Source organism: Zea mays, chromosome 8, assembly GCF_902167145.1.
Source record: "Zea mays cultivar B73 chromosome 8, Zm-B73-REFERENCE-NAM-5.0, whole genome shotgun sequence".
Lineage (NCBI taxonomy): Eukaryota > Viridiplantae > Streptophyta > Magnoliopsida > Poales > Poaceae > Zea > Zea mays.
This window is the reverse complement of record NC_050103.1, coordinates 154,235,827-154,306,028: the sequence shown is the minus strand read 5'-3', so window position 1 is coordinate 154,306,028 and position 70,202 is coordinate 154,235,827. Positions and strand designations below refer to the sequence as shown.

Below are 70,202 nucleotides of genomic sequence, written 5' to 3'. Positions count from 1 at the left end.
TAGCAACCGCAGCAAAGCACGGGTAACTGGCTAGTACAGGTAGAAATAGCTATCTGGCCCATTTCCCTTTCAACTATAAACATCTATCTGCACCGACCGTCGTCCTCTACTTCAAGGAACGCACGATGTCAACTCGTATGAATAAAGCCACCAGTGCCTTGATCACAGATCTCTTTATTTGATACATAATAATCTCAATTTTTTTTAAATCTTAGTATAGTTTCTACTAAATGGGTACAGTGATCATGTACATATCTGTCACCGTTGAGAGTTGTAGTATTATACACACGTATATATGCGTCATATATTTACTATGAAATTACTAGATTGGATTAAACATAAAAACGCCTAGACTCTTTACCGTCCTTTAGAGCCACTAATAGATACAAAAGTCTTGATTGCATAGGACTGACTGACTGAAAATTCGATACTGCTCGATACCGATGCATCCTTTTTTTAATTTTTTAAAAAAAGTAGTGCACATATTGACCGAGCTCGCTCTTGCTAGTGCTCCCCAGGTTCGTCCAATTCAATGGAATGGAGGTCAGCAAGAGGACGTGGACGTCGTGGTGGGATGGGTTCTGCATATTTTGTGTGTGCGTGTGTGCGGCGATGCAACCTAAACACGGACTATTTCTATCCGGAAAAAAACACTCGGTCCAATTTGCGCGGGCCCGACCTGCTTGCTCCGGAGACATACTGGCATATTCGCCCAAATCATTGCGTTCCCACGCGAGGGGCCTTTTAACCCCAGCCCGGCCCTGCGAGCGAGACCACCCCACCCATTCACTCGCCTGCGCTCCCTCGCCGCCCCAGTTCCCCACCCCCTGCTCACCCACCCGTCCCCTCCTGCTCGCCCATGGCTCCCATCGCTGTCGGCGACGCCCTCCCCGACGGCCAGCTCGGGTGGTTCGACGAGAACGACCAGCTGCAGCAGGTCTCCGTCCACGCGCTCGCCGCCGGCAAGAAGGTCATCCTCTTCGGCGTCCCCGGCGCCTTCACCCCGACCTGCAGGTCCCTACGCCCTGTCCCCTGCCCCGTCTCTTCCTCCCACTCTCTCGGAGATCTCCGAGCCTTTTGGCCCCTGTGTTTTGGGGGAGAACGGTCTCGGTCGGTTCGGCGGGCGGTTATATGGGCTCTCTTGGGATTAGTTCCAGTCCGGATTCGGAATGAATACTAGTGGTTTAGTTTTGAGCAACAGATCTACGAGGAAAAAATTGGGCGGGGGTGGGGGTTGAGTTTTTTTAGCCATGCCAGCTGCGCTTTCTGCTGCAAGTGGGTATCCGGCAGAGAAGAGCAACCATGCTTGTGCGCTGAGAGGATCGTGAAATAGTCTGGCCTTAAATTGCAGCACAACCGGTTCCACCTCCTAGTCAGCGTCATGCGCGTTGCTGGCAGTAAGGAGCGGAACCTCTCAACGTTGGGTCAGCAAGAAAACCACGGCCGTCAAGTGGAGGGAGGGGTCTATGGACGCAGGGGCGGAGCCAGAATTATGTTATATGAGGGGCCCAGCAAATTTATCAAATCCTATAACGCACCGTTTGGATCATTGGAATTGAATTTCATTCTAATAACGCCCCGTTTGGATCACTGGAATTGAATTCCATTCTAATAATAGTAATTTAGGCATATATCAATTAAGCTAATTCACTTTTATACAAAATATATTTGTATACTCTTATTAGCAAGATGTCCTAGATATTTATGTGCTACATTTTTACTATAGAGTAGTAGAACGAAGAGTGTCATGTAAGTTACAGATTAGAAACAAATTCTAATCATGCATAAAATCATTTCCTATCCTCCACCCTATGAATTTGAGATAGGCTTATATCTGAATTTTGGAAAATGGTGGAATGCCAAATTCCAAACTAAATAAGTTACTTTATTGAGTGAATTCCAATTCCTTTAAAATGAAGGGATCCAAACGCCCCGTAATAGTAATTTAGCCATATACCAATTAAGCTAATTCGGTTTTATGCAAAATATGTCTGTATACTATTATTAGCAAGATGTCAGAGATATTTATTTGCTATATTTTTACTATAAAGGAGTGAGTTGAAGAGCGTCCTATAAGTTATAGAGTAGAAACAAATTCTACTAATAAATAAAATTATTTTTCATCTTCCACCCCATGAATTTGTGATAGGCTTATATCTGAACTTTAGAAACTGGTGGAATGTCAAATTCCAAGCTAAATAGGTTACTTTATTAAGTGAATTCAATTCCTCTAAAATAAAGGGATCCAAACGCCCTGTAAGGTACAAAATATAATAGGATATATACACATGTATATACTAATTTGCGTATATCAATAAATTATTAAAAAAAATACTTACACCATATAATTGTAAATTAATTAATTCCAACAGAGATCAAAATAATTAGCCTGTACGATGATCGACCAAATTAAAAGCTTCGATTATATTATGAGTCATAGTTGTCAATTCTATATCAATATAGATCGATGATCAAGTAACTTTACATAAAAACTTTACATAAAATCATCTACCATTTTATTTCGTAGATGTGCTTTGATAAGTTTTGTAGCTAAAAGGCTCTCTCAATGGTTGCAGTTGAGATTAGAAGGGTGATCATTAATCTTAATAATCCGTAAACCATTTGATACATGGAACTTTTACACAATTTAAGATGGTTTTTTACTAAATTGGTAAGTGATCGTAATGTATTTGGCTCTAGATGGTTGTATAATCAAGGTGAAACATCAAATTTGTCACGTGCACAACAACTATTTGGTGACAACATTGGACTGAAATTCGTCGATTTTATTATTAGAAACGAATTTGATGCTTCAAATTTTGCAACAAAATTTTAGTTGGATAGAGAAATTTATTTTAACCAAAGAAACTTTTATGTTTCATAGTATGTGTACGGGAGAGTTAAGGGGGGCCAAGGTCCCTGACCCTTGTCTCTATCTTCTTAATATTTATCTAAAACGCAGTCCTCCTGCGTTTTTCGAGAAAAAAGGCCCCTGCCCCCTTGCTCCGCCCCTGTATTGAGGCGCTATTCTGAACCTCTAAACTACTAATAGTTAGCTGCTAAAATTAGCTGAGTGATTTAGAACATGTCAGCTAATTGTTAGTTATGCCTCTCAAATAGCATAGCTATTAGTTGTTAGCTGCTCCAACCCACCCAAAACCAGCTAATGACTTATTAGTTGACTAACAATTAGGTGTTGTTTGGTTCATATATTTGTAACGTAATGGGTAGCCGATAACTTTACATCATGTTTTTTTAAGTCCAACCATAATCAGATATCACACTAGGGACTAATATCGACATATTCAAAGTTTCAAACTTGTTACCACTGGTACTCGGGTGTGAACCATTTCCATTTACGTTACATTTCGTGAACCAAACAACACCTTAGCTCTAGAGGCTTGGAACAGGTCTTAGTTCGCCCAACTGTACATGCAACTTGAATAAGGACTGCGATTGTTGAGATCTGAGCCTTCAAGCAGCACCCATCCCACAAACGATGGGAAGAGAAAGTGTCGCGCATGTAGAAAGATCCGCATCTTCAGTGGAAACCACGGCCCCCTCCCAATTAATGGATTGTGATTGTGATTGTGTAGGCAGGTCCTTCTTGATTAATTGTCCCTTTACAGACCAGTGTATTTTTCATGCATTGTAGCTTTCCTCTTGTAGCTACTGAATTTTATCTAGTCTAACTACAGCCCATGATTCCAGTTTATAGTGTGAACAAAAGGTATTATCTCTTGTTTTGGTTATTTACGGATCATAGCTAGTTTGAGTTAGTGCTTATTACTCCTCTATTCCAAATTGTAAGCCGTTTTGGGTTTTCTAGGTGCATAGCAAAGGCGCATAGATATACATTATTGTCTATACACGCAGTAAAAAGTAAAAAGTATATGTATATAAAAAGGTCAGAACGGCATACCAATTTTGGAATGAAAAGGGAGTACTAACCTAAAATTGCTTAGCTGCTTTAGTTCGAGAAGCTCAATGGAAAATTGCAAACTACTTAAAATCTAAAAGGATTAGATTTGAAGGTAAATTCCACTAACCGAAGCCAGTAGTTTTGTTGCTTCCTATATCTCTGAAATCTTTCTACTGTTCTGTGAAAAGCTGAAGCACTCATGCTGTCTCTATTCCGTGCGTGTCTTCTATGTTCATAGCAACCAGCATGTGCCAGGCTTCATCACACAGGCTGAGCAGCTCAAAGCCAAGGGTGTAGACGAGATCCTGCTTATCAGCGGTACGTTTCCAGCATATGTTTGCCTGTCTGTCTTTTTTTTTTTTGCTTATTTCTTCATCGTCAAATGTTTAAAGCTTAAAACAAAAGCAAAATCCTGACCTACTATCCTGTTTTACACGGACTGAATACCATCAGTTTGCCATGTTGCGCGTGTATGGCCTCCTCGACCAAAAGCAGCTAGTAGGCCAGCCAGAGCCAGATCATGACAGAACTTGTTTCCGCTGTGACATGCAGTTAACGACCCCTTCGTCATGAAGGCGTGGGCGAAGACCTACCCCGAGAACAAGCACGTGAAGTTCCTCGCCGACGGATCTGGAGCGTACACCAAGGCGCTCGACCTCGAGCTCGATCTCACGGACAAAGGGCTGGGCGTGCGCTCGAAGAGGTTCGCTCTCCTGGCCGACGACCTCACGGTCACCGTCGCAAACATCGAGGAAGGCGGGCAGTTCACGATCTCCGGCGCTGAGGAGATCCTGAAGGCGCTTTAGAAGCTCCGTCTCCTCTAGAAGCCGCAGCAACGATCGGTCTATAGTTTGAACTCGCCTTTGAATAACTTGTCGTTGGGCAAGGTCTAGTTCGGTGTTGTGTATGGAACGGTCGTCACTGAGTCATGCACGATTTGGTATCCGTGTTGTTTATGTTCACCGGTTTGAGGAACTCTCTGATCCGCCGTGACACAAAGTTGATCCTGAGAGAACGACCGAGTATTTTTTTTTCCTGCAATTTGCTGCCGTCGTGCAGAGTGCAGCTTTGCGCGCTCCTTTAGATGCTAAAACATGAGCGGCCATGGTGGGATGCGTGGCAACGACGGGTTATGTGCTCGCCGGCCGTGCAGCGGTTTCTGGTAGCAGCCGTGCTCAGATGCATGCGATCAGTAATAAATTTGGACAGCAACGCGTGTTAGCTTCCCTCGGCCAAGGCCAACATCCCGTGGTCCTATTTTTTGTGTGCAAGCATAAACTATTTACTGGGCCCGTTTCAGAAATGCAGCGTGCATGTCAAAACTGCAGTGGCATGGTGAAATCGACCGGAAATATTAGTGACGTGACGTCGGGGTATTTCATTGCTGACCTTGATGTTTACAATGGTCGGCGAGACAAACATCAAGGTCATGACATGCCAGAAACGACCAAGTATTTGGACATTGATTAATTCGACGATGTGGTCGTCGAGACGGCGACCTAGAGGAGCCAGTCGATCTCCTTGCTCCATGGCGCTCTCAGACACGTGTGGTAAACTTGACCAAAGCAACCAGCACAAATAAAGAAAAACCTTCCTCTACGCTCTTGTTTCTGTCGGTGTTTTGACTCGAGCGTCTTAACCAACTAGTAAATTTGTGTTGCGTATCCTTGTCCTGTATGATTGATACAAGAAGACACACAGGATTTATTCTAGTTCGAGCAAGAGAAGAACCTACATCCAGCGAGGATGGAGACTTATATTATCTTGTACCTAAGTGCTCATAGTGGGGATACAAGCAAGTCGAGAGAGGGGGTGAGTTACAAGTCTCTGAGTATGATTGTAGCGAGTGCCAATATCAGGAGTGAGGTGAGTCGTGAGCCGTGAAGTCTTCCCATGAAGGCTCCGGGCTCCTCCTTTTATAGTCGTAAGGGGGACTAGGAGTACAAGGGTTGTTATGTTATTGTTGTGGTTAGAGAAGATGTGTTCGAGCCCTGTAGCGGCATGGCCGGTAGGATGGCCCTCGTCCTTGTGTTGTCTTTTGGTCAGGAGAAGGACGTCTGATCCCTATAGCATGTTCCTTTGATTGGGTAGACAGCTGAGGCTGGGTTCAGGAGCATGGACAGACGTCTGAGCCCTAGCCGGTACAGGGTGTGGATGAGATGTTTTCCAAGTTTCTCGAGTCGGAGTGGTTGAAATAGTGCTTGGCATGGTCTTCTGCGAGGTTCGCGAGAGAGTAGGTGGCATTTAATGTGCGTGCTCCCTTACTGGGGCAGTTAGCCGAGGCCGGGCTCGGGCGAGGCAAAGATTTCTCCCGAAGCCAAGGTCGGGATTAGACATTACATGTAGCCACGCTCTGGGTGGTTGAAACAGTGATCGGAGTGGGGGAACAGTGCCCCGTATTCGCGCCCTTACCATCGTCGTGAGCGGTAAGGTAGATTAGACCGTAACCGTATCGTCCTTTGTTGACTTTGGCACCTTCAATGGGGCAGGTGAACGTACGGACACACGTTCTGGGATCGGAGTGGTTGGCCGAGGTGGGCATGCTCCGGGGCACCGCCCGAGACACCTTCGGGCGAGTTGGGAATGCGTTTTCCGCCCGAGGTTGGCCTCGTGCGAGTTGCGACTTAGGTTCTACGCGCCTTGGTAAGGTTGGGAGCGTGTTTTCTTATGACCTTTTCTTACTCAAGCGTCTAGGCATTTTAGAGTTATGATTTGGGTACCCCTAATTCGGTATCTGGTAGTTTCGTTAGGCCTTGTTTGGGTACTCTATTATTCACCTCAATCCACATGTGTTGAGGTGGATTGGGGTGTTAATTTACACCCCAATCCACCTCAACACATATGGATTGAGGTGAATACTAGAATATCCAAATATAGCCTTATGTGTTTTGTTTATATCGCAGTTAAGAGATCTTTGAACTATACTAGGTAGCAAAAGGTTCTCATCACCAGGGCGAAGACAGGATTTAAGTATAAAAGGGTCAAATTAAATTAAGAGGGCTGCTGAGAGATATTTTATGATTAGCTCAAAAAATTAGTGACTCTTATAAAATTATTTACACATGACTCGCTGACTCGAAATCTACACACAAATTAAGCATACGTTGAAACTTAAAATACACAGTTTATAAATCACATGCAGATTAAAAAAACATGATAGGAGGCTAACAGCCGCCTCTATAATGGATCCATCATATCAATGGAGGCGGCTATTGTAGCAGTGACCGCCTAAATTAATCAATTAACAGACGCAGACAACTTTAATATAGATTCTCGTGTAATAATTTAGTGCATACGTGTAATAATTTAGTGCATCTCCTCTCTATAATGGCAAAAATATAGATTCACGTGTAATAATGACTACCGGAGACTTAATATTCGTAGAGTGATAAATAGTTAAATATCTCGTTGGTTCTTGCCAATAGCAATGCAATTTAGCGGTTTTGGGTGAATCCCCTGTACCTCGTGGCGTATTCAGAAATATATTAAAGCGGATTAATTTTCTAGTGACCAATGACGAAAGCAACACAAGTTGATAGAAGGATTTATTTTTCTCTGTTCATCCTCCTTGTTCTCCTCTACCGTCCACCTCTTTTTTCAATGGAGTGGAAGCTCATTTTTCTCTCTCCTTCCTCATTTCTCCTATATACTCTACCTCTATATCCAATGAAACAGGGGCGGACTCAAGGGATGGACAATGGGGGCCATGGCCCCACCTCAATTTTGATAAACTCTTACACCTAGACTTAGATATACAACAAAATAAACAAACTTCTATATAGTAGGTCAGATTAAATTTAATGAAAACTAGTCTTTGATCTAACTTTTACTCGGTGCTTCAATGCTCAACCCACTCCCTACCCAAACCGTTCGATTCCCTCCCCTATCGCTAGCACACTCGTGGTCATCAAATGATCGGTTCGATGACCTAACCCTCCCGCTGCCAGTGCCACATTACCTCTTCGTCACTCGAGTTGTTGTCTCGTAGGGATCCTACACGTAGCGCCACTACTTTGTCTCCTAGTCCGTACCGGCGGATGGGCAGGCTATCGATGGCATCCTGCCTTGGCACCACAACGCTATATGCCCTCGCTATCTTACTGGGTTCCACCGAGCCGTCGGGTGCCGCTTGCCGGCACCGCCGCATTGCCACCTGCCCTCCCTAGTCCCTACCCCCTGTTGTCGCCTCACCGTCGCCATCTCGCGATGGACTCGTGACTCACCATACCGACGTGCCGATGTGCCGCTCCGTCTCGCCTCCGCCAGCCCACCCCTTTCTCCTCTCCTGCTATCCTTTAGGGTGGCCAAATTGAATTTTCGGTATTCATGTCATTTTGGAACACTCCTCGTATTATCACTTAACCTCTATATTATTATCATGACACTATTTTTATCTGATGGTCTAGTCTAGTGATTTGTTTCTCACGGTGTTGCCCCACCTAGAATTTTGTCCTGCGTCTGTCACTGCAATGAAGTTTCATGGACGTAGGGGGTGGAGCCCCCCTTCATATCTTCATATCTAACCTTGCATGTACCTTGCAGTTGCTTTGGGCATATGGTGTGCCTTAACATTGAAGTTATCTTGTTGTAGCGGTTGTTAATGAGTTATTATCTTGATCGAAGTGCTTCACGTACTATCCACTCGTACGACTAGAGTACGACCAACCTTAATATATAGTTGTTGTATCTTATTCTAAACTAACGAATCATGAACTATTTGATGACCTCCGGTCTTATACTCTTATCTAAGTCTACCCTTAATATATAGTTGTTGTATCTTATTCTAAACTAACGAATCATGAACTATTTGATGACCTCCGGTCTTATCTGAGTCTACCACTAGAGGGAGTAGAGGCGAGCGCTCTCTCTTGATTGTGTTTATAGCCGGCTTCTCTTTTGTCGTAGCTAAAATCCATGGTGAGTTGTGTAGTCTAGTTGTTAGTTGGGGATTATGTTGTGTGATTGGTTTTCACTTGAAAAAATGGACCAACTCTTGTTTTTATATTTCTTAGCTCTAATAAAAAAACTGACAAAGCTTTTGCCATCCCTTCATAGGAAAAAAACATAACAAACCAAACAAGACCTTGATCCTTTATTGGAATAATGTAACTGAAAGGGAAATGTACCCTTGGGCCATTTCTAAGTATTTTGGTGATTAAGTGTCCAACACAATGGTTATGTGTTAAACTATGCCAAATGGTGGACAAAGTGCAAATCAATACAAAGGTATGATTCTAGACTTAGTACATTGGTTTTTGTGTACTAACATATTTGTCTAAGTGCTACAATCAGAGAAAAGATAAATTGAAAAGACTTGGCTCGAGCAGCCAAGGCTCTGCTCAGTCTGGGTGCACCGGAGTGTCCGGTGGTGCACCGGACAGTGTCCGGTGCGCCAGGCTGGCTCTGGTGAAAAGGCCGCTCTCAGGATTTCGTCGGCGGCGTACGACTAAAAATCACCGGACTGTCCGGTGAGCCAACGGTCGGCCGAGCCAACGGTCGGCCGCGCAATCCGCGCGTGACGCGTGGCCGGGCCAACGGTCTGAAGGGGGCACCGGACAGTGTCTGGTGCGCCAACGGCTCCAAATCACCAACGGTCGGCTGCGCCAAAACAGGAAAGAAATCTGCACCGGATAGTGTCCGGTGGTGCACCGGACTGTCCGGTGCACCAGTCGACAGAAGGCAAGATTTGCCTTCCTGGATTGCTCTCAACGGCTCCTAGCTGCCTTGGGGCTATAAAAGGGACCCCTAGGCGCATGAAGGAGAACACCAAGCATTCTTTGATCATCTCTTAGCACCAAGACATCTCTCTAGCGCATTTGATTCGTTGTGATAGCAATTTGAGCTCCTCTTGAGTTGAGAACTCCGTGTGTGATCTTAGAGCTCAAGTTGTGACTTGTGTGCGTGTTTGTGCTCGTGCTTTGAGGCTTGTTGAGAGCACCTAGAGGGGGGGTGAATAGGTGATCCTGTAAAAACTTGAAACTTAATGCTACAAAACTTGATTAGGAGTTAGCACAATAAAGCTAAGTGGCTAGAGAGGAGTTCTTGCAAAACACAATAACCACAAGATGATCAACACAGATAGGCACAGTGGTTTATCCCGTGGTTCGGCCAAGTCCAACACTTGCCTACTCCACGTTGTGGCGTCCCAATGGACGAGGGTTGCACTCAACCCCTCTCAAGCGGTCCAAAGACTCACTTGAATACCACGGTGTTTTGCTTTGTTCCACTATATCCCGTTTGCGAGGAATCTCCACAACTTGGAGCCTCTCGCCCTTACAATTTGATGTTCACAAAGAAGCACGGAAGTAAGGATGGGATGAGCAACGCACACAAGACACAAAATCAGAGCACAGACACGCACACAAGTCACAACTTGAGCTCACAACACAACCCGAAGAGTTCTCTACTCAAATGGAGCTCTAGTTGCTATCACAAAGAATCAAATGCGCGGAATTGGAGCCTTGGTGCTTAGGAATGCTTAGAGAATGCTTGGTGTACTCCTCCATGCGCCTAGGGGTCCCTTTTATAGCCCCAAGACAGCTAGGAGCAGTTGAGAGCATTCCAGGAAGGCAATTCTTGCCTTCTGACGACTGGCGCACCGGACAGTCCGGTGCACCACCGGACACTGTCCGGTGCGGATTTCTTTCCTGTTTTGGCGCAGCCGATCGTTGGCGATTTGGAGCCGTTGGCGCACCGGACAGTCCGGTGCCCCCTTCAGACCGTTGGTCCGACCACGCGTCACGCGCGGATTGCGCGGCCGACCGTTGGCTCGGGCCGACCGTTGGCTCACCGGACAGTCCGGTGCACCACCGGACAGTCCGGTGATTTATAGTCGTACGCCGCCGACGAAACTCGAGAGCAGCCAGTTCGCCAGAGCCAGCCTGGCGCACCGGACACTGTCCGGTGCACCACCGGACAGTCCGGTGCTCCCAGACTGAACTGTCTTTGGCTGAACAAAGCCATCTCTTTTCCAAATTGATTTCTCCTGTTTCCAGTACTTAGACACAATACATTAGTCCTTAAAACAAAGTACTAAGTCTTAGAAACATACCTTTATGTTGATTTTCACTTTGTCCATCATTTGGCATAGATTAACACATGACCACTTGTGTTGGCACTCAATCACCAAAATACTTAGAAATGGCCCAAGGGCACATTTCCCTTTCAATCTCCCCCTTTTTGGTGATTTATGCCAACACAACAAAAAGCAACTAAAAGAAGTGCAACATCAATGCAAATGAGAACACAAGTTTGTTTTGATTCAAATTTGGCATATTTGGATCATTCTTTGCCACCACTTGGTTTGTTTTTGCACATCAAACTCAATTTCCTATCTCTAAGTCAAATTCACTTATTGAGTCATAGAGAAAGATATTCCAAGAGAAATTGATCACTGATTCAAAAACTCCCCCTATTTCCCATAATCAAACATTCTCCCCACAAGAGACCAACTTTTGACAAAAAGAGACATTTAGAATTTTGACAAATCAAAAGTCCTAACTCTACTATTTTCAAAATTCTCAAGTGGTAGCTGATCCATTTGTTGCTTTGGCCCTTAATTTCTCCCCCTTTGGCATCAAGCACCAAAACGAGATCATTTTTGGCCCTAGAACCCCATTGCCTCACCAAAATCTTCAATTAAGAGTAAAATGGCAATAAGAGCATGGAGATGAACTTGGAATAAGTTACCCTCTCATCGGAGTGCAGTGGAAGTCTTGCATGGTCCAAGTCCACCTTTTCCCTTTCAAACCTCCTTTGAGACTAAATTAAGAAAACTCAAGCACATGGTTAGTCTCAAAGGGTCAAGTTGTAGCACATCTCCCCCTAAATATGTGCATCACACACACATGGACTTTTGAGGTACGGGGAGTGTTTGTACAACTTGAACAACATAAATAAACAACAATATGCATAAAGGAACATGATCAAAGGCATAAACCATATGTATGCTATAAACCAATCCAAGTTCCGCGAATCTAAGACATTTAGCTCACTATGCAGCCTGCAAAAGGTCTTCTCATCTAGAGGCTTGGTAAAGATGTCGGCTAGCTGGTTCTCGGTGCTAACATAAAACACTTCGATATCTCCCTTTTGCTGGTGGTCTCTCAAAAAGTGATGCCGGATGTCTATGTGCTTTGTGCGGTTGTGTTCAACAGGATTGTCCGCCATGCGGATAGCACTCTCATTATCACATAGGAGTGGAACTTTGCTCAGATTGTAGCCAAAGTCCCGGAGGGTTTGCCTCATCCAAAGTAGTTGTGTGCAACACTGTCCTACGACAACATACTCGGCCTCAGCGGTGGATAGGGCAACGAAAGTTTGTTTCTTAGAACTCCATGACACCAAGGACCTTCCTAAGAATTGGCACGTCCCCGATGTACTCTTCCTATCAACCTTACATCCAGCATAGTTGGAGTCTGAATATCCAATCAAGTCAAAGGTAGACCCCTTTGGATACCAGATCCCAAAGCAAGGCGTAGCAACTAAATATCTAAAAATTCGCTTCACGGCCACTAAGTGACACTCCCTTGGATCGGATTGAAATCTAGCACACATGCATACACTAAGCATAATATCCGGTCTACTAGCACATAAGTAAAGCAAGGAACCTATCATAGACCGATATGCTTTTTGATCAACGGACTTACCTCCTTTGTTGAGGTCGACGTGTCCGTCAGTTCCCATTGGAGTCTTTGCGGGCTTGGCGTCCTTCATCCCAAACCGCTTGATCAAGTCTTGCGTGTACTTTGTTTGGGAGATGAAAGTGTCGTCCTTGAGTTGCTTCACTTGGAACCCAAGGAAGTAGCTCAACTCGCCCATCATCGACATCTCAAACTTTTGAGTCATCACCCTGCTAAACTCTTCACAATACTTTTGGTTAGTAGAACCAAATATTATGTCATCGACATAAATTTGGCACACAAATAAGTCACCATCACAAGTCTTAGTGAATAAAGTTGGATCGGCTTTCCCAACCTTGAAAGCATTAGCAATTAAAAAGTCTCTAAGGCATTCATACCATGCTCTTGGGGCTTGCTTAAGTCCATAGAGCGCCTTAGAAAGCTTACACACGTAGTTGGGTACCGTTCATCCTCAAATCCAGGGGGTTGCTCTACGTACACCTCCTCCTTGATTGGCCCGTTGAGGAAAGCGCTCTTCACATCCATTTGGAACAACCTGAAAGAATGGTGAGCAGCATAGGCTAACAATATGCGAATTGACTCTAGCCTAGCCACAGGAGCAAAAGTCTCCTCAAATTCCAAACCTGCGACTTGGGCATAACCTTTTGCCACAAGTCGTGTCTTGTTCCTTGTCACCACCCCGTGCTCGTCTTGTTTGTTGCGGAACACCCACTTGGTTCCCACAACGTTTTGCTTGGGACGTGGCACCAGTGTCCAAACTTCATTTCTCTTGAAGTTGTTGAGCTCCTCCTGCATGGCCAACACCCAGTCCGGATCTAGCAAGGCCTCTTCTACCCTGAAAGGCTCAATAGAAGAGACAAAAGAGTAATGCTCACAAAAATGAACTAATCTAGAGCGAGTAGTTACTCCCTTGCTAATATCACCCAAAATCTAGTCGACGGGATGATTCCTTTGAATCGTCGCTCGAACTTGAGTTGGAGGTGTCGGTTGTGCTTCTTCCTCCATTACATGATCATCTTGTGCTCCCCCTTGATCACATGCCTCCTCTTGATGAACCTGTTCATCGTCTTGAGTTGGGGGATGCACCATTGTTGAGGAAGAAGGTTGATCTTGCTCCTTTTGTTCCTGTGGCCGCACATCTCCAATCGCCATGTTGCGTATTGCGGCTGTTGGAACGTCTTCTTCATCTACATCATCAAGATCAACAACTTGCTGTCTTGGAGAGCCATTAGTCTCATCAAATACAACGTCGCTAGAGACTTCAACCAAACTCGATGATTTGTTGAAGACCCTATACGCCTTTGTATTTGAGTCATAGCCTAACAAAAACCCTTCTACAGCTTTGGGATCAAACTTAGAATTTCTACCTTTCTTCACTAGAATATAACATTTGCTCCCAAATAAACGAAAGTAAGACACATTGGGTTTGTTATCGGTTAGGAGTTCGTATGAAGTCTTCTTGAGGAGGCGATGAAGGTATACCCGGTTTATGGCGTGGCAAGCCGTGTTCACAACTTCCAACCAAAACCGCTCGGGGGTCTTGAATTCTCCAAGCATCGTCCTCGCCATATCGATGAGCGTCCTGTTCTTCCTCTCTACCACACCATTTTGTTATGGTGTGTAGGGAGAGGAGAACTCGTGCTTGATTCCTTCCTCCTCAAGGTAGTCTTCTACTTGAAGGTTCTTGAACTCCGATCCGTTGTCGCTCCTTATCTTCTTCACCTTGATCTCAAACTCATTTTGAGCTCTCCTTAGGAAGCGCTTAAGGGTCCCTTGGGTTTCTGTTTTATCCTGCAAAAAGAATACCCAAGTGAAGCGGGAAAAGTCATCAACGATAACAAGACCATACTTACTTCCTCCTATGCTTAGATAGGCGACGGGCCCGAAGAGGTCCATATGAAGTAACTCCAAAGGTCTTGACGTGGTCATCACATTTTTGATATGATGAGAGCTTCCCACCTGTTTACCTGCTTGACAAGCTGCACAAGGTCTATCTTTTTCGAAATTTACATTTGTTAGACCTATCACATGTTCTTCATTTAGAAGCTTGTGAAGGTTCTTCATCCCCACATGTGCTAAACGGTGATGCCACAGCCAGCCCATGCTAGTCTTAGCAATTAAGCATGCATCTAGACCGGCCTCCTCTTTTGCAAAATCAACTAAGTAGAGTTTGACGTCTAATACACCCTTAAAAGCTAATGAACCATCACTCCTTCTAAAGACAGACACATCTACATTTGTGAATAAGCAATTATATCCCATATTACATAATTGACTAACGGACAACAAATTATATCCAAGTGATTCAACTAAAAATACATTAGAGATAGAATGCTCGGAAGAAATTGCTATTTTTCCTAGTCCTTTAACCTTGCCTTGATTCCCGTCACCGAATATGATTGAGTCTTGGGAATCTTTGTTCTTGACGTAGAAGGTGAACATCTTCTTCTCTCCCGTCATGTGGTTTGTGCATCCGCTGTCGATAATCCAGCTTGATCCCCCGGATGCATAAACCTGCAAGGCAAATTAGGCTTGGGTCTTAGGTACCCAACTCTTGTTGGGTCCTACAAGGTTAGTAACAATTGCCTTTGGGACCCAAATGCAAGTTTTATCTCCCTTGCATTTTGCCCCTAATTTTCTAGTGACCACCTTCTTATCCTTTCTACAAATAGCAAAGGAAGCATTGCAAGCATGATAAATTGTAGAAGGTTCATTACTTGTTTTCCTAGGTACATGAACAACATTTCTTCTAGATATAACATTTTTATTAGCCAAATTTCTATCATGCATAATGGAAGAACTTGAAGCAAACATGGCATTTGAATCATAAGCATTACAACTCCTATCATAATGAACATTTCTAGAATATCTCTTATCACCATAAATGAAAGCATGATTCTTTTGACTACTATTAGTCATAGGAGCCTTCCCTTTCTCCTTGGCGGGAATGGGAGCCTTATGACTTGTTAAGTTCTTGGCTTCTCTCTTAAAGCCAAGCTCATCCTTAATTGAGGGGTGTCTACCAATGGTGTAGGCATGCCTTGCAAATTTTAGTTTATCAAATTCATTTTTGCTAGTCTTAAGTTGGGTATTAAGACTAGCCACTTCATCATTTAACTTTGCAATAGAAACTAGGTGTTCACTACAAGCATCAATATTAAGATCTTTACACCTATTGCAAATCACAACATGTTCTACACAAGAGTTAGATCTATTTGCTACTTCTAGTTTAGCATTTAAATCATCATTAACACTTTTTAAACTAGAAATGGTCTCATGGCAAGTAGATAGTTCACAAGAAAGCATTTCATTCCTTTTAACTTCTAAAGCAAGAGATTTTTGTGCCTCTACAAATTTATCATGTTCTTCATACAAAAGATCCTCTTGCTTTTCTAACAATCTATTCTTATCATTCAAAGCATCAATCAATTCATTGATCTTATCGATTTTAGTTCTATCTAAGCCCTTGAACAAACTAGCGTAGTCTATTTCATCATCGCTAGATTCATCATCACTAGAAGAAGCATAAGTAGACTTTCGAGTGTTTACCTTCTTCTCCTTTGCCATGAGGCAGGTGTGATGCTTGTTGGGGAAGAGGGACGATTTGTTGAAGGCCGAGGCGGCGAGTCCTTCGTTGTCGGAGTCGGACGACAAACAATCCGAGTCCCACTCCTTGCCAAGGTGTGCCTCACCCTTAGCCTTCTTGTAAGCCTTCTTCTTTTCCCTCTTCTTCTCTTGTTCCTGGTCACTATCATTATCGGGACAATTAGCGATAAAATGACCAATCTTACCACACTTGAAGCAGGAGCGTTTTCCCTTCGTCTTGCTTTTGTTGGTATGCTCCTTGCGACCTTTGAGTGTCGACTTGAATCGCTTGATGATGAGGGCCATTTCATCCTCATTTAGCCCAGCCGCCTCAATTTGCGCCACCTTGCTAGGTAGCGCCTCCCTGCTACTTGTTTCCTTGAGAGCGATGGCTTGAGGCTCATGAATTGGACCATTCAACGCCTCATCGACGTATCTTTCCTCCTTGATCATCATCCGCCCGCTTACGAACTTTCCAAGTATTTCTTCGGGCGACATCTTGGTGTACCTAGGATTTTCACGAATATTGTTTACAAGATGTGGATCAAGGACAGTGAAAGACCTTAGCATTAGGCGGACGACGTCGTGGTCCGTCCATCGCGTGCTTCCATAGCTCCTTATTTTGTTGACGAGGGTCTTTAGCCTGTTGTATGTTTGGGTTGGCTCCTCTCCCCTGATCATTGCGAATCTCCCAAGTTCGCCCTCCACCAACTCCATCTTTGTGAGCATGGTGACGTCATTTCCCTCATGAGAGATCCTGAGGGTGTCCCAAATCTGCTTGGCGTTATCCAAGCCGCTCACCTTATGGTATTCATCCCTGCACAATGAGGCTAACAACATAGTAGTAGCTTGTGCATTTTTATGAATCTGCTCATTGATGAATAAGGGACTATCCGTGCTATCAAATTGCATTCCATTTTCTACTATCTCCCATATACTTGGATGGAGAAAGAACAAGTGACTGCGCATTTTGTGACTCCAAAATCCGTAGTCCTCTCCATCAAAGTGTGGAGGTTTGCCAAGAGGAATGGAAAGCAAATGTGCATTTGAGCTATGCGGAATACGAGAGTAATCAAAAGAAAAATTCGAGTTAACCGTCTTCTTTTTCTCGTAGTCGTTGTCGTCGTTGTCCTTTTGGGAAGAAGAGGACTCGTCGTTGTCGTCGTAGTAGACGATCTTCTTGATGCGCCTCTTCTTCTTCTCGTCCTTCTTCTTATGACTTGAGCCCGAGTCAGTGGGCTTGTCGTCTTTCGGCTCATTGATGAAGGACTCCTTCTCCTTGTCATTGATCACTATCCCCTTTCCCTTAGGATCCATCCCTTCGGGCGATTAGTCCCTTTCTTGAAGAGAACAGCTCTGATACCAATTGAGAGCACCTAGAGGGGGGTGAATAGGTGATCCTGTAAAAACTTGAAACTTAATGCCACAAAACTTGATTAGGAGTTAGCACAATAAAGCTAAGTGGCTAGAGAGGAGTTCTTGCAAAACACAATAACCACAAGATGATCAACACAGATAGGCACAGTGGTTTATCCCGTGGTTCGGCCAAGTCCAACACTTGCCTACTCCACGTTGTGGCATCCCAATGGACGAGGGTTGCACTCAACCCCTCTCAAGCGGTCCAAAGACCCACTTGAATACCACGGTGTTTTGCTTTGTTTCACTATATCCCGTTTGCGAGGAATCTCCACAACTTGGAGCCTCTCGCCCTTACAATTTGATGTTCACAAAGAAGCACGGAAGTAAGGATGGGATGAGCAACGCACACAAGACACAAAATCAGAGCACAGACACGCACACAAGTCACAACTTGAGCTCACAACACAACCCGAAGAGTTCTCTACTCAAATGGAGCTATAGTTGCTATCACAAAGAATCAAATGCGCGGAATTGGAGCCTTGGTGCTTAGGAATGCTTAGAGAATGCTTGGTGTACTCCTCCATGCGCCTAGGGGTCCCTTTTATAGCCCTAAGGCAGCTAGGAGCCGTTGAGAGCATTCCAGAAAGGCAATTCTTGCCTTCTGTCGACTAGCGCATCGGACAGTCTTCCTGTTTTGGCGCAGCCGACCGTTGGCTCACCGGACAGTCCGGTGCACCACCGGACAGTCCGGTGATTTATAGTCGTACGCCACCGACGAAACCCGAAAGCAGCCAGTTCGCCAGAGCTAGCCTGGCGCACCGGACACTGTCTGGTGCACCACCAGACAGTCTGGTGCTCCCAGACTGAACTGTCTTTGGCTGAACAAAGCCATCTCTTTTCCAAATTGATTTCTCCTATTTCCAGTACTTAGACACAATACATTAGTCCTTAAAACAAAGTACTAAGTCTTAGAAACATACCTTTATGTTGATTTTCACTTTGTCCATCATTTGACATAGATTAACACATGACCACTTGTGTTGGCACTCAATCACCAAAATACTTAGAAATGGCCCAAGGGCACATTTCCCTTTCACTTGTGTGTGTTGCTCTTCCCACTCTTACATCTGTGCTTCTTTGTGATCATCTCATTGTAAGGGCGAGAGGCTCCAAGTTGTGGAGATTCGTTGCAAACGGGAAAGAGTAGAGGAAAAAGAACACCGTGGTATTCAAGTTGATCATTGGATCACTTGAAAGGAGTTGAGTGCAACTCTCGTCCATTGGGACGCCACAACGTGGACTAGGCAAGTGTTGTACTTGGCCGAACCACGGGATAAATCTCTGTGTCTCTTGTGCTTGTTCTCACTGTGTCAATTGTGGTTCACAAGAGCTCTCCTTAGCCACTTGATTTCATTGTGCTAACACTTAATCAAGTTTGTGGCTTTAAGTTTCAAGTTTTTACAGGATCACCTATTCACCCCCCACCCCTCTAGGTGCTCTCAATTGGTATCGGAGCCGTTCTCTTCAAGAAAGGGACTAATCGCCCGAAGAGATGGATCCTAAGGGAAAGAGGATGGTGGTCAACGACAATGAGAAGGAGTCCATCTTCAACGAGCCAAGGGACGACAAAGTCAATGACTCCGGCTCGAGTCAAAAGAAGAAAGACGGAAAGAAGAAGAGGCGCATCAGGAAGGTTGTCTACTACGACAGCGACGAATCTTCCTCTTCTCAAAAGGACGACGAATACGAGGAGAAAAAGGAAACAGTTAACTCGAACTTTTCTTTTGATTATTCTCGTATTCCGCATAATTCCAATGCTCATTTGCTTTCCATTCCACTTGGTAAATGAAAGGGAAATGTGCCCTTGGGCCATTTCTATAAGATTTTGGTGATTAAGTGACCAACACACATTAAGGGAATGAGTATATGCCAAAGGGTGGACAAAGTGCAAATCACTACAAAGGTATGATTCTAGACTTAGTACATTGGTTTTTGTGTACTAACATATTCGTCTAAGTGCTAGAATCAGAGTAAAGACAATTGGAAAAGACTTGGCTCGAGCAGCCAAGACTCTGCTCAGTCTGGTGCTCCGGACAGTGTCCGGTGCGCCTGGCTGGCTCTGGTGAAAAGGCCGCTCTCGGGAAATCGTCGGCGGCGTACGGCTAAAATTCACCGGACTGTCCGGTGTGCACCGGACTGTCCGGTGAGCCAACGGTCGACTGCGCAATCCGCGCGTGACGCGTGGCCGGGCCAACGGTCTGAAGGGGGCACCGGACTGTCCGGTGCGCCAACGGCTCCAAATCGCCAACGGTCGGCTGCGCCAAAATAGGAAAGAAATCTGCACCGGACAGTGTCCGGTGGTGCACCGGACTGTCCGGTGCGCCAGTCGACAGAAGGCAAGAATTGCCTTCTTGGAATGCTCTCAACGGCTCCTAGCTGCCTTGGGGCTATAAAAGGGACCCCTAGGCGCATGGAGGAAGACACCAAGCACACTTTGAGCATTCTTGATCATTCACACTTCGTTCTTGCGCACTCGTTTGACATTCTTAGTGATTTGAGCTCCGGTCTAGTGAGAACCTTGAGATATTCATTTGAGCTCAAGTCTTGGTCGTGTGTGTGTGCGTATTGTTGTGGACTTGTGTGTGTTGCTCATCCCATCCTTACTTTCGTGTTCATTTGTGATTATCTTTTGTAAGGGCGAGAGACTCTAAGTTGTGGAGATTCCTCACAAACGAGATATAGTGAAAGGAAAAGAAATTTCGTGGTATTCAAGTGGATCTTTGGATCACTTGAGAGAGGTTGATTGCAACCCTCGTCCGTTGGGACGCCACAACGTGGAGTAGGCAAGTGTTGAACTTGGCCGAACCACGGGATAAACTACTGTGCCTCTCTGTGTTGATATCTTTGTGGTTATTGTGTTTTGCAAGAACTCCTTTCTAGCCACTTGGCGTTATTGCTCTAACACTTAATCAAGTTTGTGGCATTAAGTTTTAAGTTTTTACAGGATCACCTATTCACTCCCCCCTCTAGGTGCTCTCAGTAAACCCCCACACTTTGATGGAGAGGACTACGGATTTTGGAGTCACAAAATGGGTAGCCACTTGTTCTCTCTTCATCCATGTATATGGGAGATAGTAGAAAATGGAATGCAATTTGATAGTTCGGATAACTCCATGTTTATCAATGAACAAATCCATAAAAATGCACAAGCTTCCAATGTTCTTTTAGCATCCTTGTGCAAGGAAGAATATAATAAGGTGAGCGGCTTGGACAACGCCAAGCAGATCTGGGACACCCTCAAGATCTCACATGAGGGGAACGACGTCACCATGCTCACCAAGATGGAGTTGGTGGAAGGCGAACTAGGAAGGTTCGCAATGATCAGGGGAGAGGAGCCAACTCAAACGTACAATAGGCTCAAGACCCTGGTCAACAAGATAAGAAGTTATGGAAGCACGAGATGGACGGACCACGACGTCGTCCGACTCATGCTAAAGTCCTTCACTGTCCTTGATCCTCATCTTGTAAACTCTATTCGTGAGAATCCTAGGTACATCAAGATGACACCCGAGGAAATACTGGGAAAGTTTGTAAGCGGGCGAATGATGATCAAGGAGGCGAGATACGTTGATGAGGCGTTGAATGGCCCAATCTACAAGTCTCAAACCGTTGCTCTCAAAGCAACATGTAGCAGGGAGGCGCTACCTAGCAAGGTGGCACAAGTTGAGGCGGCCGGGCTAAATGAAGATGAAATGACCCTCATCATCAAGCGCTTCAAGACGGCGCTCAAAGGTCGCAAAGAGCACCCCAACAAGAGCAAGACGAAGGGAAAGCGCTCCTGCTTCAAGTGTGGTAAGGTTGGTCACTTTATTGCTAACTGTCCTGATAATGATAGTGACCAGGATCAGGAAAAGAAGAGGGAAAAGAAGAAGACTTACAAGAAAGCGAAGGGCGAGGCACACCTTGGCAAAGAGTGGGACTCGGATTGCTCTTCATCCGACGACGAAGGACTTGCCGCCTCGGCCTTCAACAAGTCATCCCTCTTCCCCAACGAGCATCACACCTGCCTCATGGCAAAGGAAAAGAAGGTATGCACTAGGGATACTATTACTTATGCTTCTTCAAGTGATGATAAATCTAGCGATGATGAAATAGACTATGCTAGTTTATTCAAAGGTTTAGATAGAACTAAAATTGATAAAATCAATGAATTAATTGATGCTTTGAATGACAAGAATAGATTGTTAGAAAAGCAAGAGGATCTTTTGTATGAAGAGCATGATAAATTTGTAGATGTCCAAAAATCTCTTGCTTTAGAAGTTAAAAGGAATGAAATGCTTTCTTGTGAATTATCTACTTGCCATGAGACTATTTCTAGTTTAAAAAGTGTTAATGATGATTTAAATGCTAAGCTAGAAGTAGCAAATAGATCTAATTCTTGTGTAGAACATGTAGTGATATGCAATAGGTGTAAGGACTTTAATGTTGATGCATGTGTTGAGCACCTTACTTCTATTCCAAAACTAAATGGTGAAGTGGCTAGTCTTAATGCCCAACTTAAGACTAGCAAAAATAAATTTGATAAACTAAAATTTGCAAGGGATGCCTACACTATTGGTAGACACCCCTCAATCAAGGATGGACTTGGTTTCAAAAGGGAAGCCAAGAACTTAACAAGCCAAAGGACTCCCACTTTCACAAAGGAGAAAGGGAAGGCCCCTATGGCTAATAGTGCTCAAAAGAATCATGCATTTATTTATGATAGGAAATATTCATCATGATAGGAGTTGTAATGTTTATGATTCAAATGCAATGTTTGCTTCAAGTTCTTCCTATGTGCATGGTAGAGATATGCCTAGGAAAAATGCCATTCATCATATGCATAGGAGAAATGTTGCTCATGTTCCTAGGAAAATAGTTAATGAACCTTCTACAATTTATCATGCTTGCAATGCTTCCTTTGCAATTTGTAGAAAGGATAAGAAAGTGGTTGCTAGGAAATTAGGGGCAAAATGCAAGGGAGATAAAACTTGCATCTGGGTCCCTAAGGCTATTGTCACTAACCTTGCAGGACCCAACAAGAGTTGGGTACCTAAGACCCAAGCCTAAATTTGCCTTGCAGGTTTATGCATCCGGGGGCTCAAGCTGGATTATCGACAGCGGATGCACAAACCACATGACGGGGGAGAAGAAGATGTTCACCTCCTACGTCAAGAACAAGGATTCCCAAGATTCAATCATATTTGGTGATGGGAACCAAGACAAGGTTAAAGGTCTAGGAAAGATTGCTATTTCATCCGAGCACTCCATTTCTAATGTGTTTTTAGTTGAGTCGCTCGGGTATAACTTGTTGTCCGTTAGTCAACTTTGTAATATGGGTTATAATTGCTTATTCACAAATGTAGATGTGTCTGTGTTTAGAAGAAGTGATGGTTCATTAGCTTTTAAGGGTGTACTAGACGGCAAACTTTATTTAGTTGGTTTTGCAAAAGAGGAGGCCGGTCTAGATGCATGCTTAATTGCTAAGACTTGCATGGGCTGGCTGTGGCATCGCCGTTTAGCACATGTGGGGATGAAGAACCTTCACAAACTTCTAAAGGGAGAACATGTGTTAGGTCTAACAAATGTAACCTTCGAAAATGATAGACCTTGTGCAGCTTGTCAAGCAGGTAAACAAGTGGGAAGTGCTCATCATAGCAAGAATGTGATGACCACATCAAGACCCCTAGAGCTGCTGCATATGGACCTCTTTGGATCCGTCGCCTACCTTAGCATCGGGGGAAGTAAGTATGGTTTAGTAATTGTTGATGATTTTTCCCGCTTCACTTGGGTATTCTTTTTGCAGGACAAAACAGAAACCCAAGGGACCCTCAAGCGCTTCCTAAGGAGAGCTCAAAATGAGTTTGAGCTCAAGGTGAAGAAGATAAGGAGCGACAACGGATCCGAATTCAAGAACCTTCAAGTGGAGGAGTACCTTGAGGAGGAAGGAATCAAGCACGAGTTCTCCGCTCCCTACACACCACAGCAAAACGGTGTGGTAGAGAGGAAGAACAGGACGCTCATAGACATGGCGAGGACAATGCTTGGAGAGTTCAAGACGCCCAAGCGGTTTTGGTCGGAAGCCGTGAACACGGCTTGCCACGCCATAAACCGGGTCTACCTTCATCGCCTCCTCAAGAAGACTTCATATGAGCTACTAACCGGTAACAAACCCAACGTTTCATATTTTCGTGTATTTGGGAGTAAATGCTACATTCTAGTGAAGAAAGGTAGGAATTCCAAATTTGCTCCCAAAGCTGTAGAAGGGTTTTTGTTAGTTTATGACTCAAATACAAAGGCGTATAGGGTCTTCAACAAATCATCAGGTTTGGTTGAAGTCTCTAGCGACATTGTATTTGATGAGACTAATGGCTCTCCAAGAGAGCAAGTTGTTGATCTTGATGATATAGATGAAGAAGACGTTCCAACGACCGCAATACGCACCATGGCAATTGGAGATGTGCGACCACAGGAACACCAAGAGCAAGATCAACCTTCTTCCTCAACAATGGTGCAACCCCCAACTCAAGTCGATGAACAGGTTCATCAAGAAGAGGCGTGTGATCAAGGGGGAGCACAAGATGATCATGTTATGGAGGAAGAATCACAACATGCCCCTCCAACTCAAGTTCGAGCGACGATTCAAAGGAATCATCCCGTCGACCAGATATTGGGTGATATTAGCAAGGGAGTAACTAATCGCTCTAGATTAGTTAATTTTTGTGAGCATTACTCTTTTGTCTCTTCGATTGAGCCTTTCAGGGTAGAAGAGGCCTTGCTAGATCCGGACTGTGTTGGCCATGCAGGAGGAGCTCAACAATTTCAAGAGAAATGAAGTTTGGACACTGGTGCCACGTCCCAAGCAAAACGTTGTAGGAACCAAGTGGGTGTTCCGCAACAAACAGGACGGGTACGGGGTGGTGACAAGGAACAAGGCACGACTTGTGGCAAAAGGTTATGCCCAAGTCGCAGGTTTGGACTTTGAGGAGACGTTTGCTCCTGTGGCTAGGCTAGAGTCAATTCGCATATTGTTAGCCTATGCTGCTCACCATTCTTTCAGGTTGTTCCAAATGGATGTGAAGAGCGCTTTCCTCAACGGGCCAATCAAGGAGGAGGTGTACGTAAAGCAACCCCTGGCTTTGAGGATGAACGGTACCCCGACCACGTGTGTAAGCTCTCTAAGGCGCTCTATGGACTTAAGCAAGCCCCAAGAGCATGGTATGAATGCCTTAGAGACTTTTTAATTGCTAATGCTTTCAAAGTTGGGAAAGCCGATCCAACTTTATTCACTAAGACTTGTGATGGTGACTTATTTGTGTGCCAAATTTATGTCGATGACATAATATTTGGTTCTACTAACCAAAAGTCTTGTGAAGAGTTTAGCAGGGTGATGACTCAAAAGTTTGAGATGTCAATGATGGGCGAGTTGAACTACTTCCTTGGGTTCCAAGTGAAGCAACTCAAGGACGGCACCTTCATCTCCCAAACGAAGTACACGCACGACTTGATCACGTGGTTTGGGATGAAGGACGCCAAGCCCGCAAAGACTCTAATGGGAACTGACGGACACGTCGACCTCAACAAAGGAGGTAAGTCCGTTGATCAAAAAGCATACCGGTCTATGATAGGTTCCTTGCTTTACTTATGTGCTAGTAGACCGGATATTATGCATAGTGTATGCATGTGTGCTCGATTTCAATCCGATCCAAGGGAGTGTCACTTAGTGGCCGTGAAGCGAATTCTTAGATATTTAGTCGCTACGCCTTGCTTCGGGATCTGGTATCCAAAAGGGTCTACCTTTGACTTAATTGGATATTCAGACTCCGATTATGCTGGATGTAAGGTTGATAGGAAGAGTACATCAGGGACGTGTCAATTCTTAGGAAGGTCACTGTTGGAACTCGCTCTCCCGAGCAAGATGATCCAACGGGGGACTGAAAGTAATGCGAACAAGGTTTTAGCTCAGGAATTGTTAATCTAGCCTCTCAAGGGCACCGTGCGGGGGTATTTATAGGTGCCTGAGTGCCCAGCGTCTTGGATTAAGGACGCATGTGCCCTCAGGCGCCCAGGTTATCCCCAGAATATTCCCATAAAGCAGGGTTACAGACCGTAATCACAGAGAAACCTTTACAAATTAGGCCCGTAATGCACAGCGGCCACGCGGGGCCTATTACAATGGGTCGAATCACATGTGGGCCTTCGTGTTGGATGAGGTCGCTCCATCCCGTGCCCTCGTCGTAGGCCTTCGTCCTGCAGCGTGTTGGACGAAGGGTGGAGACTGCCGGCCGTTTCGCCTCCGTTGGTGCAGCGAGATTGGCGAAGGCATCGAGCGAAGGGTAGCGTCTTCGCCTTTGCCCCAACAGTCACTGGTGTCTTGGAGTTCTAAGAAACAAACTTCCGTTGCCCTATCCACCGCTGAGGCCGAGTATGTTGCCGCAGGACAGTATTGCGCGCAACTACTTTGGATGAAGCAAACCCTCCGGGACTTTGGCTACAATCTGAGCAAAGTCCCACTCCTATGTGATAATGAGAGTGCTATCCGCATGGCGGATAATCCTGTTAAACACAGCCGCACAAAGCACATAGACATCCGGCATCACTTTTTGAGAGACCACCAGCAAAAGGGAGATATCGAAGTGTTTTATGTTAGCACCGAGAACCAGCTAGCCAATATCTTTACCAAGCCTTTAGATGAGAAGACCTTTTGCAGGCTACGAAGTGAGCTAAATGTCTTAGATTCGTGGAACTTGGATTGATTTATAGCATACATGTGTTTTATGTCTTTGATCATGTTCCTTTATGCATTTTGTTGCTTAATTATGGTGATCAAGCTGTACAACGCAATCCCCGGATCTCAAAAGTCCATGTGTGAGTGATGCACATATTTAGGGGGAGATGTGCTACAACTTGATCCTTTGAGACTAACCATGTGCTTAAGTGTTCTTAAATTAGTCTCAAAGACATATTGAAAGAGAAAGGTGGACTTGGACCATGAAAGACTTCCACTGCACTCCGATGAGAGGGTAACTTACTCCAAGTTCATCTCCTTACTCTTATTGCCTTTTACTCTTATTTGAAGATTTTGGTGAGGCAATGGGGTTTAAGGGCCAAATATGATCCCGTTTTGGTGCTTGATGCCAAAGGGGCAGAAGTAAAGGCTAAAGCAAGAAATGGATCAGCTACCACTTGAGAATATTGAAAATAGTAGAGTTAGAGTTTTTGTTTTGGCAAAATACTCTTATGGTCTCTTATTGTCAAAAATTGGTATCTTGTGGGGAGAATGGTTGATTATGGGAAAAAGGGGAGTTTTTGAATCTTTGATCAATTTCTCTTGGAATACCTCTCTCTATGCCTCAACAAGTGAATTTGACTTAGAGATAGGAAATTGAGTTTGATTTGCAAAAACAAACCAAGTGGTGGCAAAGAATGATCCAAATATGCCAAATTTGAATCAAAACAAATTCTTGTTCTCATTTGCATTGATGTTGCACTTCTATATGTTGCTTTTTGTTGTGTTGGCATAAAACACCAAAAAGGGGGAGATTGAAAGGGAAATGTGCCCTTGGGCCATTTCTAAGTATTTTGGTGATTAAGTGTCCAACACAAATGGTTATGTGTTAAACTATGTCAAATGGTGGACAAAGTGCAAATCAATACAAAGGTATGATTCTAGACTTAGTACATTGGTTTTTGTGTACTAACATATTTGTCTAAGTGCTAGAATCAGAGAAAAGACAAATGGAAAAGACTTGGCTCGAGCAGCCAAGGCTCTGCTCAGTCTAGGTGCACCGGAGTGTCCGGTGCGCCAGGCTGGCTCTGGTGAAAAGGCCGCTCTCGGGATTTCGTCGGCGACGTACGGCTAAAAATCACCGGACTGTCCGGTGGTGCACCGGACTGTCCGGTGAGCCAACGGTCGGCCGCGCAATCCGCGCGTGACGCGTGGCCGGGCCAACGGTCTGAAAGGGGCACCGGACTGTCCGGTGTGCACCGGACTGTGTCCGGTGCCCCAACGTGGTGCACCGGACTGTCCGGTGCACCAGTCGACAGAAGGCAAGATTTGCCTTCCTGGATTGCTCTCAACGACTCCTAGCTGCCTTGGGGCTATAAAATGGACCCCTAGGCGCATGAAGGAGAACACCAAGCATTCTTTGATCATCTCTTAGCACCAAGACATCTCTCTAGCGCATTTGATTCGTTGTGATAGCAATTTGAGCTCCTCTTGAGTTGAGAACTCCGTGTGTGATCTTAGAGCTCAAGTTGTGACTTGTGTGTGTGTTTATGCTCGTGCTTTGAGGCTTGTGTGTGTTGCTCTTCCCACTCTTACATCTATGCTTCTTTGTGATCATCTCATTGTAAGGGCGAGAGGCTCCAAGTTGTGGAGATTCCTCGCAAACGGGAAAGAGTAAAGGAAAAAGAACACTGTGGTATTCAAGTTGATCATTGGATCACTTGAAAGGAGTTGAGTGCAACTCTCGTCCATTGGGACGCCACAACGTGGACTAGGCAAGTGTTGTACTTGGTCGAACCATGGGATAAATCTTTGTGTCTCTTGTGCTTGTTCTCACTATGTCAATTATGGTTCACAAGAGCTCTCCTTAGCCACTTGATTTCATTGTGCTAACACTTAATCAAGTTTGTGGCTTTAAGTTTCAAGTTTTTACAGGATCACCTATTCGCCCCCCTCTAGGTGCTCTCAGTAACTTAATGACCTCCAAAAAAACCCTGAAAAAATAAACTAGAAACAGAAGAACAAAAATGGTGTTGGAGATTGCTCGTGTAAGCAAAAATAATAAAAAGGTGTGGATATTAACTCTTAAAAACTCGGCCGGGGAGGGAAAGACCGTCCTCCCAGTATTATATTAAAAAGAGACCGAAACATGGTCCCGGCCGAGAAAATCCCCGAACCCTGGCCCCCATCACTAGCGAGTCGTCACCGCCCACTCTACAACGGCCCAGCCGAAGGGTGGCGCGCAGGACGTAACCCGGGAGTGGTGGGGCACAGCGAGGGGATTTTTTTAACCAAGCCAAAAATTCGCCCCCGAGGGGGATCGAACCCAGGACCTGGAGGTGCTACTCGGAAGCCTTAACCATTACGCCAGAGGCCCTTTCGCTGTGGATATTAACTCTTAGTCCACACTAATTGCCATACGTTTCACATCAACAATCAAAGAATGTATATTTCTGTAAAACCATGGAACACTACACATTTCCTGATTACAATCAGTCCTAGGATGGTATAAAGCATTCTGCTCTCACACCATGTATGTTTAGTATACAGATGAGAAAAACAAACCAGGCAGCTGAATTCACCGGGGAGGGGGAAATGTAGCACGCAGACACCACCAAAGTTACAACACAGGATGGAAAAATACAACAGGGATGTACAGGGTTGCATTACAGTATGCACAAGTACCTCGGTGTTGCTGCAAACAAAGCACATTTTCGCTAGCTTGCTTCAACTGAAAGGATCTCAAGCTCTGCCCACCAGAGTGGAGATAACCGGGGCGTCGCAGCCTCAGGCGAAATTGACAGTACTTCTCGCAGTCTAGTGGTGACCTCCCTCATGGCTGGTCTCTTCTTTGGATCGCTTTGGATGCAGTCCTGGACCAGATCACATATGGTTTCTAGGTCCTTTTCCTTGTGATCCTTCAAGCTAGGATCAAGCAAACAAGACATGCTCCGGTTATCCCTAATGCACTCCAAAGCCTGACAGAAACAATGACATTTGGTGTTACTTTAAGATGCCTTATGTGGTGTTTTGATATTTTCGATGTTTCAGTAACTAATAGCTATCCATAACTTCTTTGTCGTAATTACCAAGTCTGAAAGGGAACCCTTTTCTTCGGAGTACGGAGGCTTCCCTGAGATGATCTCCAGCATGAGTAGACCAAAACTGTAGACATTCCCAGCTGGATCTGCAGCTACTCGTTCCTGGTGATCAACTAGGTCGCCATCCTTGGGCATGTTTCCTCTGAAATATACTTCATGCCAAACGCTCATGTCTACTATCTGTGAAAAGAATTTAGTGTAAAAAAAGCATTATGTGAAGTGCTTATCTAAAGTTCCTGTCCAAATGAACTAGAAATGGTTCGTCTAATTTATGCAGTAGATAAGTGTGCATCAAATTCATACTTTTAACCAAATATTGATAATATAACTCTAAATAAAAGGGTTTAACTGCATGAAGAACTGATAGCGATTTGAATAATGAAGTTTCAGTCTTATACTATGTTTGTTTCCTACTTATCATCAAATCTGGACAGTGACTTAGGAAATGCCCTGTAGAAGTCTCCGGTCTCCAGATATTCAAAGAAAGAAAAGCTGACATTCATAAGCACGTTTGTACCTTTGCAGCTCCATCCTCAGATAGCAATATAGCACTTGACTTTATGTCTGGGTGTGTTACAGGAGGGCTAAGCTCATGCATGTGTAGGGTGCAGTATGCTACCCCCATAATTATCCTCATCCTACCATTCCAATCAATAGGATCAAATCCCTCGACTGCGACAGACAAAGCAAAACATCTCAATTTGACCACAAAGATCAGAGGGTAGACATAAAAAAATGTGGAATAGATCAACGGCTGATACCATGGAGGTGTTCATATAGTGTTCCATTGGGAGCATATTCCATCACCATCATCCTAGTGAAAGGTTCTTCCTCCTCACAGTATCCAAGCAGGTTGATGTAGTTCTTATGATTGATTCGCGAGAGTGAGTCTATCTATGAAGTCAGGAAGAAAAATGAGGAGGTTGAAACAGGTTTGTTTAAAGGGCAACTACCAAGATGCACTGAGTTATTCAAATGAAAATATATCGCATTACCTTCTTCCTGAATCGCCCTTCTGAATGTTTTGACCAATCTTTGCTAGAGATAACCATGGTTGATACAACAGCTATCTCAACACCACTTGATAAGGTCCCCTTGTAGACAGTGTACTGTGGATAGCTTGACACAATGTTACTGAAGTCTTCACACGCACCTTCCAGCTCAGAGCGTTGCAACTTTGGTACTCCTAAAAGGGGAAATTACCACAAATAAAGAGAGGCAATTTGAGTAGATAGTTTTGACACCCTTCCAATCAACGGACACGAATTTGTTACTCAGATAAATCTAAATAACATATTAATATTACTTAATGCAAAACATTGCTTCAGATTATACAAACTGTTGGCATGTAGAGGTGGAACGATTGTGCGTACTTTTATCTAAAATGATCTCCAAAGGCGAAAAGTAGACGCAGCTATGAAATGGTTCTTCTCCCATAAGATAAGAGATGGATCGGATAGCGAATAAAAACTTTACCTGTTACAAATGCCTTTTGGAGCTGACCACTGAGCCCTGTCTTCCATGGACCTATTGTTGTCCCTGACTTGGTGCGGCATAGCAAAAGCATGCATGCGATGCCAATAAGAAGCACGACCAGTGGCAGCACAATGAAATAAAGCCATTTCATTGACCTCCTTTCCTGAACTTCTCCAGCGGTAGTACTGGGGACCGTTGGTGGCCTACTTGGGGGATTTACAGCTGGTGCAGGTGCATTGTTGGGACTAAATGCTGAAAACGAACCAGTTCCAGTGGAAGGAACAGGAACAGCAGCTGGAACAAGATCATTTGCAGAAGAAGGTGCAGCAAGATTGCTATCTTGAAGTAATCTGCGCTGGCTAAGATGTGCTGCTGGATTTATTGCTTCGTATTGTGAATGAAGTCGAGCTGGGAAAAAGAAGCAATGGTATCATTTACGGACTAGCTTATGCATATACGACTTGACTTGTTTTTTTCTCGAACAAGCTGTGTATCATTAAGGAGAAGAAAATATAAGGACTTGAGCTTAGTATAGTCCGTTGGATTACCAGAAAGGTTGCTAGTGTCCTTTTTGTTCTCATGTGAAGAAGAACCTGATTCCAACCTAGAACGGTCCAGATTAAAAAACTGCTACCATCAGGATCTGAATATAATTCCTAATTTCCAAAAAAAAGGAAGAAAAACGGGTGATAACTTAGAGAGGAATTTATAGCGCTACTTTTTTTCTCTTACCCATTCTCAGCTCTTTGATTCATATTACCTCTCCCGAGATTATCATAAATATTGAAACCATTTTCCTGATCAAAGTTCCCATAGGAATGTTGGATCAGAGGCCACTGAAAGCAGTTATTGGAAAGCGATCTGCAGAGGCAACAAAATATCATGGCATTGCACTTTTTGCTGATGAAACTTTCACGAAATTAATCAGTCAGAAACCTACAACTGCCTAAGTGATGGCATTTCTGCAATCTCTTGTGGAACTTCCCCACTCAAGTTGTTGTTGCTTAAATCCAGTATCTCCAACATTGCAAGAGCACTCAATTCCTTAGGTATTGCTCCACTGAAAAAGTTATTGGAGAGTTCTCTGCAAGTGGATAGCTAGGTGTCAATCATTGTCATGGGTGTAGCAACTAGTCAAATACTACAATATCAAAAGCTTTGCCGAGATTTTTATTAGACGAAGAAAAAAAGTCAAGTGCAAGTCCAGTTTTTTTAGCGGAAACCAGGCTCAAAAACCACACAACTGAGGAAAGTGTCTACTCATCCTGCACACCTTTGGTACGACGCTCAAAACAGCTAACAACTTCGACTTGATCGAAATGATCCAATTAGGTAGTGTTTGGTTCCGGAGCTAGTTGGAATGAAGCGGCTCTATCCGGGATATTTTAGGAACACGGATGGTTTAACATTTTAGCATAATTTTCCTTTTTAGAGTCACTCTGACTCTGTCCTAAATGGAACCAATCCAAACAACAAATTGGGAGTGGAGCGGTTTCATCCCACCATACTCCGGAACCAAACACTACCTTAATAACTCAGCTGCCCAACTAACCACTCAAACGCAAAGAGATTCAATTGACAACTAATGAAACTGAAAACCCCTCAAGCCAAACAACTAGCTCTAGCAAACATGAGAGCACAAGCAAAAAGCTCGATGCGTTGCCGATCATCACCACCACCACACCTTGGAGCAACACCAAGAAACGATGGCAAGAGCGCAAAAGCGCCACAGCGGAGATGGAAATGGAAAGTTTCCTACTGAAAACCCCAGCACGATAGGAGAAGAGGTACAAAGAGCCAAAGAGGACGCCTCCAAGAAGGTAGTGGCGTCCACAGATGTCACCATCCGAGCTTGCACCCAGATCTCAAGCATCCCCCACCCATGGCGACCCTCCAGAGCCCCGCACAGAGGGAACCCATCCTGAAGAAAGATGCTAGTGACGAAATGCAAACATCCCTGCCAGCACCGGACACCACCACACGCACCACGAGGAGTCCCCGTTGCACGTGTAACCACGAGAAGACACACACTGGATTGCCAATCTAATTTGTCAAACAAATAACAATTTATGTTCTGACGAAAGCATTCATGTATTACTATAGTTTTTCCTCAAACACGCAAGAGAACTACATATCATTGCATTTATAAAAGGAAATTTAAAGGTCTATACAAACTGAAAAATAATAAAAGAAGTTTATGACTATACTTACAGAGCCCTTAGATGGCTTAGAGTTCCTAGCTCAGGACCTAGGGTGCCTTTTAACGAGAGATCCTTCAGGTTTCTGGAAAAAGACAGTTCACACTGAGTACTCTAGATGTTAATGAGATAGCATAGCCAAAGCATATAAAAAAACAGCTGCAACAGTAAAAAACAACAGCTGTGTAAGAATCGTCATCTTAAAGAACAAGAAGATTCACTGGTAAAACGAAAACATCTGATTCCAAGAATCACTGATAAGTACTTCTGCATTTGCATCTGAAATATCAATGATAACTAGTGGAGATGGTGGATCCTGGAGAACTATGTATACACCAACGATGGTCCCTGAAATCTAATGTAGGCAGAGTACAGCATTTTTGCCCATGGTGTTAGAATACCCGTTTAGGGTTTGGGGTTTTCCCTGTGGAATTACTGTCTCGCCCCTCTGTAATGGGCCTGGCCCAGTTTACTCAAGTCTATAATACACCACCCAACCCCTGTTAGGGTTAGGGTTTTCCATTCCAACTTGGTACCAGAGCCAAATTTTTTTCCTCCCACCCTCAGCCGCCGGGCTGCTCCGCCGCCGGGCGTCCCTCTCTCCCTCTCTGGTCGTCGGCATCCCTGCTGCCGGCCGCCTCCGTCCGGCCCTTCTTCCCCAAGCCGCCGGCGGCCCTGGTGGCGGCGCGAGCAGCGCCCCCGCGCCCTGCGCCCATCACCGCCTGCGGCCGACGACCCTGCCGCGGCCCGACCGGGCCGCTCCCTGCGCGCCCAGCCGCTTGCCGCCGCGACCCCGTCGCGCTCGACCCCAAGCACGCCCTCGCGCCGCGACCGGCGCCCAGACCCGCGCCGTGCGTGCCCGCTGCCCCGTCGCGTCGCGACGCCCTGCCGCAGCGACCGCCCTGCCGGATCCCCACGGCCGCCCTGTGCCGGATCCCTCTGCGCGCCCCTTCCCCTCCATCTCCGGCCAGCTCAGGCGCCGCCGCCCCTCTGCTGGTCGCGCCCATCGGCGGCCGCGCCCTCCCTGCACGCGTCCTCCCCTCGGTGGCCGTGCTCTCCCCCTCCTCTCCGGCGGTCACACTCGCGCCGCCTCCTGGTCTGGGGCCGCCGGTGCCCTCGGCGGCCGCGCTGGTCATCTCTAGGCCGCGGGTCCTCTGCCGACGGCGCGCTGCCTCCGCTCTGCGCGCAGCTCCGTCCTGGCCACGTGCCCGTACCCCGTGGAGCGCTACGTCGTGCGCGCAGAGCACCTCGCGCGAGCTCTGTTCCCTCTGCCAGCGTCGTCGTTTCTCCCTGTACTGGCGCTACAGCCGGCCTCCTCTTCCCTTCTGGACGGCCCTCCTCGCTTCTTGCGCAGTTGCGCTTCTTCTACCAGTGTTGTCCCCACCCACATCGGTTTCATGGTGTCACCCCCGCCATTCATGAGCTTTACCTCGCAAGCCGCTCCTGCGACTGTGCGTGCCCTCCTCCACAACGGTCATCTCATCCGGGGCATGTTCGTGTCCTTCGATCCTGTCTGGAACCCTATTCTCCGGGACTGTGTCGAGATCCACCCTCAGGCGGGCCGTCACGTGCCTGGACCGCTTGTTTTCCCATGTGCTGCGATCGCCTCACTAGCGGTTGAGCCCGTGTCATCTACCTCCCTCCCTAGCGCCTCCATCGGGGCACCTTCTTTAGCACTCTCCGCTCACACCGTACCTTCACCACCACCACCTTCCCCTCCCACCATCGATTGGGTGGTTGACTCCGGGGCCTCCTTCCACACTACCCCCACAACTAGTTCGTTATTCCACTCCCATCCACCACACCCCTCACATCCTTCCTCCATCGTCGTTGGCAACGGTTCCACCCTCCCGGTCACCTCAGTAGGTGCATCGGTTCTTCCAGGACCCTTCTGCCTTAACGACGTCCTTGTTGCTCCCGGACTAACTCATCCCCTCCTCTCGGTTCGTCGCTTCACTAGTGACAACCAGTGCTCTATGGAGTTCGACCCCTGGGGTCTCACCATACGCCACCTTCCCACACATGCTGTGCTCGCTCGCTGTGACAGCTCCGGCCCTCTCTATTCTCTTCACTTGCCCTCCACTACCCACACCACAGTAGCCTCATCTCCTGCACTTACTACTACCCCCACATCCCATGCTCTTGCTACTACCACCACCTCCTCCGCCATTTGGCACCGTCGCCTCGGGCACCCTGGACCTGACGTCATGTCCCAGCTTTCTGGCCACTCTGACATATCATATACTCGGGGCTCTTCTGACCACCTCTGTCATGCTTGTCAGCTCGGCCGCCATACCCGTCTTCCTTTTTCCACTTCCACGTCCAGGGCTGTTCAGGCCTTTGATCTTGTCCACTGTGATCTCTGGACGTCTCCTGTCCTAAGCCTCTCCGGCTACAAATACTACCTGGTCATTCTGGATGACTACTCCCATTTCCTTTGGACTTTCCCCCTTCGCCTGAAGTCCGACACGTTTCCCACCCTCACTCACTTCTTCGCCTGGGTCTCCACCCAGTTTCGGCGCCCGGTCCGTGCCCTGCAGTGCGACAATGGCCGCGAGTTCGACAACAACGCCTCCCGTTCTTTCTTCCTTACTCACGGCGTCCAGTTGCGTCTCTCGTGTCCCTACACCTCTGCTCAGAACGGTCGGGCCGAGCGCATGATTCGCACCACCACCAATATGATCCGGTGCCTTCTCTTCCAGGCGTCTCTCCCTGCCAGCTACTGGGCAGAGGCCCTGCACACCGCCACCCACCTCCTCAACCGTCTTCCCTCGAAGGCGGTGCGCCACCCTACACCTCACTTCGCCCTATACGGCACAGCCCCTTCCTATGACCACCTTCGTGTGTTCGGCTGTGCCTGCTACCCTAACACTTCCGCCACCGCTCCTCATAAGCTTTCTCCTCGCTCCACCCGCTGCCTATTCCTTGGCTACTCTCCTGACCACAAGGGGTACCGGTGTCTGGACCTCACCTCCCACCGCATCATCATCTCCCGTCACGTCGTCTTCGACGAAGATGTGTTTCCCCTTGCTGGCTCCACCCCACCCACCGATCTTGACTCCCTCCTCGAGTCCGACCCGATTCCTCCCCCACCCCCGCCGCCCCGTCTTGCGCCGTTACCTGCTCCTCGTGCAGCCACGACGCCACCACGGACGATCTCTTCCGCGCCACGCGCGGCTACGTCGACCCCGCCTGCGCCACGCGCGGCCACGTCGACCCCGCCTGCGCCACACGCGGCCCCGTTGACCACGCCTGCGCCACGCGCGGCCCCGTCGATCACGCCTGCGCCACGCGCGGCCCCGTCGATCACGCCTGCGCCACGCGCGGCCCCAACGACCCCGCCTGTGCCACGCGCGGCCCCGTCGACCCCGACTCGCTTCGCCGACCCCGCGCTCGTCTACCACCGTCGCAGCCACGCCGCCACTTCGGCGCCTGCCGACTCGGGCCCGTCGACGAGCACGGCCCGCTTTGCCGACCCCGCCGTCGTCTATCACCGTCGCGAGCCGGCCATACCCGCCGCTCCCGACGTTCCGGCGGCCCGTTCCGAGTCGTCAGTATACCACCCGGTCGCCATCCACCGCGACCCCGGGCACGTCCACCCGATGGTGACTCGGCGCGCCGCTGGCGTTCTTCGCCCCGTCGACCGGCTGATCCTGGCAGCGGATACGACCTGCACTCCTACGGACGCATCCCCTGTGCCCTCCTCCGTTCGTGCTGCCCTCGCCGACCCACATTGGCGTCGTGCTATGGAGGAGGAGTACGCGGCCCTCTTGGCCAACCACACCTGGGACCTGGTGCCGCGTCCACCAGGCACCAACGTGGTCACCGGCAAGTGGCTATTTCGCCACAAGCTGACCTCGGACGGCTCCCTCGACCGCTACAAGGCCCGTTGGGTCCTTCGGGGCTTCACCCAGCGCCCCGGAGTGGACTACGACGAGACCTTCAGCCCCGTCGTCAAGTTCGCCACTGTTCGCGCCGTCCTCTCCCTCGCCCTCTCCCGTGACTGGGCGATCCACCAGCTCGACGTCAAGAATGCCTTCCTCCATGGCACTCTGACGGAGACTGTCTACTGCAGCCAGCCCACCGGCTTCGTCGACGCTGACCGTCCGGATCTGGTCTGCCGGCTGAACCGGTCCCTGTACGGCCTCAAGCAGGCGCCACGGGCATGGTACAGTCGCTTCGCCTCCTACCTGGCCTCCATCGGCTTCGTCGAGGCCAAGTCGGACACGTCCCTGTTCATCTACCGGCGCGGCGACGACACCGTCTACCTCCTGCTCTACGTCGACGACATTGTGCTCACGGCATCCACCGCCGACCTTCTTCATCGCACGATCGTCGCCCTTCAGCGGGAATTCGCCATGAAGGACCTGGGGCCCCTTCACCACTTCCTCGGCATCACCGCCGAGCGCCGGCCTCAGGGTCTCTTCCTCCACCAGCGCCAGTACGCCATCGACATCCTGGAGCGGGCTGGCATGTCTGACTGCAAGCCCTGCTCCACGCCTGTCGACACTCAGGCAAAGCTATCTGAGGACGACGGGCCTCCGGTCGCCGATGCGACGTCCTACCGGAGCCTGATCGGCGCACTCCAGTACCTCACCTTCTCCAGGCCCGACATCGCCTACGCTGTCCAGCAGGTGTGCCTTCATATGCACACTCCACGGGAGCCCCACCTCACCGCTCTCAAGCGGATACTGCGCTACCTCCGCGGCTCCCTCGACTACGGCCTCCTACTGCGACCATCCCCGACGTCGGAGCTCGTGGTCTACACCGATGCTGACTGGGCTGGCTGTCCCGACACGCGCCGGTCCACCTCCGGTTACGCCGTGTTCCTGGGCGCCAACCTCGTCTCTTGGGCCGCCAAACGGCAGCCCGTCGTCTCTCGCTCCAGCGCTGAGGCCGAGTACCGCGCCGTGGCCAACGGCGTGGCAGAGGCCTCCTGGCTGCGACAGCTCCTCCACGAGCTCCACAGTCCCCTTCAGCGCGCCACCCTCGTCTACTGCGACAACGTCAGCGCGGTCTACCTCTCCACCAATCCCGTGCAGCATCAGCGCACGAAGCACGTGGAGATCGACCTGCACTTCGTCCGCGAGCGTGTCGCTGCCGGTGATGTTCGGGTTCTCAGCGTCCCCACCACGTTGCAGTTCGCTGACATCTTCACCAAGGGATTACCGTCGAGTGTATTTTTAGACTTTCGCTCCAGTCTCAACATCTGTACAGGATAGAGTTGTGACTGCGGGGGGGTGTTAGAATACCCGTTTAGGGTTTGGGGTTTTCCCTGTGGAATTACTGTCTCGCCCCTCTGTAATGGGCCTGGCCCAGTTTACTCAAGTCTATAATACACCACCCAACCCCTGTTAGGGTTAGGGTTTTCCATTCCAACTCATGGTGATCCCGCCCCATACAAATAAAAATGACACCACCAATAGAAACCAATCATAGCCGCAGCCGCTTGTTCAGGTTGACTGAGTCAAGAAACCACCCTAATAGACCAAATAATGAACTTGCTCAGAAGCTTCGTTTCAATACTAATTTGGACTGATGCATTACATAAATCTTTTACTCTATGATTTTAAAAAGGTAGAAATAATTTAAAGCGTAGCATGTTCAAGGGCATATTACACCAAATTTTAGTGACTAGAGATGCTCCAGAGTGCATGGAAATTTCTCCAAGTGGAATATAAAACGCTCCTTATTTGCTCATCAGAAACCTCATCATCGTACCAACTCTGTCAACCATTGAACAGCTAGTTTTCTTTTAGAACTTGTCTGAATTAAGAAGCAGACTACGTTGTCCTGGATAAACTCGACAGAAGAACAGGTACATTTCTTTCAATGTACGCAATATAAAGTCAAACGCGATAACTGCAATATAAATGCAATGTACGGGCGCCAAACAATAAACCAATGCCACTACACCCTTGTGCCGTGAAAGATACAGTCAAATGGAAGACCCGTTATTAAACAGGATAATGAAACGTTGGTTGTTGGCAATCATGACGATACATGCTGATACGAGTGAAATGGAAATTCAAACCAAACCACTGCACATTTAGAAGGGGAGGAGGACATCCAACTCACAGCATCACGACTCTGCCATCGGCGCAGCGCACGCCGTTCCAACTGCAGGGGTCGCCGTCGCCCGGGCTCCAGCTCACCATGGCGCCATACAGATCCTCCTCCACCCTTGACTGGAACTTGAGCAGTACCGACCCTGCGCACGCCACGATCGAGGAACGCGCACCAAGTCAGCACGACAGATGCAAGAGCCGAAACCAAACATCAGCGGCGAGACCGCGCCGGCCGGTACCTTCGAAGTTGACCGCCGAGCAGCCGTCCACGGCGAGGTGAAGCGCCAGCACGAGAAGCGCCAGCGCCGATGAAATGGAGCCATCCATCCTGCGCGTCCTTTTTTCCGTTCCGCAGGCGCGCGAGCGACGACCTAGACGACGGCGAGGCGTCGTCACGTGATCCTCTTCGCCAGCCTCTTGAGCCGCCTGGGATGCATGGTCAGGCGCGGGGGGCAGGCATTGCGCCCGCGGTAGCTGCAGGGACGACGCGAGCTCCACCCAGACCCAGGCGCGGCAGCCTCGCGTACGCTTCGCGCCTGCGTGCAACAAGGAAACAAACAGGCAGGAACAGGAACAGGTCAGAGGCGCCAGAAAAAGGGCGACGGGGAGCGGAGGGAACTTGCGATCACCATAAAGCGAACAAAACAGCTCTAGCGCCCCTTTTTTTTGGGTTTTGCCTGACGATCTTGCTCACACAGCACGCGATTCGAATCGAGAAACCGAAAAGAGGAATGGGAGAAGGGGTGCTTACACGGCGGCGGGTGGGGCAGCGGAGAAGAGGGGGGAGAGGAGAGAGAGATGTGGGGAGAGGAGGAGGGAAACAGCGGTCGTCCGCTGTTGGAGGAACGGGTAGGTAATTGGAGAAGAGACCAAGAACGGCAGGCGCGACACGACGAAGCCAAAAAGAAAACAAACAGACAAACAAACACACTTTGAAAGAAGATTTCACGGCGCATCCTCTTGGCTGTAATCGTGTTTGAGGTCGCGCCTTTTTAAAAAATAAAAATAAAAAATAAAAGCGACAGTCGTGAAGAGAATTCTTCCTCCGCCACCTGTAGGACAATTCCACGCCAGGATTCCAGAGACGGGCTTAAAAAACTGGATAATATATGAGGGACAGGGAGGTCGTTGTCATCAAGGGTGGAACGCGACTCTGCAAGTCTGCAGAACGCGCGCGCGCTGACATCGTCATCTCCGGCGACGGATTCGACGGCCCGCATTTTAGAAACCCTTTGGCGCCCGCGCCCATCATCATCCCATATGGCAGGAGAATATGGCCCGCACCGCATTGACATTGTTCCGGGGGTAAAGGAAATAAATTTATTAGAACATGTGTATAGATATTAAAACGGTTCTCTAAACTCAATAGACAATTAAAAACTATATTATACAAGAGAAAAAAGTATCTATAAATATAGTTTATTAATAAACCCTTTAAACACCAATTAAACACCCGAATAGCCTTTGAACACCCTTTAAACACCCGAATAGCCTTGCTTTGCTGTGCTTCAAGGGGAAAAGGAAATAAATTTCTGAACAAGGGACGGGAATAGTTAAACCGGGTCAAGAATCCCAAATCGGTTGCAGCTACCTTTTCGAAACTAAAAATAAAAAATCAAAGAGTTTTGTTAAGGGAAGAGCAACAAGCCAACAACACGGAGCTAAGGTTTCCAGGGCTAGCTGATAGGAAATGCGATCGACAGATGCCGATAGCGTTGCAACTCGCTGAGGCGCTGCAGAGATGGACCCTTACCCGTGGTTCAGCGCCGCGGCCTGGCGGCCGGCGGCTAGGTGATTAGATCGCTTTAGTCGCGCGGAGCTCCTCACAAGCTTGCGATCTGTCGTGGTGTGGGGGCCGGTGGCCGGCGGCCGGCGGCGAGCCGAGGCGAATCACGGGCTCACGGCTGGTTGCCTGGTTGGCTTGGGTTCGAAGAGACGCGCGGTAGGGCCCGCGCGGGGGGCAGGTGAGGTGGGGTTCGAAGAGACGCGCAAACGAGGGGGAATTCTAGTGATTTTTTTATTGCTTTAGCTAATTGATTGACGATGCCTTGGAGCTGTGGGCCAGCCTAGCTGTCCCCCGTATCACTGGCTGTGCCTTGTCTTTTTCTTTCGACAAATAATAATGATTTATTCGCTTTATTTATGTCCGTCGTTCTTCTTTTTTTCCGAAATTTGTTTATTTACTCATTCAGTTTATGTCCGTCGTTCTTCCGTTGAGAAAATGAAATGGAAATCCTCGCCTGCCGCACGTCGTCGTGGTGCCAGACAACCGTCGTGAAGGCCATTCTCCTGAATTCAACGCGCACTTGCAACACAGCAACAGCATCCGTTCCCTACTTTATTTCTTTTGAGAATAACCTCGTCAAATATATGTCAAGATTTAAGTCTCAACACATCACACATGATAGTGGCATGGATACCATATGTCCATATCAATATAAGGTTGCATCAAGAATTCACTTTGAATTCTCTGACCGTCTCCAACAGGTCATGCATATTATCGTACAAATCACTGTTTTGCATTGTTTATATTGTAAAGATTAAAATAGGGGATGATCTGGCCACTGATAAGATACTATAGAAAAATTTGAAAAAAAGCACCACCTCTATATAAAGAATACCTGAACTGCACTCGGTTGTGCACTACTGAACTGGTTGACTAGCTATAGAAAAAAAAAGAAGCCTTCACCGCGTAAGACCTAGTGCATGTTTGGTTTGTGGCTAAATATGTCACACTTTATTTAAAGTTAGTCGTCTGAATTGAAGAACTAACATTAGACAGAAAAGTTAGACAAAATGTGATAACTTAGAACACGAAACCAAACATGCCCCTAATCACGTACAAAGGCGTCGAACGTCCGCCTTCACTCGGTTTTACTTAATTTTGAATATACCACTTCGGCGTAGAGATGATTCAAATTTTGATTTAGTTCCTAAATTTAATGATCTGATGGAGACCAAGCTTTTTCTCTCTCCTGAAATTTGTTTAGCAACTTTCTAATTACATATTTAGGGTCATTTTTTAGTTAGTTATTATAGGTGCTCTAACCAACACTTGCAAATCCCTCTAACCAAAGATTAGTCCCTCTAATTAATCGGGGCCTAAAACATAACGAGCTTCCCCTATCAGATCCATTGCAGAAAGGAGCTAATCATGGATAAAAAAGGTTCGTTGCCGACCTGCTATGGATGTGCTGCTCAAATGCCTCCAAAGATCAATACATTAGTTGAACCGATCTGTTTTGATATCCAATATAGCATTGTCGCTTCTTAAGCTATAGCCAGCAAAGCGTGGCGGACCTAGGATTTTTAACCTAGGGTAGTAGTCAAGACCAAAAATAATACCATGCATAATTTGGTACTATATATATAATTTCTATCAATTCGTTGGATGAGTAGAAAATAACTAAAATGTGTTATAATGTATTTAATTCATCAAGTTAGGCTGCATATTACATATATTTGTATTTTTGGACCTAAACTCTGAGTAGTAGTTTATTTTTGGAGCAAATTATAAGGTAGTCAGGGACCTATCTACAACACCCTTTGGATCTGTTCTTGCGTGTATAAAATATTGTTTTGTATTGTATAATGTACTAAATAGATTTTTTGAAATAGGAGATGACGATGAGTAAGATGCTAGAGATAGCCTTATATATCAGATGGATGTCATATTTTTGCAACATTTGGTGTCATAATTACTTATTATTTGCACGCATTATAACTGGTTACACTTCTACATTAAGAATCTGATATATCTTTAATTTTTCCTTAATCAGATTATAGGCTGGAATATTTGTTTTTTCAGAAAAAAAAGGTCAGGATAAAGATACAAAGACTTCACTGGAAAAGAAATTTCGGTCCCTCATATCAGAGAACAATTTCACTTCTATTTTGTAATCATTTAGTCTTGCACAGTGTTCGATACAAGAATTGTTCGAATCTCAGTTCATCAAAACAAGGGTAAACAGAAGAACAATATTGAGTTGATGGCTTATGACATGGAACATAAAAATAACAGTACAGCCATTACAGATTAAATATTAGTAAGACAGTTCTTGAAGAAAAAAAGTAAGAAAATGCATAAGTGGAATTTAACTCAGTCTGGAGAGTACAGTAGCAAGTCTGCTTATGCTGCGTTCTTTTTTTGGTTCCATACGTTTTACACGTTGGAAGAGAATTTGGAAGAGTTGGGCTCCACTTCGCTTCAAATTCTTCATCTGGCTGGTATTCAAAAAACCGGTGCTGGACAACAGATAGGCTAGCTAAAAGAGGACTATCTCATCCTGAGACTTGTCCTCTTGGTGATCAGGAAGAAAAAACCATCCATCACCTTTTAGTGGGTTGTGTCTTCTCAAGACAGCTCTGGACTCTGGTCACACATTTTCTTGGCACTAAGATTACACCGGATTTGGTACCTACATGGCTGAATCGACACTCCCCAAATGGTGGAGACAAGTAGCTAGACCTGTGCCAAAAGAAAGGCGAAAGGGGCTGAATTCGTTAATCATTTTAACGACTTGGGAGATTTGGAAGCTTAGAAATTCATGTGTTTTTTAACTTGCATTCCTGACATCCTTAGACGGATCATGGAGGAATGCAGGATATGGTGGTGGGCTGGTGCTTCAAATCTGCAAGATTTAATTATTTGGTCGTTGTCAGGACGGGATGATCTTCACCAAATTAGTTTGCCTTTGCCTTATCTTTTGGTCATGTTTTAGAACTGGTTTGTACAGTTAGGGTGCTGTGTGAGTGGGTGTGGGTCTTGTAAGTCTTTCCTTTTTAATGAAATGACACGCACTGTGTTGTTATCCTAGAGGTTCTGAACTTGGATAGTTGGATTTACATCTTTACAAGGGTAACCAAGAAAAGATCAAAAGACGAACGTCTCATGTGCTGATCAATACTTGAGCCACAGAAGTTGACAAGGGATATAGCGGAAATCATGTGCATAGCATGCATACAGATTGTTCCTTGCTACATCCATCTGCAATAATTGGCAACAATACTCTATGAAAAATATGGAAAAGGTGAGTGTTTGCAGCTTATGGCCTCAAGCTTTGAATTATCAATATTCAAACTTCCCTGTATTTGAGTAATCATATTTTTGAGGAACAGAACTTGGCAACGGCTGCATAATAGGACCGACCTTTGTTGTTTTCGGCATCCTGTTATACTGTATTTTCTATCACAATCAAACACTTCTAGTAAGTAGGCACAGTACAATATCAAATGCTGCACCCAGAGGCAATAGGCAACAAACTTTGTTTATAACTGCCAGTCACAGTCACAGATCAATAAATGATGCTCATGGTATTATGACTTGTGAATTTGAAAGTAACCAGTATAAAATTAATCAAACAAAGCAAGCTTTATCGCTTATGCTCCCAAATCAGCCTTTGTATTATACTAAAAAAAGAACTAATTCCTTACGTGAAAATTTTCCATTTCTAACTTTGTACCGATAACCAAACGTTGAATGCAATACACTCCATCAGTCGTGGTAATTATGATTTGGAGTACTAGAATTTACTAACTGTGGTTATTATAATTTCTGTAACACCACCTATTGGCCAGAAGGTGCCTTTTCTACAACTGTGGCTCCAGAGAGGAATGCCGTACAGCTACTAATAATTTTTTGGTACAGGCTAAGACTAATGCTATCAGAGGAACTCCTCAAGCTAATGAGGCTGTTGAGTTCATGAGCTAACTTGGTAACATGCTCCTCCTTCAGCCTATCTGCATTGCGGCTCAGCAGATTGAGCCATGACATGGAGGAGACGTTGCATATCTTGCCCTCATGGAAGCTGCTGACGCAGGAGATCGCCGCCAGTGTATCTCCCTGCATCAGTTTTAGGCAGAATCTTTCCATTATGACAGGGGAGGGCGGGACACGGCTGTGACGGCACAGGTAGTGCCATAGATCATCCAACAGCTGTTCCTGCATAGTGATGAAGAAAGAACTAAGGGTAAGACACATGAATTGTTCCAGAAGTAGCTGGAAATGAACACAATGTTTCTGCTCCTACAAGTGATAGTTGCTAATGCAAGTACCTTCCCATGCCTAAAAGCGTCAAGTACCATCCGAAGGTGTCTTCGCTCATCGAAATGGTACCCATTCAATAACATCTCACGAAACGCATACTCGAAGTCATTCCACCTTTTTGCTGCAGCACAGGCCTCCATGAAAGTATTGAAAGTAAACTTGTCAGCGGTTGCCACTTGATTAGAATCCGCTTTACTCCTTATCCTGCAATTCAGAATATCATGGAGCAGGTCTTTCGCGTCTTCAAGCATTCCATGTTTAATATATGACTTCATCATGATGTTGCAAGTAACAGAATTAGGTGAACAGTAGTTGCACATGTGGTTGAATATGTATTTAGCATCTTCCATGCCACCATTGTCTATGCAAGTCTGAATGAGTCCTGTGTAGGTAACAACCAGCGGTTTGTTGGCAACCTTGCATATCTTTTCAACCTGCAATGTAGATGTCATCAGACAGACGTTAGTGGGACAAAACAAGCAATCTGAAGGCATGAAACAACAACAGACAGATGACTCTTGATTTGCAAGTTTTCTCAAATCAAAAGCTCTGCAATGAAAACAGAGGGTTAGAATAGGTTCAGAACCTAATTCCAGCCTTACCTTACACATATCTAAAATAATAGCTCAGAACACCACTACAGTACAAGTATGGTTTCTGCAATCTTGCTTATGCATCTAACAATAGCCTTCCTTTGTGTAGGCAGAGATGCCTTGAACACTATATTTTCTGTTTGCTAGACAACCATGATTAAAGATAAGCGTTTAAATCTATCGATTGCAGAAAATAGTGTATTATAACATTATGAAAAATATATTCAGGCCAACACAATATAGCCCATTGATCCTAAACCTTGAAGTTTAAGTAGTTATCCTTCAGTATGCCCAATACAAAATGGCCATAGAAAGATTTAATTTCTGTGTCAACATAAGCTAAGTGTGCTGCACATATTAACTACATCTTGTTAAGTACAAACCTGGAGAAGTGCTTCTTTGCACCGTCCACCACTGCAAAGGCATCGAGCTAGGTCATAATACAGACTAGCAGAACCAACAATTCCACGACTTTCCATATCCTTCACAGCCATCACTGCTTCATCAATCTTTCCTTCTCTCCAAAGTGCATTTACAAGAACTACAGACAGCACCAGGTCAGATATGCCAGTTATACTTCGTAACATAATCAAGTTAAAGTTGTAGCCTTGTAGGAAGTACCTTTATAGTTCAGAGCACCAGGTATTGATGATTTATCCACCTTATTGAAGAACTCATAAACCAAATTGTACTTTCCACAGACAAGCATTACCTGCAGTACCAGAAAGTTAGAATAGACAGAAGGGATTATGCCACATAAAGAGCAATGCAAAAAAACTTGAAAGTATAATGCTACTGTGAAAAACAGACGACATAAATGGAGAACAGATAACATGAATCAGTGCATTTCAATCGGAATGAGCTGCTTAATTATGGTCAGGCAATAACAAAAGGTTTGCAGAAGCGTCAATCAGGACCACCACAGCTGGGTCTGAGATGGAATGCACGAGAGCTGAGTCACATACTCATACTCAAATGCAACATCAAGATTAACGTACCTCCATAACAAGACCATATGTTGAATTTGTTGGACAAATGTTCTTCTCTTTCAACTGTTGCAGTACCCAAAATGCCCCTTCCCATTGCTTTTGTTGCACACAAGCATTCAAAACCTGCAAAGAGGTAAAAGTAATTATGTGCTACTGAAGACCAAGTGACCAAAATATTTGAAGATTCTTGTTTCCTGGTCTATATAATCCAGTTTGGCAGTTCTACATAAAATATGGTGCAGATATTACTCACTGCATTGTATACAATAAGGTCTGGTTCCAAGCGAGGATCCCAATTCTGAAGAGGGCTCAATTTGAACTTCTTCCTAGGAGGAGAACACATGCAATCAATCACATCAAATAATTCTTTTATAAGACCAGCTTGCCCAAGAGTAACAGCAATACAATGATAAGCTGCCATGTCAGGATAAGATGACAATTGGTTCTGCAAATGACATATAAATAAGGTCAGGTTAGGTTTACATAACCATAAAGCAAATATGAGAACTAGTTGCACCTGCATGGTATAAAATACATTCAACGCCTCGAATGGTCTCTTTGCCTTCCCTAGAACATCGAGAACTGTTGTGTAAATATACCTGCATTGGATAGATAACATTATGAACATAGCATGCATTTTGTATGCTAAAATTATATATATATTCAGTGCAAAATCTTTAAGGCCATAGGAAGGTACCCAAGAAAACTCCCCCCAGCCTGATGGGCGGAGTTTTTCTGGGTGGTGGTGCAGGGCAATCAGCAGAGTGCCTAAAGAGATGAAGGGGCTCAATCCCTTGATCATCCTTGTAGCCTAAGAGCTCTGGAAACATAGAAATGCTTGTGTTTTTAGGGTGTGGCCTAGCGTGGTTGTACTCTATCAGGAAGTGGGAAGGGAGAGTAGCTTGTGGGGGTTAGCTGGCCACATGGCGCTTCACGAGTTGCTCACTTGGTCGCCATGGTAGGGGGCTTAGTTGGTCGTGTGTTGTACTATTGGGGGCGTTAGACCTTTTGGCCTCCCCCTTTTTGTTTTCTCTTTTCTTTCTTAATGAAATAACACGCAGCTCTCCTGCGTTGTTCGAGAAAAAAAAACTAAAAGCTATCATTCTAAGGTTAATAAGACAGTACATATCACAATAATAGCAGATGCATGACATCTAAGAAGAGTGTAGCGATATAGGAGTGAACAATTACTTAACCTGCTCTTGTAGGATTTGAACCTTTCATGTGACTGGAGCCATTCAACCACTTGCAAAACACATTTCCAATTTCCATATCGACCCAACATTTGAACAATCCTTAGGATAGAATGATCAGAGAATTTAATTTTTGCATCATGAATCATTTTGGAGAATTTCCACTCTGGAGTATTTACATCTGTAGCATTGAGCCTTCGAAAAATAAATAACCATAAGGATTGATGGAACCACACTAAGTTCATTGGTGTTAATTCAACAGGGGAAAAACTCCAAGTCGAGCAGCATGGTTATATTTTAAGTGTGAATGATGATGGTAGATGGTAATATCAGTGAATACAAGGAGCAGTTTGTAGGTAAATTGGATGAAAGCTGGGCAATTGCAAAGAAAAGTGATGCTCATTCTAAGATTACATTGAAGCACCAAAAAGGCCCAACTTTTCAAAAATAAAGAGTACTATGTCAGACCTAAACCAGGACAACTCGAGCATTTCAACATAATAATCAAGTATATAGAAGACTTACCGACTAGCTAACTTCTGGATTCTCTCTTCCATTTCCATTCGAAGGATCCGTGGCCTATTCCTGACATCAGTAAATACCTCAAAAGTTTTGAAAGCAGCTCTATCATCAAAATCTGTAGTTTCAGCATCCCTACTAACAAATTTCCCCATTTTAACATTTGCTCCTCTATGCAATTGAACTGTCCTACGTTCATCACTCTCCAAATTATCACTTGAATGGCTATCATGCTCAGGCATTGCCTGTGTACTCCCATAAATTTTGCTTACGGTAGACTTCTTAGAGTCGGTGCCAATCTCCCCAAACCTACGTACTACAAAGTTTCTCCCTAAGGTCTCCACTCTTTGCTGATTTCTTTGAACATTACTGTCAGCGTTGACCTCAGTATTGGGAAATGTCTCTCTAGGATATTTTAAGTCTATTCTGCTACTTGTCATAGTATAGTCGTATTTTCTCATTTGAACCTTAGCATTCTTTGATGGAATACTGCTATTTGGAAGGGCAGAAGTCCGAGATGGAGTATAAGTTGCTCGCCCTTGTAAATCGTTCCCTGCAACTGACTGAGTCTGTTTGTTCGTCACCAACCTATGAACAGACATACTACCCCTAGTATCTTTAGCCTTCACAGGTGATGAGAACTGCCCATTGTCTCCATTTCCTCTTGTACCACCACGAATTATTCTTCTCTGTGCATAGTCTTCAACCTCCCCTTGCCTGCGATTGCTACTTTTTACATGACCAGTTGCTCTTTTATCCACAAAGCCTGTAACATCCTTCTGATTCTCATCCTTCGCCAAGTCCCTCTGAGGCCCCTGATTCCTTTCAAATGATTTATTCCTTGCATCACCAGACCTCCTATTCCTTTGTCGGCCATCACCCGCGAACCTTCTCCTCAAACTCTGGCCATCGGCGCCATGTAAATTCTTGCTCCTGTCCAACTTCACCGACTCCATGATTTTAACATAGTCAGTGAAAGTCGGGCTGAACGTCAGCTCCTTCTCGATGTGCCGAAGCTCTGACGACCCGGCACCGACCTCATCACGAGCCACAGCACCGTTACTTCTTGAATCAAGAACCCAGCCCCTCTTCCTTGACAAACCCCGGCGCAGTGGCAACATAAAGACGCTCCTCTCAGGAATCGAGAACCCGCGGCAATGCCACGAATTAGGCTGAGGAGTGGAGAGGAGAGCCCCGCAGCCACCCAAACTGAGCGGTCCCATGCTAGCATTCGGTGGCGCCGTCATTCCACTCCTCCGGAGCTGCGCCCACTACTGCATTGCTTATTGGCTTACTGCAGAAAAGGTTCTTGCTTATTGGCTTATTACAGAAAATGTTCTAACCAAGAAACTTAGCAGGCCAGAACGATCAGGCGGGAATTCTGAGGCTCGACCAATCGGAAGAAGCGCGTGTACCTGCGGTTGACCGCGCCCTAGCTGGCTGCCTCGGCGTTGTCTCCTCCTGTCTTGCGGCCTCGTCTGAGGAAGACTGTACTGGAAGTCGGGAAGGTTTGGACCCCGTTTGAACTTTGAATCCCTGTGGATTCTGAAAATCGCGATTAAAAAATCACGATGTCTTCCAAACGGTAGGGATAAAGAGAGAGATTACAAGAAAAAATTAAGAGCCAGATTCTTGAAATCTCCGAATCCCTCTCCTACCGGATAAACAAGGACTCGATAAAAAACATTCGTATCCCCAACTTCTCTTCTACCGTTTCTTCTCGGAAGCCCTTCTTGCACAGGCCAGTGCCTCCCAACTCCCGAAGCCACCGGCCCGAGAGTGCCGCAACGCTGGCTCAAGCCCGCCGCCGCGAGCTGCTTCAGTGCCTCCTCCGCCCCGCCCGCGTACACTGACGCCTCCGCCGCCCCGCTGCCTCCGGGCTCCGGCCGTCGACACGAGCCGCTGCCGCCACCGTCTCCCTTGCACTCCTGCACCGGCGCCAGGCGTCACTACTGCCACTCTCCCTTAGGCGCCTCACCACTGCGCCCGTGCGCAGTGCGCTGCTGCCTACCGTGAACACCACCCCCAGCTGTGCTCGGAGAGAGAGAGAGCAGCGAAAGAAGTCCCGAGATGCAGAGAAGGAACGAGGGATAAACCGGGAGAGATAAGTACGATAAGGACTATAGATGGCCATTTGCCACTAACATGATAGGTCAGCCCAGGCACGGCACAAAAAAGCACAGTCTAGGCACGACCCGGTCCGGTTAGTATAGTACCAGTGTCTGGCACGGCACGGCTATAGTGCCGTGCCTGGGCCACTATCTCGACCCGTAGTGCTCGCACGGGCACGACACAGTTACATTTTTTATTTTAAAAGTAATAGTTTACATATATTAAGTATAAGAATTCAACATATAACACAATAAAATTGTAGCTGCACTGGTTAGATGGATGTATTTAAGCCTCTTATGCACTAGGTTGTGAGTTTGAACCCCCACAATTGCACATTTTTTGCTAAATTATACAATATACTCAAATGGGTCATAGTGCCACCGGGCCGGCCCAGCACGACTAGCAGGCTGACGGGCCGTGCCTGGGCCGCGGCAGCGGCACGCCGGGCCGTGCCGTGCCGGTCCGTGCCGGCCCGTTTGGCCATCTAGGACTACTTTGGAACTTCAATTTTTCAAGGAGTTTCTTTTTTCTAAGAAAAAATAACTAATTTTCTTTGAAAAAATAGAAATTCTTTACTAGAATAAGATTCTCAAACTAGCCCTAAATAAATTTATGTTTTTTTTTGAATTTGGGTCTGTAATATTAAAAGAATACAAATTTAGATATATATAATTGTTATCTCACTTGCATGTGTGGTTCATATGAGTCGATGACATGATATATACCTAAAGTTATAATTTTTTAATGATATAAATTAAATTATTCATTTTTTGTCTAAACAAAATAAGGGTTGGATCTTGCAATTAAGTTCCATTCTAATAATTATAATTTAGGCATGAATCAATTAAACTAATATAAACTTACGTAGAATATATTTATATACTACTATTGCTATATAAGAGAGATATTTATGTGATATATTTCTACTATAAGAAACGAACTAGAATTGTGTGTTATAAATTTCATAGTAAAAATATAGATCAGTGATACATAAAATCAATTTCTATTCCTCGTCCTATAAATTTGAGATAAGGTTATATATAAAATTTGTAAGTGGAGGAATATCAAATTCTAAACTAAATAGCTTAAGAGGGTGTTTGAATGCACTAAATCTAAAGTTATCTGCTAAAATTAGTTGAATGCATCCAAACTAATAATTCAGCTATTAGAGCTTGTTTGACGGGGCTTCGACTCTGTCTTTTCTATGGGAAAAAATAAAGTCCTGCCAAACACTATTTTCTTAAAACAGCTTAATGTGAAAAGCACTTAAAAGCTAGAGTCATTTTTTACTACAAAGAAGAAGCCACAAATAGTAGTTTCACTGTCTTTAGCTCTGACTCTAGTACTTTAATACATGAAAATGTCTTTGGCTATAGGATAAGTCATTTCTGTCAAATGATTTGTGAAATGACTTCAGCTCTACCGAAAAAAACTTCTTTTTAGGAAAGCCAAAGTTAAAGTTGTTACTGGCAAGCCATAGCTCCACCAAACATACACTTAGCTACTTTTAGCAATTAGCTAATAGTTAGTTAGCTAGCTAATTCCACTGCAAATTTTTAGCCAACTAACTATTGCTCTAGTGCATTCAAACACCCCCTAAGTAGATTCCAATTCCTTCAAAATGTCCCTAATGCTAATAGTTAGCTACTAAAATTAGTTGGAGACTCTAAACAACCCAGCTACTAGTATAGCTATTAGCTACTTTTAGCTAGAGACATATAAACACACGTATCTAATAGTATAGTTAAACTATTAGTTGCACCCTAAACTACTCATTAGTTCAATAGTTGGTTTTCAACCTATATAAAATCAACTAATAGTTAGCTAGCTATAATTTTTATCCAGCTAACTATTAGCTCTAGTACATCAAATATAGTTAGCTGCTAAAATTAGCTGGAGAAATTCAATAGACCGACAATAGCTCAATTATTAGATATTGGCTGCTTAAGATATTCAAACATCCCTAGCTAATAGTTCAACTAACTATTAGCTACATCCTTAACTACCTGTTAGTTTATTAGCTAGTTCAACCAACCCAAAATCAACTAATAGTTGGCTAGCTAATTATACTAGCAATTTTTTAGCCATCCAACTATTAGCTCTAGTGCAATCAAACGTGATCTAACTCAATTAAACTAGTTTGAGTGTCTAGGAGTAACACTAATCTTATTATTAGAAAAATTATTTAGATAAAATTAGACCAGGCAAAGCAGTTGCTAGCTATTAGAGTTGTTTAATTCTCTAACCACTATATTTCAGTATTGTTTTGTTTGTAGATATTTTATAATAGACTAGCCCTTTTCTTTTAATAGTGTTGAGCACCAAAATGAGGTGCGGACGGTCCGGCCCTGAGGCCGGACGGTCTACGCTCCAGACGGTTCGCGCCTGTGGGCCGGACGGTCCGCGCACGCGCAGAATAGATTAGGGTTCCGAGTTTTGTGCTATGTTTGTTAGCTATATCCGCGGAATTAGCTCGGAATCCGGTCGTGTAAAGGGTCCAGCCCCCCTCCTCTATAAAAAGAGAGGCCTACGGCCGATTTGTAATGAACAATCGAATCAATACAACTTCTATTCGCATTTATTTCCAGTACAATTAGGAGTAGTTCTAGTCTAGTTCTAGTTTAGCCTCTCAATCCCCAAATTCTTCGCCTCTCTTCGACTCTACGCCGATTGGAGGAGTCTAGGTCGGCCGGCCCGAGCCTAGACAACCCCTAGGATCTCTCCTCCCCGACGGGGTCCCTCCCGGGAGCGAGATCCAGGCCGCCGCCGGCGACTTCCGCCGCCCCTGCGCACGCGCGGACCGTCCGGCCTCAGGGCGCGGACCGTCCGGCCGTCAGGCAGAGGACCCAAGCTCCTGCACCAGGTCGCGGACCGTCCGGCCCCAGGCCGCGGACCGTCCGTGCCTGACCAGAGAGCACCGCCGCCTTGCGCCAGGTCGCGGACCGTCCGGCTCCGTGCCGCGGACCGTCCGCGCCTGACCAGAGAGCACCGCCGCCGGTTCTTCTTGAGTATTTGGCGCTCCGAAAAGGCGTCAACATACTTTTTGGCGACTCCGCTGGGGAGATACATATCTAAGCTCATCAAATCGGCCCTCAATGGCCGGTTCAAGGGATAGCTCTGATATTTCTCCAAGCAATATCATAGAGCCGACTTGGGAAACCTTGCCGGCTGACGAGCAGCTCCAGTTCGAGGAGCACAAGGAGCGGATGATCCAGGAGGCGAAAGCCAAGTTCTTGGCCAACTTCAAAGTGGACAGGAACAACAAGGTCGTCCGACATCGGGCGACGGATCCGGCTTCGCTCCAACCCACGCCAGATATCCCCAATGTAAGTAATACCAACGATCTGCAATCTCTTAGAAATTATGTAGAAGATCAGCGTGAACAAATGCAGAACATCATAGGGGGTATGCAAAGCGATCTTAAGAGACTAGTACGTGCATTTGATAAATCTAGTATCACAAATTTTCCTTCGCACGAGGTTGAGTTAGGAGGTAACACGCGTAACACATCGGCTACAGGTTGTCACGACCAGTCACAACCCCTTTATGGGATACCGATGGACACATACCCTGAGCAACCGCAAATCGGCAGCAAATCAGCCGATCTGCACATGCCCGGACCGTCCGCACGTGAGCGCGGACCGTCCGGACCAACAACAGTCGGGCCGATTTTTAATGAGTTACCTAGATATGCGCCCGAACCACCACACACGACACAGAATCTAAACTACCCAGTCGGACCGTCCGCATACAACAACGGACGGTCCGCACATAATCACGGACGGTCCGGGCCAATGTCCGGACAGTCCGCACATGACCTTTTTGAGGAGGATTGTTACCGGAATCCTCACCCGTCCCAGCAGCACTTCCCATCACACTATACAATGCATCAACCCATTAATTCAAGATCCAGAGCCCAGGAAAGCTTTCCGGCCCCACCCAGGAGGCCGGAAAGAAACGATCAAACCTATGACCCATATAGGTAGGGGTGGATATCGAGCCAGCTCGACTCGTTATGGCTCGGCTCGTTATAGCTCGTTACTGTAACGAGCCAGCTCGGCTCGGCTCGTTATACTAACGAGCTAAACAGCTGGCTCGGCTCGGCTCGTTAGGAAGCTCGAGCCAGCTCGTTAGGCTCGCGAGCCACATAACTAAATATAAAGATCTATATACATAAATATATGTATAACCGAAAAATCATATTTTAAGTGTTTAACACTACAAACATGTAGCTATGCAATAATACAAATATTTAAGCACATGACACATCCACATATGTTTATATCACAGATCATAACAACGAGAAAACAAGACTATGAGAGATGAGACGACACCAACGACTAGACAAACTTGTGTTGTGGCTTAGCTCATTTGGCTCGCGAGCTAGCTCACGAGCTAACCCGAGCTGGCTCATTAGAGAACCGAGCTAGAATGCTAGCTTGGCTCGCTACAAAATTAAAACGAACCGAGTCGAGCCGAGCTATTAACGAGTCGAGTCGAGCGAGTTATCGAGCCACGAGTATTTCGTCCAGCCCTACATATAGGGCAAATGAAAATGCACCACGTAACTCAAACCAATGGGGGGAAAGACAACATGCTAATATCCAGCCAACCCCACCTATGTTTGACCAGAGAGCCGGTGGTCTCCCACCGGCTGCCATTGATATAGTAAGGGAAGAAATAGCCGGGGCGTTACGAGATAAGCTCGGAGTAAGCATGGTCCCTGGGGGGCAATCATATCGGAAACCTTATGACAGCCGATTTGATCACCACCCATACCCACAGGGAACCAGGATACCCGAATTCGCAAAATTTTCGGGTGATCAAGGGAAAAACACACGCGAACATATAGGCCAGTTCTTAGCACAATTGGGAGAATTGGCCGACACAGAGGCATTTCGCGTACGTTTATTTTCATTATCGCTAACAGGAACCGCATTTGCATGGTATGCCACTTTACCTCCTAATTCCATTTCATCATGGGGGGATCTAGAACAAAAATTTCATGATCATTTTTTCTCCGGTGACTATGAGTTGGATTTGGTAGATTTAGTGTCGTTGCGACAGACAAAAGATGAATCGGTTAATGATTACATCCGGAGATTCCGAGATACAAGAAACCGATGCTTTCAAATTCATTTAGCAGAGAAACAGCTAGTAGGATTAGCCTTTAATGGTTTGCGATATTATTTAAAAGAAAGATTAGAAGGCCAATTTTTTACACTAGCACAGTTACACCAGAGAGCTTTGGCCTGCGAAAGCCGGAGCAAAGAAACTGCTAAAACAATGCGTCACAACGTACACATAGTAGAATGTGACCAAAGTAGCTCAGATGACGAATCAACAGAAGTGTACGCTGCTGAAATGGTTTGGCCAAAGCAGGCCAAATCTTCGGCTTGTGCTTCCTTACAGCCGGTTCAAAAGAAACGGCAAGAGGAGGTAAAGTTTACATTTAATGTTGGTAAATGTGATAAAATATTTGATGAGTTACTTAAAAATGGCAATATTAAAATAAATCACACTGTTCCATCCGCCGACGAGCTAAAACGTCGTGCGTACTGCAAGTGGCATAACTCATTTTCTCATGCCACTAATGATTGTAATGTATTTCGGCGACAGATTCAATCGGCCATTAACGAAGGACGATTGAAACTTCAGGAAATGCGGGTGGATACAGAGCTCTTTCCGATGAACATGATTGACTTCGAGGGCAAGAAAGTCCCGATTCGGCCAAATACAGCCAATAAAGGCAAAGGCAAGGAAACAATCATCGACAATGCTAAAAAGGCCGATGGGGATTGTAAAGTTTCTTGTAGGAAAGTGGTGGCCGAGAAGACTCCCGATGGAGGGAGACCCTGAAGGTGACCATCACAGCCTCTAGCACTGGGGGGCAAGCGCAGACAGGGAGACAGTTGCGGGAACCCGTGCTGTGCATCACGGACAGTCCGTCGTCTCGACGCGGACGGTCTGACGCTTCTCTGGACGGTCCGGAGGACTCTGGCGGACGGTCCGGGCATGCTCAGGACTCGCAGCGACCACGTACCTTCAAACCACGACGACCAGAGATAGGTACGTGGAAAACAAATACATTTAAAGCAGCTGGTCGGCTGATCAAGCCTGGCCCGACTTTCGATCAATTGTTGTCTAAATATGTGAAAAAGAAGGCCGGCCCCAGTGACCGGCCACCGAAGCGACCCCGCTCACCCATTCATGAGCAACATCAGGTCAGGCCGATTGGACCACCTCACCAATCGGAATAAATGAAAGGTCCTATTGTACAATTGAGACCTAACATGCCAACATGGACCCCTCCACCTCCTTATCCATCTATGCCATATCCATACACATACTTACCTCCACCATATGTCCCAAATCAAATGTGGGGCATGCCACCATATCCATTTGGAATGCCACAGTACCCCGCCTGGGGGGCACCCCAAACATCTGTTTTTGATAGGTTGGCGCCGCCAGTGCAAGACCGATTGAGCGCTGCTGAATCCGGTCACCAGGCACAGGCCCAACAAGATTGCCGGACTACTCGGCCTCCTAGGCCGACCAATCCGGCAGGGGGCATATGCCTGTAGCAACTCAAAGAACAACAAAAAAGGACATCATCAAAATAGGCACTGCAGATGTTGTCATACAGGGAGACAATAAAGGGCCGATGATTTTCGGCGAATCGGCCAACACAACAGAAAAGGATACAGCTACCATCAAAACAGCCGATCCAAAATACTCCATGCCTCGATGGTGCCCAGCGGGATTGACACGATCCCAAAAGAGAAAATTACAGCGCCTAAGAGCAAAGGAGAGCCAAGAGAAGGAGGCGGAAAAGACATTTAATGACACACATCCACTATACCCGCCACCGCAAAAGAAATGGAGACCGAAGGCCGTTGAGAAAAAAACAAACGGCCACAGAAATAGAAAGTCAATCTGCACCAGGCGCGGACCGTCCGGCCTCTGCGCGCGGACCGTCCGCCGTTCACCAGGAAGTCTCTGGACAACCTGCACCAAGCGCGGACCGTCCGGCCCCCGCACGCGGACCGTCCGCCGTTCACCAGGAAGCCTCCAATGACACGACAACATCAATGGAAGAGGACGACCTGCTGGGAGAAGACCTGGTCGACTACGAGGCTTCTCCAGAACGCCCAGGTATGGATGTAAATATTATTACATTTTCTGCCGATTGTACTATCATCGGCGACGATGAACCTGTTGTTGCCCAGTTTGATTTTGGTCCTAAAGAAGCCGCCTTTACTAAACCAAAGGAATCGGTAAATCATTTAAAGCCGCTCTTCGTGCGCGGTCACATTGATGGGATACCGATTGCTAAGATGTTGGTAGACGGAAGGGCGGCTGTAAATCTAATGCCTTATTCATTATACAGAAAATTAGGTAAACAAGATGACGAACTTGTAAAGACCAACATGACCCTCAGCGGTGTTGGAACTGATAGTTCGATCAAAGCCAGGGGAGTCACGTCCGTTGAATTAACCATCGGGACTAAGACCCTTGCTGCTGCATTCTTCGTCGCTGATGTAGAAGGAAATTACAGTTTAATTCTAGGCAGAGATTGGATTCACGCCAATCAATGTATACCTTCTACATTACATCAAATGCTAATACAATGGTGTCGGCGTTTTGAGACAGGGGGGTCCCTAAGCCGACGAGTGAGTGTGCTGCGTGCCCCAGCCCAGATGGGTCGAGCGCGTGGGCGAGCGCGAAGGGGGGAGAGGCGAGGTGGCCGGAGTCGAGCGTGAGAGAGGTGGAAGTCCCGAGGCCTTCGTGTTCGTCCCGCGCCCAGGTCAGGTGCGCTTGCAGTAGGGGGGTTACAAGCGTCCACGCGGGTGAGGGAAGCGAGCGGCCCCAAGAGAGCGCCTGTCCCGTCCTCGGTCCCGCGCGGCCAACCTTCTCTAAGAAGGCCCTGGTCCTCCCTTTTATAGTCGTAAGGAGAGGATCCAGGTGTACAATGGGGGGTGTAGCAGAGTGCTACGTGTCTAGCGGAGAGAGAGCTAGCGCCCTAGGTACATGCCAATGTGGCAGCCGGAGAGATCTTGGCACCTTGCTGGCGTGATGTCGTGGCTGTCGGAGGTGCGACGGAGCCTGGCGGAGGGACAGCTGTTGGAGCGGTCGAGTCCCTGCTGACGTCGTCCTGCTTCCGTAAGAGAGCTGGGGGCCGCCGTCGTCACAGAGCTTGTGGAGCGCCATCATTGCCCATCCGGCGGAGCTGGCCGGATGGGATGCCGGTCTTGTTCTCCGTGACCCGAGTCGATTCGGGGTAGGATGATGATGGCGCTTCCTGTTGACGTGGCGGGTCTGTGCCCTAGGCAGGGTGACGTGGGGTCTCCTCCGAAGCCGAGTCTGTCTTCTGTTGCCGAGGCCGAGCCCGAGCCATGGGGTCGGGCGAGGCGGAAGTCATTCGGCCGAGGCTGGGGCGGAGTCCGAGCCCTGGGGTCGGGCGAGGCGGAAGTCATTCGGCCGAGGCCGGGGCGGAGTCCGAGCCCTGGGGTCGGGCGAGGCGGAGTTTCGTCGTCTTCCGGGTCTTAGCCCGAGTCCGAGCCCTGGGGTCGGGCGGAGCGGAGTTCGCCGTCTTCCGGGTCTTAGCCCGAGTCCGAGCCCTGGGGTCGGGCGGAGCGGAGTTCGCCGTCTTCCGGGTCTTAGCCCGAGTCCGAGCCCTGGGGTCGGGCGGAGCGGAGTTCGCCGTCTTCCGGGTCTTAGCCCGAGTCCGAGCCCTGGGGTCGGGCGGAGCGGAGTTCGCCGTCTTCCGGGTCTTAGCCCGAGTCCGAGCCCTGGGGTCGGGCGGAGCGGAGTTCGCCGTCTTCCGGGTCTTAGCCCGAGTCCGAGCCCTGGGGTCGGGCGGAGCGGAGTTCGCCGTCTTCCGGGTCTTAGCCCGAGTCCGAGCCCTGGGGTCGGGCGGAGCGGAGTTCGCCGTGGCGCCTTTGGCAAGGCCTGACTGCCTGTCAGACTCACTCTGTCGAGTGGCACCGCAGTCGGAGTGGCGCAGGCGGCGCTGTCCTTCTGTCAGACTGGTCAGTGGAGCGGTGGAGTGACGGCGGTCACTTCGGCTCTGCCGGGGGGGCGCGTGTCAGGATAAAGGTGTCAGGCCACCTTTGCGTTAAATGCCCCTGCAATTTGGTCAGTCGGTGTGGCGATTTAGTCAAGGTTGCTTCTGAGCGAAGCCAAGGCCTCGGGCGAGCCGGTGATGTGTCCGCGCCTCGGGCGAGACGGAAGTCTCTCGAGGTCGGCTGCCCTTGGCCGAGGCTAGGCTCGGGTGAAGCGTGATCGAGTCACTCGTGTGGACTGATCCCTGACTTAATCGTACCCATCAGGCCTTTGCAGCTTTATGCTGATGGGGGTTACCAGCTGAGAATTAGGCGTCTTGAGGGTACCCCTAATTATGGTCCCCGACAGTTGCCCCCGAGCCTCGAAGGGAGTGTTACCACTCGCTTGGAGGCTTTCGTCGCACTTTTTTGCAAGGGGACCAGCCTTTCTCGGTTGCATTTCGTTCCGGTGGGTGCGCGCGAGCGCACCCGCCGGGTGTAGCCCCCGAGGCCTCGGAGGAGTGGTTACACTCCTTCGAGGTCTTAATACCTCACGTAACGCTTCGGCTGGTCTGGTCGTTCCCTCATGCGAACTGGCCGTAGCCCGGGTGCACGGTCGGGGCCCAAGCTCTCGGGCTGGTATGTTGACGCTGTCAACGGTTTGGCCGGAGCCGATTTTTGCGAGAGCAGCCCCCGAGCCTCTGCACAGGGCGAGAGGACGATCAGGGACAGACTCGACTTTTTACATACGCCCCTACGTCGCCTTTCCGCAAGGAGGAGGGGGGAGTGCGCCATGTTACCCTCGATGGGCACCGAACATGGTGTCTCCGGTGAGCTGCAAGCGGGTAATCCGAGTGGACGTCCGTGCCCCGTTCGTTGGGGGTCGGCTAGGGGCCCAGAGGCACGCCCAAAAGTACCTGCGGGTGATTTGCCGGACCCGGTCCCCTGGCGACGGGGTCCGAGGGCTCGATGCCTCCCTCCGATGGGATTCCGTTACAAGATCGTTCCCGCTGGTCTCGGAAATGTCCTAGGGTACCTCGGGAGCGCAGCCCGAGCCTCGGTTATGTATCGAACGTACCCCTGGTCATCCCTCGCTCGGTGTCTGAGGCGACTGTGAACCCTTTGGGGGCCAGCCTTCGAACCCCTGATCAGTAATGGGCGCGGAGCCCGAGTAGCCTGAGGCGGCCATGGAACCCTTCGGGGGGCTGGCCTTCGAACCCCTGACCAGTAGTGGGTGTCGGGCCCACGCGATCTGAGGCGACTGTTGAACCCTTCGGAGGGCCAGTCTTCGAACCCCTGATCAGTAGGGGGGGGCTCGAAGCCCGGTTCCTTCGCAGAGAAGGATCCTTTTCGGGGTATCCCCCTTTCCCGGTCCCTGTTGCAAGAGATAGAGAAAGAGGAAAAAGAAAAAGGATTCGAAATCGAACGACGTGGCGTACCTTTTCTGACGCGGCTATTACGGCGAAAACGAAGCGTCGCGCGCTCCTCCCGTCAGAGGCGCCGCCTGTCCCGCCGCGGAGTTAATGCGACGGGGCGAGTGGTTGGCGGGGTGGCCGTTACGCGTGCGCGAGCCGTTTGAGGAACGGTTGTACCGCTTCGCGCTTTTTGAATCCCGCGACCGGTCTGGGCGGTGTGCTGGAAACGGTTTCGCCCTGGCCTTCATATACTTGAGAGGGGTCCGGTGACGGTTCTTCGCTCTGCTCCCTTCTTTTCCCTTTAGGTTTTCGCAACCCGGGAAACTTTAGTCGGAGAAGAGCGAAACCGTTCTCCCTGCCCCCCGCGCCGCCATCTTCTCCGTTTTGGTGATGGCGGATCGAGTGACCATAATCCCCCCGCGCGATCCGTGGCCCTTCTCCACGGTGACGGCGAGTGATCTGGAGGAGCTGGTCGGCGAAGGTTTGCTCCGCCCCCTCATCGACAAGCAGCGGCCAGAGTGGATTCCTCCCGTGGGCGGAGCCGCTCCTTCCCCACCGCCGGGGTATGTCGTGAGCTTCGTCTCCTTCCATGAGTGGGGATTTGGTGTGCCGACGGGCCGCTTTATGCGGGCCATCCTATTCCACTACGGGGTGGAGTTGCACAACCTCTCCCCCAACTCCATCTCGTAGGCCGCTATCTTCGTGGCGTTATGCGAAGGGTACTTGGGGATCGCTCCTCATTGGGATTTGTGGACTCATCTCTTCCTCGCCGAGCCTTTCGCCTTGTCGACGGGGGAGAGGAGGATCCGTGCAGCGGTGCGGGCCGGCGGCTGCATTCTCTTGTTGAGGCAGTCGCGGGCGTTGCAGTACATTCCTGCCATTCTTGCGTCTTCGAACAAGGGGTGGCAGCGCCGGTGGTTCTACCTCCGGAATGACGGTGAGTTGCTCCCACCGTTTTCCCAGCGAGTAGTTACGGCTGCCACCGACGCCTGGCGCCACGGGACCCTGCACAAGAGGCAGAAGAATCTCGAACCCCTTCTCCAGGCCCTGAAGGAGTTGCGGGAGGGGGGACTTACCGCTGCGGGAGTGATCGCCGCTATCCACCGTCGGAGGGTGCTTCCATTGGCGGAGCGGCGGCTGCCGCTCTGGGAGATGACCCCGGAAGCTGACTGGGAGGGCTCACGAATGTCCCCTGATCCTCTCCCCTTCAACGCCCTCCAATGGCGGGTGTCGGCCGCGATGGGGAAGCCGGACCCCCACGCATACTCCCAGCTTCGGATGCGCCCCGACCAGGGGTGCGTGACTTTGGTGAGTGTTCGCTCCTTCCTTCTTCGTATATCTGGTCGCTCCGGGTCCTTATGATCGGGTTCCTTCCTCCCCTCCTTTTAGGATGTGGGGTGGCACAAACCCTCCCGGCCACGGGTCCCGGAGGACGCGGTGGACCGTGCAGCGCGGCGGGTCGCCGCGGAGGAGAAGAAGAAAAAGAAGGACGCGGAGAAGGCCCGGGCCTGCGATCGGAGGCGGGCTCGGGACGCCTTGGAGAAGCGCCGTCGCCAGCAGGAGAGGGACGGACTCCCGAGGGAGCCGTCGCCGGAGACGCCCGACGACGATGATGACGATGATGATGATGATGAGGATGACATGGCCGCCCGTCTCGGCCTCAGCCCCGGCCTGGGGTGTGGCCAGGAGCCGTCGAGCCAGCCCCCGAGCGGGCCGACTCCGTCAGCCCCCGAAGTCGGGGCGTCGGGCTCCCGACCCGAGGCAAGGGGGCGAACCGAGAGGTCACCTGACCCCTCAGCCGGAGGAGCTGAGGCAGTTCCGGAGGCCCAGGCCAAGGCGTCTGTTCCCCAGGGGCCGCCGCTCGTGTCGGTGGCGCATGGGGGTGACCCTCAGGTCGTCGCGGCCGTGCCCGGGGAAACTGCCTCCCAGGCGCCCCAAGCAAGGGTGGAGCCGAAAGCGCCGGCGAAGCGGACCTCGGCGGCTGTTTCGGGAGCCGGGATCCAAGAAGGCTCCCCCTAGGCGCGGTGGATCATGGCCCGGAGTGGGTGAGTACCTCGGAACGTCTTCGTCTTGGCTTCTCATTCGTATGTCTCGGTTGTGATCCCCCCTCTTTTTTTTATCCAGCAAGCGAAGTCATGAACAGACCGACCTGGCACCCCGGAAGGCCCTCAAGACGGCGCCGAACTGTGTGGCCAGCGCCATTCAGCCGACCCTTTCGCGGGGTACTCCGCCATCAGGGGCTCGGGCGTCGCCAATCTCGGAGGAGCGGGCTCCCGAGGCCGGCTCTTCAGCCGAGGCGGCGATCGTGGTTGAGGAGGCGGCTGACGCCCACGCGGCCCTGAGTTCGCCTGTCGTGCCGGTCATGCCGGCGCCTGCCACCGCCGAGGTTGCCGTCGTCCCTGTCGAAGGGCGTCCAGTTGCCGCCAGCGCCGGGATGGCTGATGCGTCGGCGCCCAAGACCTCAGAAGAGGTGGGCGCGGTCGCGCAATCCGTCCAGCCGGGTGACAGCCTCATCGCTGTGCGGCGGAGCCCCGAGGCCCGGCGCCCGTTGCTCCGATTCCGGACCCGCGAGGCCTCGGACCCCGTCTTCGTTCTCGATGATGAGCAGGAGGACCAGTCCTGGGGTGAGCTCCGCGAGTGCGCAGAGGCAACGGTGGGGTCGCTCCGGTCGTCGCTGGAGGTTTTCTGCAGAGACGTCCCCAAAATCCTCCAGGTAGCGGTTTCGGGCATACCTTTTTTCCTTCTGTGAGCGAGATACTCGTTGTGACGCCCTGTTTCCTTTCCCCAGGATCTGACGGACCGGAGCGCCGCCAAGTCGTCGTTCATCCGCCGCGAGGTTGATGTCTGGGGCTCGCTGTGATCCCTAAGGTCTTCGCTCGCCGGGGCTACCACGCGCCTTTCTCAGCAGGATGCCAAGGTGGCGGACCTCCAGCTGCTCTGCGCCGACCTGAGAGCCGAGGCGGCAGCAGCGCGCGCGGAGGCGCAACAACAGCGATCGGAGCTCGTCCAGGTCGTCGAGGAACGGGACCGATTTCAGGGTCGGGCTGCCGAGGCCGAAAGCCGAGCCGAGACCCTTGCGGCTGACTTAGCCGCGGCCCAGGTCGCGGCCTCGGAGCACCGCGCCCGAGCCGGAGGTACGTCTTGGTCCTCCCTGGTTCTTTTTCTTGTCCGTTTCCTTTGCTTGTGCTTGAGGTATTTCTCCTGGTTGCTTGCAGAGCTTGAGTCCGCCCTTGACGAGTCCGCCAAGGCGCTTGCTGAGGCGCTTGCCGGAGCCGCCGAGCAGAGGGAGGCGGACCTCGCGGCCGTGTCCGAGGCCGTCTCGGACTTTTATCGTGTCCTCGGCTCCGGCGACGTCCCTTCAGGAAGCTCCCCTCAGAGCCGCCTTCGAGCCTTGGGTGGTCACGCCCGCGGCAGAGTCCGCGAAGCGCTACACCACGGCGTCAGGCGGGCCTTCGCCGTGCTCGCTTCCCACTACGTTGTGGACCTGGAGCGGGTTAGTGAGGGGTACTGTCTTCCCGACGAAGACGATGCTGCTCTAGCGGAGGTCCAGCGGCTTGACGCGGTCGCCGCGGGTCCGAGCGCGGTGCTGGCGACCACCTTTGAGGCGGAGGTCCTTCCCCCTGCGACGTCACCGGAGGCCGAGATGGACCCCACCGACGGCGGGGATGGAGCTGAGGGCGCGGCTCCTTCCCAAGGCGGCGCCTGATTCTCGTTTGAACAGTTTCTTGTTGAATGTGCGTCTCACCGCGGCCGCTGAGGCCTGAACACTTTGTTTTTCTTGCATGGAGTCGTACTCTCCTTTGTTTCCATTTGCATGTTCGTCCTGGCTCGTCAATAATAGGGTGGCTTCTTGAGTTGGGCCATTCTTCGTGGCAGGTGATGAGTGAGGTATCCCTAACCCGGAGGCACGGGAGTTCCTCGGCTCAGTCGGCCTTGCCATTTTCATGTACCCGCGTTCGCTCCTCGAGACCCTGCTTCTGACATAGCCGGGAGAACGTAGCTGGGAGAACGCAAGAGGCCCCTTTTTTTTGATTTAAAAAGATCTTGACGCAGAGGGGTTCCCCCTTTTTAGCCCCCGAGGGAGGGTCGGGCTCTGCCAAGGCGAGGCCGACCCTTCCTTGATGACCGAGGCGCAGAGGCTGCCTGACGGATCGGGCCCCGGCCCGGATATCCAGCGAGTGTTTGGCGACATCCCTCGGTATGCCGGGCATGTCCGAGGGACTCCGCGCAAAGACGTTGACGTTTGCGCGGAGAAAGTCGACGAGCACTGCTTCCTATTTGGGGTCGAGCCCGGAACCGATCCGGACCTGCTTGGTGGTGTCGCCACTGGGGTCGAGAGGGACGGCCTTAACCGTCTCCGCTGGCTCGAAGTTGCCGGCATGGCGCTTCACGTCTGGCACCTCCTTGGAGAGGTTCTCCAAGTCGGCGATGAGGGCCTCGGACTCGGCGAGGGCCTCGGCGTACTCCACGCACTCCACGTCGCATTCGAACACGTGTTTGTACGTGGGGCCGACGGTGATGACCCCGTTGGGGCCCGACATCTTGAGCTTCAGGTAGGTGTAGTTGGGGACGGCCATGAACTTCGCGTAGCATGGCCTCCCTAGTACGGCGTGGTAGGTTCCTCGGAACCCGACCACCTCGAACGTCAGGGTCTCCCTTCGGAAGTTGGAGGGCGTCCCGAAGCAGACGGGGAGGTCGAGTCGCCCGAGGGGCTGGACGCGCTTCCCAGGGATGATCCCGTGGAAGGGCGCAGCGCCTGCTCGGACGGAGGACAGATCGACGCGCAGGAGCTTGAGGGTCTCGGCGTAGATGATGTTGAGGCAGCTGCCCCCATCCATCAGGACCTTGGTGAGCCTGACATTGCCGACAACGGGGTCGACGACGAGCGGGTATTTCCCCGGGCTCGGCACATGGTCGGGGTGGTCGGCCTGGTCGAAGGTGATGGGCTTGTCGGACCAGTCTAGGTAGACTGGCGCCGCCACCTTCACCGAGCAGACCTCCCGGCGCTCTTGCTTGCGGTGCCGAGCCGAGGCATTCGCCGCATGCCCTCCATAGATCATGAAGCAGTCGCGGACCTCGGGGAACTCTCCTGCTGGGTGATCTTCATTCTTGTCGTCGTCGCGGGCCCTGCCACCCTCGGCGGGTGGCCCGGCCCTGTGGAAGTGACGCCGAAGCATAACGCACTCCTCGAGGGTGTGCTTGACGGGCCCCTGATGATAGGGGCACGGCTCCTTGAGCATCTTGTCGAAGAGGTTTGCACCTCCGGGGGGCTTCCGAGGGTTCTTGTAATCGGCGGCGGCGACAAGGTCCGCGTCAGCGGCGTCGCGTTTCGGTTGCGACTTCTTCTTGCCTTTCTTCTTGGCGCCGCGCGGAGCAGACGCCTCGGGAGCCTCTTCCGAGGGGCGGCCCTGGGGCTGCTTGTCCTTTCGGAAGATAGCTTCAACCGCCTCCTGGCCAGAGGCGAACTTGGTGGCGATGTCCATCAGCTCGCTCGCCCTGGTGGGGGTCTTGCGACCCAGCTTGCTCACCAGGTCGCGGCGAGTGGTGCCGGCGAGGAACGCGCCGATGACATCCGAGTCGGTGATGTTGGGCAGCTTGGTGCGCTGCTTCGAGAATCGCCGGATGTAGTCCCGGAGCGACTCCCCCGGCTGTTGCCGGCAGCTTCGAAGGTCCTAGGAATTCCCGGGGCGCACGTATGTGCCCTGGAAATTGCCAGCGAAGGCTTGGACCAAGTCGTCCCAGTTGGAGATCTGCCCCGGAGGCAGGTGCTCCAACCAGGCGCGAGCAGTGTCGGAGAGGAACAGGAAGAGGTTACGGATGATGAGGTTGTCGTCGTCCGTCCCACCCAGTTGGCAGGCAAGGCGGTAGTCCGCGAGCCACAGTTCCGGTCTCGTTTCCCCCGAGTACTTCGTGATAGTAGTCGGGGGTCGGAACCGGGTCGGGAATGGCGCCCGTCGGATGGCACGACTGAAGGCCTGCGGACCGGGTGGTTCGGGCGAGGGACTCCGATCCTCCCTGCTGTCGTAGCGCCCACCACGCCTGGGGTGGTAGCCTCGGCGCACCCTTTCGTCGAGGTGAACCCGACGGTCGCGTCGATGGTGCTCGTTGCCGAGGTGGCCCGGGGCCGCAGGCGCGGTGTTGCGCGTGCGCCCGGTGTAGACCGAGGCTTCCCACATGAATCGGGAAGTCGCGGCATGAGGTTCCGAGGGATATCCCTGCCTTCGGGAGGCAGTGCTTTCGGCCCGTCGGGCCGCCGCGCCTTCCAGGAGATTCTTGAGTTCTCCCTGGATTCGCCGACCCTCGGTGGTTGATGGCTCCGGCATTGTGCGGAGGAGCATCGCTGCGGCTGCCAGGTTCTGACCAACCCCGCTGGATGCGGGCGGCGGCCTGGCCCTGGCATCGTTGGCGACGCGGTGCTGGAGACCTTGGGGCAGGTGACGTATTTCTCCGGCCAGGGGTTGGCCCGCCCATACCTGCCCGACGTCCCGACGGATCGGCTCAAGCGCTCCTGTTCCCTCGTTGAGCCTGGCCTGCGCCTCGCGGACTTGCTCGAGTTGTGGGTCGTAACCCCCCGCCGGAGCGGGGACCACAGCTAGCTCCCGTGGGATGTCGGCGCGAGGCACCGGCCTAGGAAGATCACCGTCCTCCGGCATGCCGAGATGGTTGCCTTCGGAGGGATCCCCTAGCTCGATGTGGAAACATTCGCGGCTTGGACCGCAGCTCTCGTCGCCGAGGCTGCGGCTTCTGTCGGAACAGTCGGATAGGCAGTAGTCACATGCGGTCATGAAGTCCCGCATGGCACTGGGGTTGCCAAGTCCGGAGAAATCCCAACAGATGCTGGGATCGTCATCTTCCTCGGACCGAGAGGGCTCGTAGGTCGAGACGTCCGTCAGTCGGTCCCAAGGCGACCGCATACGAAACCCCAGTGGGGTTGCACTCGCCTCAATGAGAGCGCCCGCCAAAACGAGGTCGTTTGGCGGGTAGAGGCCGAGTCGAAATGACGCAAGATGGGAGTTAGTCGGTACCTTTTGGTCGACGAGGAGCGACGTAGTCACATCGGGGACTGGTTGCACCGTCACCTCAGGTACGAGGGCGACGTCTTGCAGGCTTTCCGCGAGCGCGCTGGCGTCGTCTTCTTGTTCGGGGTCAGCGTGTCGCGGGGGGACGGCGCTTGCCTCCGTCTTGAACGCGAGGTCGACGTCCGGCGTGCCTTCCGTCGGGGCGTCGGGGGCGTCGATTCGCTCGACGGCCAACGAAGCGCGGCCTCCCGCCTGGCCTTGATGGCCCCGCCTCCTCCTCCGTTGGCGGGGGAGAGAACGGAGCGAGCTCGAATGTTGCTCCTCCACCACGCGGGGAAGACGTCGTCGATTCCGCCGCCGGCGGGCGGGTTGTCGGCCGCCATTGTCGTTGTCGCGCGGCGGTGGAAGAAGTATCATGTCGTAGCTGCCGTCGAAGGACATGAACTCAAGAGTCCCGAAACGAAGCATCGTCCCGGGCCAGAGAGGTTGCTGGAGACTGTCCATCTGGAGCTTGACGGGGAGCTGTTCGTCAGCACGCAGCAGGCCCCTACCTGGCGCGCCAACTGTCGGCGTTTCGAGACAGGGGGGTCCCTAAGCCGACGAGTGAGTGTGCTGCGTGCCCCAGCCCAGATGGGTCGAGCGCGTGGGCGAGCACGAAGGGGGGAGAGGCGAGGTGGCCGGAGTCGAGCGTGAGAGAGGTGGAAGTCCCGCGGCCTTCGTGTTCGTCCCGCGCCCAGGTCAGGTGCGCTTGCAGTAGGGGGGTTACAAGCGTCCACGCGGGTGAGGGAAGCGAGCGGCCCCAAGAGAGCGCCTGTCCCGTCCTCGGTCCCGCGCGGCCAACCTTCTCTAAGAAGGCCCTGGTCCTCCCTTTTATAGTCGTAAGGAGAGGATCCAGGTGTACAATGGGGGGTGTAGCAGAGTGCTACGTGTCTAGCGGAGAGAGAGCTAGCGCCCTAGGTACATGCCAATGTGGCAGCCAGAGAGATCTTGGCACCTTGCTGGCGTGATGTCGTGGCTGTCGGAGGTGCGACGGAGCCTGGCGGAGGGACAGCTGTTGGAGCGGTCGAGTCCCTGCTGACGTCGTCCTGCTTCCGTAAGAGAGCTGGGGGCCGCCGTCGTCACAGAGCTTGTGGAGCGCCATCATTGCCCATCCGGCGGAGCTGGCCGGATGGGATGCCGGTCTTGTTCTCCGTGACCCGAGTCGATTCGGGGTAGGATGATGATGGCGCTTCCTGTTGACATGGCGGGTCTGTGCCCTAGGCAGGGTGACGTGGGGTCTCCTCCGAAGCCGAGTCTGTCTTCTGTTGCCGAGGCCGAGCCCGAGCCATGGGGTCGGGCGAGGCGGAAGTCGTTCGGCCGAGGCCGGGGCGGAGTCCGAGCCCTGGGGTCGGGTGAGGCGGAGTTTCGTCGTCTTCCGGGTCTTAGCCCGAGTCCGAGCCCTGGGGTCGGGCGGAGCGGAGTTCGCCGTCTTCCGGGTCTTAGCCCGAGTCCGAGCCCTGGGGTCGGGCGGAGCGGAGTTCGCCGTCTTCCGGGTCTTAGCCCGAGTCCGAGCCCTGGGGTCGGGCGGAGCGGAGTTCGCCGTCTTCCGGGTCTTAGCCCGAGTCCGAGCCCTGGGGTCGGGCGGAGCGGAGTTCGCCGTCTTCCGGGTCTTAGCCCGAGTCCGAGCCCTGGGGTCGGGCGGAGCGGAGTTCGCCGTGGCGCCTTTGGCAAGGCCTGACTGCCTGTCAGACTCACTCTGTCGAGTGGCACCGCAGTCGGAGTGGCGCAGGCGGCGCTGTCCTTCTGTCAGACTGGTCAGTGGAGCGGTGGAGTGACGGCGGTCACTTCGGCTCTGCCGGGGGGGCGTGTGTCAGGATAAAGGTGTCAGGCCACCTTTGCGTTAAATGCCCCTGCAATTTGGTCAGTCGGTGTGGCGATTTAGTCAAGGTTGCTTCTGAGCGAAGCCAAGGCCTCGGGCGAGCCGGTGATGTGTCCGCCATAAAAAGGGGGGCCTCGGGCGAGACGGAAGTCTCTCGAGGTCGGCTGCCCTTGGCCGAGGCTAGGCTCGGGTGAAGCGTGATCGAGTCACTCGTGTGGACTGATCCCTGACTTAATCGTACCCATCAGGCCTTTGCAGCTTTATGCTGATGGGGGTTACCAGCTGAGAATTAGGCG

General features: G+C 49.3%; 3 protein-coding genes across 7 annotated transcripts; 1 reads left to right on the top strand and 2 right to left on the bottom strand.

Moving 5' to 3' along the window:
• The first annotated feature begins 834 nt into the window (after positions 1-834).
• On the top strand, positions 835-4,895 carry LOC100283392 (uncharacterized). Its single transcript, NM_001245900.1, has 3 exons — positions 835-1,014; positions 4,161-4,240; positions 4,475-4,895. The coding sequence occupies exons 1-3, from the start codon at positions 860-862 to the stop codon at positions 4,726-4,728; spliced, it is 489 nt and encodes a 162-aa protein (NP_001232829.1). The 5' UTR covers positions 835-859; the 3' UTR covers positions 4,729-4,895.
• Positions 4,896-28,697: 23,802 nt separating this feature from the next.
• On the bottom strand, positions 28,698-41,113 carry LOC100191464 (putative leucine-rich repeat transmembrane protein kinase family protein). Of its 3 annotated transcripts, none has more exons than XM_008656016.3 (13): positions 39,870-41,113; positions 39,358-39,654; positions 39,129-39,261; positions 33,064-33,135; positions 31,793-31,936; positions 31,585-31,713; positions 31,401-31,456; positions 30,853-31,260; positions 30,372-30,562; positions 30,138-30,270; positions 29,894-30,048; positions 29,365-29,556; positions 28,698-29,253 (listed from the first exon to the last, which is right to left on the bottom strand). In XM_008656016.3, the coding sequence occupies exons 1-13, from the start codon at positions 40,072-40,074 to the stop codon at positions 28,993-28,995; spliced, it is 2,376 nt and encodes a 791-aa protein (XP_008654238.1). In that variant the 5' UTR covers positions 40,075-41,113; the 3' UTR covers positions 28,698-28,992. The 3 variants fall into 3 exon arrangements, with proteins under 3 accessions (XP_008654238.1, XP_020397426.1, NP_001130369.1); XM_020541837.2 differs by lacking the exon at positions 39,870-41,113 and adding an exon at positions 39,748-39,858; NM_001136897.1 differs by having other exon boundaries at positions 28,778-29,253; positions 40,872-41,040.
• A 3,299-nt stretch (positions 41,114-44,412) lies between these two features.
• Positions 44,413-50,573, bottom strand: LOC103636169 (pentatricopeptide repeat-containing protein At1g30610, chloroplastic). Of its 3 annotated transcripts, none has more exons than XM_008658524.3 (11): positions 50,117-50,550; positions 49,874-50,003; positions 48,465-49,752; positions 47,943-48,134; positions 47,264-47,345; positions 47,000-47,191; positions 46,756-46,869; positions 46,379-46,469; positions 46,141-46,298; positions 45,173-45,598; positions 44,413-45,059 (listed from the first exon to the last, which is right to left on the bottom strand). In XM_008658524.3, the coding sequence occupies exons 3-11, from the start codon at positions 49,703-49,705 to the stop codon at positions 44,685-44,687; spliced, it is 2,871 nt and encodes a 956-aa protein (XP_008656746.1). In that variant the 5' UTR covers positions 49,706-49,752; positions 49,874-50,003; positions 50,117-50,550; the 3' UTR covers positions 44,413-44,684. The 3 variants fall into 3 exon arrangements, with proteins under 3 accessions (XP_008656746.1, XP_008656745.1, XP_008656747.1); XM_008658525.3 differs by having other exon boundaries at positions 44,529-45,059; positions 50,170-50,536; XM_008658523.3 differs by having other exon boundaries at positions 49,874-50,573.
• Between the last annotated feature and the right edge of the window lie 19,629 nt (positions 50,574-70,202).

Bases quoted from the DNA above. Each gene is read 5' to 3' on its own strand.
- LOC100191464 (XM_008656016.3), bottom strand. From the start codon at position 40,074: ATGCGCCGTGAAATCTTCTTTCAAAGTGTGTTTGTTTGTCTGTTTGTT. The intron at 30,563-30,852 runs GTAAAGTTTTTA...TTCCCCTTTTAG, and splicing joins CCAAAAGGCATTTGTAACAG to GAGTACCAAAGTTGCAACGC. The intron at 29,254-29,364 runs GTAATTACGACA...TGTTTCTGTCAG, and splicing joins AGGGTTCCCTTTCAGACTTG to GCTTTGGAGTGCATTAGGGA.
- LOC100283392 (NM_001245900.1), top strand. From the start codon at position 860: ATGGCTCCCATCGCTGTCGGCGACGCCCTCCCCGACGGCCAGCTCGGG. The intron at 1,015-4,160 runs GTCCCTACGCCC...CTATGTTCATAG, and splicing joins GCCTTCACCCCGACCTGCAG to CAACCAGCATGTGCCAGGCT. The intron at 4,241-4,474 runs GTACGTTTCCAG...TGTGACATGCAG, and splicing joins CGAGATCCTGCTTATCAGCG to TTAACGACCCCTTCGTCATG.
- LOC103636169 (XM_008658523.3), bottom strand. From the start codon at position 49,705: ATGACGGCGCCACCGAATGCTAGCATGGGACCGCTCAGTTTGGGTGGC. The intron at 48,135-48,464 runs GTAAGTCTTCTA...TATTTTTCGAAG, and splicing joins ATCCAGAAGTTAGCTAGTCG to GCTCAATGCTACAGATGTAA. The intron at 45,060-45,172 runs GTACTTGCATTA...ATCACTATGCAG, and splicing joins ACGCTTTTAGGCATGGGAAG to GAACAGCTGTTGGATGATCT.